At 40.2% G+C, this 72,089-nt stretch overlaps 2 protein-coding genes across 3 annotated transcripts in view; one reads left to right on the top strand and one right to left on the bottom strand.

Moving 5' to 3' along the window:
* The window catches only part of LOC122660485 (LIM domain-containing protein WLIM1-like), a 7,173-nt gene extending 3,791 nt beyond the window's left edge, over positions 1-3,382 (top strand). Inside the window, exons 2-5 of one of the 2 annotated variants that reach the window (XM_043855809.1) lie at positions 338-438; positions 525-561; positions 706-795; positions 2,878-3,382. In XM_043855809.1, coding sequence (XP_043711744.1) covers positions 338-438; positions 525-561; positions 706-795; positions 2,878-3,087 — 438 coding nt within the window. In that variant the 3' untranslated portion in view covers positions 3,088-3,382. Of the gene's footprint in view, positions 1-337; positions 439-520; positions 562-705; positions 796-2,877 lie in introns of both variants that reach the window. The other variant, XM_043855808.1, reaches the window with a different exon arrangement.
* Positions 3,383-16,302: 12,920 nt separating this feature from the next.
* LOC122658411 (cell wall integrity protein scw1) lies at positions 16,303-42,928 on the bottom strand. The gene is made up of 9 exons (XM_043853358.1): positions 42,753-42,928; positions 42,499-42,678; positions 42,345-42,420; positions 38,111-38,243; positions 21,837-21,951; positions 18,348-18,439; positions 18,082-18,151; positions 17,547-17,629; positions 16,303-16,900 (listed from the first exon to the last, which is right to left on the bottom strand). The coding sequence occupies exons 1-9, from the start codon at positions 42,867-42,869 to the stop codon at positions 16,801-16,803; spliced, it is 966 nt and encodes a 321-aa protein (XP_043709293.1). The 5' UTR covers positions 42,870-42,928; the 3' UTR covers positions 16,303-16,800.
* Between the last annotated feature and the right edge of the window lie 29,161 nt (positions 42,929-72,089).

Raw genomic sequence — 72,089 nt, 5'->3', positions numbered from 1 at the left:
ATGGCTGGCAATATGAAGCCTGGACATGCAATTGATGCTTCCAGTTTTCTCGTTGTTCCATTCCAAAAAATGTAAAGATTAATTAGTGCTCAATTAAATTTTTTTTTAAAAAACAAAAATCATTACTTTGAAAAATGATTTAATGGCTGATTATACAAGGGGAAATGAAATTTTACAACTGTCAATAGTTAGAGAGAATCCTATCTATCCAACCATCAGAATAGGAACACCAGCTATTCACATGGCTCAGATCACACTAGCATCTTTCTGCACATCTTTCATTCATTTTTCGCCTGTTGTCCTGATTTTTAATGATTCTTTTGTTTTCCTTTTCCAGCTTAGCAACTACTGCTCATTTGAAGGTGTGCTGTACTGTAAGCCTCACTTTAACCAGCTCTTTAAGATGACTGGCAGTTTGGACAAAAGTTTCGAAGGTGGCTGGCCTGTTAATGATATCTCTTAATTTGTTTTAGGCTTAACGTTTGTTTTTTTTTTTAATTTTCTGTTTTGTCTCTTCCAGGTACTCCAAAAGATGTTAGAGTGGACAAATCAGCTGATAAGGTGCTCCACTTTCTCAACTTTGATGATTTCTCTTCTTTAAACATGAAAACTGATTCTGGATCATAGTATTTCCCCATTTTACAGTTATCCTCTGCTACTAATACTCTCATTGAGTTGCTTTTAATTATCTTCTAAATTATGCAGGACCAAGCCAACAACAAAGTTTCGGGTTTGTTTGCTGGAACTCAAGATAAGTGTGTGTCTTGCAAGAAAACTGTCTACCCACTTGAAAAGGTAAAATTTATTAATAGAATTTATGATGTTTTTAGAGCATTGGACGTGTCTATGGTTGTTTCAATCCTTTGTCTCAAATGCATATACATCTGCAACAGGAGAGCACCTTATTTGGGTGCTAACCTGTACCTGTAGCCTGGTAGTTCATTATGTAATTTTTTTATCCAATGATCTTGAAATTATTGCTGTGCATTATTGTTTAGTGCAAAGTGTAGACCAGACGGTTAAACATGTAAAGCAACGGGTGTGAAGTGTGATACAGGTTTCTTTAACTCCTAGGCATTAAGCCATTAACTGAATTCGATTATATTTATTGATTCACTGTAACTAAACATATTCAAACAACAGACTATTTTATTGAACCCATAAAAGTGAGATCTTTTTGTTCAAATAATAGATTAAGCAAAAAGAAAGTTGAATTGGTAGGTTGAAGGAAATAGCAGCTCATGGGGCACATGCTTGCAGTGCACAATGTAGAAGAGCCCTTCTAGACTACAGAGTAGTAGTGGCTAGTGAATCTGCTTTTGTTCCACCCACAAAAATTTTAATGATCATAGGTGTCAGTCTGCCCAAAAGTAGGCTAGCAAGCATGTACCCATGTCAGCTGTTGCTTCCCACCCTGCTTTGCCTTGTTAATGAATACAAGAATCAGACAGAACAAATTCTCCAATAACTAACAATTGTTGGTAGTGCACAAACTTTTAACTATTAGATATACTAGATTTTAAAAAAATTTATCTTGTTTTACAACACTTATTAAAAAGAGGATTTCCATATACAAGAAAATCATCTTTTGGAAAAGAGGTGAGCAGTGTGCTTTTATAACTGGGGTTTCTTGTCTCAACCTTCATTTTGTGTCAAGGGATAGCATGTAAATTTAATTGTACATCTTGACATAAACCTCATATGTATTATTACCAATGAATTACTGGAACATCTAATAATTATTAGTAGGTAGTAGCTATTAGGTTATTAGTCATGCACTACAGAACCATGTAGGTGCACAAAAAAAAATTTAATAGTAGAGATTACAATCTGAGTATGTTATAATAGAGGATTAATATTCTCTTCACAGACCCAAGAAAAAATCCCGATGAAGTTTACTGTATAAATAGATTTATATTATCCATTGTTATTTATGTATCAATTTATTGAAATTGAAGTAGGTTCAGCCCAACAGCCACATAATCCATGTTTCACGCACCGGACGTCCTAATTAGTTGAAGTGGTTGTCAACCAGATAAAAGTGATGTTGACTTATTTCCTCAAGTCCCATGGCAGGGTGGTCCGGAGGACAACCTTGTCCTTTTTGGGTAAAAAATATTGGACTGGACCATTTTGTTCAGGGTGATTAGCAGGATGCAATGAGGCTCTGCACTAAGAAGCGTAACCTTTACAATGACTGTTGGGCTGGAATCTTAGTCTACATGCAAAAGAGCTACATTCTCTGCTTTAGAACATCAGGTATCCTATCATTCCCGATTCCCCATTATATATTAATGGGCAGAGGTTTCCCACAACACCAGAGTGGGAAACTGCACCAATGATAGGGCAGGAGACTGTTTCATTCAGTGGGGGGGGGCTCACATTTTGTCAGAGTGTCAGTGTGGGCCCTACAGCTCATTATGTGAGAGGGAGGTGGGAAGGAACCCAAACTCCAGCATTGTGGGGATCATTTTCCCTACACTAATATAAGGTGCAAACCCCCTGGTTTTGACCTTAGAAGGACAACCTTGCCTTTGCTCCAGATCCTTTTAGTCTCTTTGTTTTATGTAAAAAAAAAAAATGGTGGTTGGTTACACTGATATATAGGCCCTTTCATTGATTCTACCTGCATAATGAATGCTCTCAGTTGGCTACTATATGAATTTGTACAGTAAGTAGGCTTTACAGGTATCTCCAGAATTAACTTGTATTTTAATTTTGGTAAAACCAGAATTAACTTGTATGTGTGATGGGCCCTATGAACTCTATCACAATAATAAAAGCATCTCATCATCCTTCATTAGCTCTAAAATCTAGTTGTATTAAGCCAATTTTCCTCTTAAGAGGCTACTTTTTTTGACTCCACCATTCTCTCAGGTAGCAGTTGATGGTGCCGCATACCACAGAGCTTGTTTCAAATGCTCTCACGGGGGCTGTGTGATCAGCCCATCTAATTATGTTGCTCATGAGCTCAAACTCTACTGTAAGCATCATCATTCTCAACTGTTCAAGGAGAAAGGTAATTTCAGCCAACTTGGCAAGCATGAAGACACTAAAGGGATGACCGAGAACACAGTTTCCAAGTGATGCTAGGCGAATTCTGTGATGTTCATGGAATTGGTGCATACCACTGCCTTCATTTATGGCAATGTAGGATATCATATACAGTGGCATTATACATTAAGAGAGGTATGAATGAGTTGCAAGTATGGGTTTGGTGTCTATCCTGGTCTTACAATAAGCCAAGTTCTCGTGAAGCCTGCGCTTTGAAGTTTGAATTGGGTGTGTTTTCTCGTGTCGTTGACCTCATTCTCTTTTTATATAAGTATACTTAATGACTTTATCATCTCAATAATAGTGATGAATATTTACTGTTTGGTTTCATCTCTGATCTTACATCTTAAAAAGTATGGATTTAATCACCAGTCATCACTAAGTGGTTAATGCACAATATCTAAGAGTGAATTGGTCACCCAGACCTTTAACTAGTGTGAAGTGTACATCAACAATGTGGAAAAACTATCTCCAAGAACTTTTTGATCTTATTGCAAAATGACTCATTACTAAAGCTAATTTTACTTTTGTGTTTTCTCCAATGCTCTAAACCCAGCTAGAGCCTCATTTTGGGGCTTCATCTAAGGTTGACTGGTCAACATTACCATCTCAAATGGTATGGTATTCTGGAAAAGACAAGCAACCACTTTTGGGGATGAATCCATCCATTTTCCTGGTTAGGGATCAAAAACAGAAAGAGCACATCTAATCAGAGAATCCCCCTGTACTTCCATTTCATAGAAGGCCGGGTATGGGGCTTAACGCATCGAGCTCTTCTCCTTGGAGGCATACACCCAATGAGGCATTCGACGGATGGGCTTCCTGGCACACACCCCGGAGTGCACTCAGGGATGTGCCAGCCAGCCAGCCCAGCCATTGGGCACTCATTGGGCTGGCGTGCTCATTGGAGAGGAGCCGGATCCAGGTATGGGTGGCCTAGCTGGGATAACTTTCCACCATATTGGTCTTGTCCACTAAAGTCCTATGAGCCAGCCTAGTAGCTACTGAAATAACAGTATCAGTTTTACAACTTACAGATACCTTAATACATTTCATAATAGATTTAATTGAAAGTAAAATATCAAACAGTTCAAAGGCCATCCATCTTAAGATTCATGCATCAAACTTCTGCAAATACTAGCATTATTAATCCAAATTTCTATTTCCCGATGTCCTTTTGCCGAAGCATGTTGCAATTGCTGCAAGATCCCTCAAGCCTTTGGTGCCAGTATTTCACTGTGATGCCATACCTCAAAGCAACATAATAAAACTGAGAATTAAACAGAACAACAAAGGAATAGCCACCATGATAATCAGATGGGTTAAAACATTCATCGTGATCCCTAGAGGGTAGTGCTTGATTATCAAGGAGAGCCATAGAACTCAAATGCTCAGGTTGGGATATAGGCAATGATCCAAAAAATAAAGACAAGTCAACAACCTACCTAGAAACAAATTGAATAGTCTCATGAGGTGAAGATTCCATCCGTGATTGCCAACAAGCCTTCTAAACTAACTCTCTCTCTCTCTCTCTCTCTCATGTTCCAGAAACAGAAATAGATGACTTGGCTCCAATCGCCTTTGGAGCTAACATTTTAAGAAAAGGAGCAAACCCTATTGTCCTCATCTTTACAAAGAAATACCATTTTAAGTAAAATAAGAAATTTGTGAGAGAATGTGAGTGGAGTTCCAAGCCAAGGATTTGTGGAAAGTGTCAGAATCATGTCCTGCAATGCCTGTGAAGAATTCCAAATATGAATATTAGCCTATCCTTAACTATATGCAACTTTTAACCCTTTAAGCAGACCTCTAGCTTCAGCCTCAAAAGAATTATTTGTCAAAATATTATCCAACTCAATCCAAAAAAAAAAACTCCGAAACAAAATGCAATAAACCCATCCTAATATATTTAGAGAGTTGTTAAAATGTTCTACACATTAAAATATGATATGTTAAATAGGGAATATCAGAATATAACAAAGAGGGAAAAACAGTACCACTATGATTGATTAAGGAAGACATATCCACATTTTTTAACGAGGATAATCTCAAATCAACGATCCAACGGTTAAAATTGTCCAAGATCAGCTTCAGATTAGAGGCAATATCCAAAATAACAACTTGGTTCCTGTACTTCTAAAGAAAATAGGAAGTGATAGAATTCACACTAAAAACTCACTTGCAGATTAGTTTTTTTTTTTTTTGGTAAGGACTTGCAGATTACTTTAGTTGAGGACAAAGAGTTAAAGAGATTAATAAATAGAGAAGCAACAGAAGAGCGAGCTAACCATTCAGTTCTTATTCCCAGAGGTCCCACCGCCCAAAAAAAGGATATGCCAAATAGTTTCCTAGTGAGTATTTCATAAGGGACAGCAAGTATTTAATTCCATCCATCGTCCTATAATAGCTAGCTCTAACAGGAATACCATTTTGGAACACCCTCCAGAAATGTAATTTAAATTTTGGAAGGATGCGGAGTTTCCCAAAAGAAATTCCACCATTGAAAGGGAAAAGATGATAGACGTAATCCTTGATGGGGTGAAATGCATCTGTTTCTAATTAAAAATTTAGCAGCCAACTTGGTGGTAAACTAACCAGTGTTAGAAAGATGGCACACAAGTGTTAGCCAACTTGGTGGTAAATTTAGCAGCCAGGTAAACTGGCGAGTGTTAGCCAACTTGGTGGTAAGAAAATTGATAAAAGATTAAGGAGAAGGCAAGAAAAGAGATAAAAGATTCACATTCTAGGAATTAGAAAATGTGAAATTACTTTCCTTAGCCAAGGGGTCATGGTTGGATTGTAGAGATGGGAAGGAATCCATCAGTCTAGGGGGAACCCAAGGATCAGCCCAAAAGAATGTTTCATGTCCAGATACTAGTTTTCGAGACATCATACGTTTAAGAAGTTGAATAATGCTTGCAATTTACTGGTGGCCTTCTTCTCTTATCAAACAAATGGAAGGGTGGATGCAAAATTTTATTTGGACAGATGATGTAAACTCCATGAAAAGAATTACGGTCAAATGGGAGGAGTCTGCAAATGTCACACCCCACTCCCAGAAACCCAAGGAATGTGACTATGATGCTTACCATCATCCTACTCAACTTGCCAGGACCTCAGACACAGTACATTAACATCACAATTCACACCAATAATCGACAATCAGAGCAGCGGAAGATAGAAATATAATAGTAAATTTGACTCCAGAATCTACTATGTTATATTATATTAAAATAAACAAGTTTATCCTTTGTTCATGTTCTCAACAAGACATATGTAATAGTTACATCAAGTATTACACCAAAAGATAAACGGACCAAAAGGGAAGGTTGAGGGTTGTGTCCTCAATATACATCAAAATATAATGTATCTATAAGAGAGGGGCCACATCCTCAGTCATTGTGCTCCGTAAGCACTAGCATCACAACCACCATCAGCTCCATGTCCCTCGGGCTTTGGAATCCACCAACCATTACCATAAACAGCAGCAGCGGAAGAAGCATCGATGCCCACCAGCACAGATAGACCTACATCACAATCTAAAAGGGGTATCCACATATGGAGTGAGCTTCACTAAGCTCAATGAGGGATGGGGGCATACAAGCATACACAAACAATAGATGATGTGATCTGTGTGTTCATTTGATTATTATCCACCTAACAATAGAACTAGGTCTCTGGTAGACATGCTACTACCTCATCTCCCAGTGATAGCCATGGTTACGGTTGGGAGCCTGCCGGTCCCGGTATCTCACACAGTCACGCCGATCATAGCAAACCCCCAATAGACCCCGCTAGTTCTAGAACATCCACGGACACCTGGCTCAAAACCATCTTGGCAACAATCACATTGTACCGCAAATGTGGCATTCAGAAAAATCAACATCTGACATACCACGAAGGCCTACCAACACGTAAACTCTTGTTGGTAAGGGTAATAGCACGGGGTAATCATCCTAACCATGATTCAATCTATATGTCAATGCATGATAGATCCTAATATGATGTTACGCAAGTATATAATAAATCCAAGTCTCATACCATGGATAAACAACATACTAGCACTGCAAATGCAAATGCATCATGGCAGTTCATATTTATATGCATTTCGTATGATAGGTGTCACATACATACATGTATATCAGAGAACAAAATGAAAGTGTCGGCACTTCCTCGGCCACTCTACCATCCAGTCTCCTCTAACATACACATACACATACATTAATCACGAAAGATACGATACCGGCTCAACCAATGGCCACACCGTATCCCATTTCCAACTCTAGACATGCATCTCATTCATAGCATATAAACAAGAATAGTTATATGGACATCAGTTCACAATTGAAATGAATGAAATGGGCATACACAAAGCAAATAAAGAAACATTCCACAAAAGAAGTCAACCACACCCACTCACCTTGCCGATAGACTAGATGAACACAACCCGAGTAGATGCCCAAGCGATCCCTAGATATCCCTCACCGATGTACTAAGATTGTCATATTCATGTTAACAAGATGTTAGATCCAATATTAGACAAGTGCCTGAAGGTTTCCTAGAAGGGCAGAGTAAAGTTCCACATTGGGAACCAACCGGTTGATGTAGCCATTAACCGGTGGTAAGCCTATGATCAATCGGTGGCTTGGCAGAAGCTTTGGATTTCTAGATTTTACCCACCGGTTGATGTGGTCATCGGCTGGTGGATCACCCAGCCATCGACTGGTGGATGGTCTGGGAGCTGTTCTTCAGCTCAGATGTAATCCGACACTTTGTCGGAGTTATTTCCACTCCATAGAGATTGTAGGGGACCACTCTGCCTACACACAGAGTCTATTTGCAATGCATTTCACCAGGTGAAATTAGATATCTGATCGAATATTCTCCAATCAAAACCTCCCAGAATCGATCGGGAATGGAAATAAGAGTGTGAAAGAAGGTGTAAAACATTCACACAACAACACTCCAACTGGCCTCCTTGCCAAACACTGGGTTTCAACAGAACCCCGATAAAAACCCTAAACCTTAGGTTTGTAAAACCTTGAAAATAAAGGGAAAGATGTGGGAATCAGAGTTCCTACTTGGACTCGAGCTTGGACAGCAACACAGGCAATCCGAGCTCCATCTTCTTCTCCTTCCTTTCCTTTCTTTCTCTCCTTCCCATGGTTTGGTTGTGAGAATAATGAGCCCTAGAGACTCATTTCCTTATATTGGCAAGGGCCATTGAGGCCTATTAGCATGCACGCCTAATCGGTCAAAATTGATTATGTGACCATCTGGATCCCATGGGCCCCCTACCTTGACTTTAAATTGGGTACGAATGGTAAAGGTAGGTCTTGCATTAGGTTGGGACACACTGGAGAGAATTTAACATGGAACACCTGGTCCCACAAATAGCAGTCCAATTTTAGGACAGCAAGACCAACCGGCTGATCAGGATCAGCCTGTGGTGATTGATCGGTTGGCCAATTCCAGCCCTGTTCCAGTTGAAAATTCAGCAGTGCCTCCTCCCACTCTCAAGGATTCTTAGGGGGGTTTGGGCAAGGTATCTTGTCAGTGTACTACCATGTATTTAAGGATGTAATTGGTAAGGACAATTACCTTTAAATTAGACATCCAGCAGTGGATTTGAATATTCATCTTCGTTGGCATGGAGGAAAATCTACACATCTACCTTGATCCAAATACCTTTTTGATACCTCGACAACAATCGTGGATACTCAACATTTGCAGTCCACACGCTTACAAAACTGAGAGTTGCTGGAGTAGTACCTTCACATAAAATTCAAATTATGCATGTTTTTGGTACGGGTATAGAAGCAAGCCCAAGGAGGAGGGAGGATTGAGAATCCTAGACTTTGGGGTGTATATATAGCCCTTCTGAGTAAGTTAGCGTGGCACATAAAGCATGGAAACTCAAATTTGGTTTCTTTCTTTGGGTTAGATTTCTTTCTAAAGAAGGTAAGTGGACAAGAAGCTACTGTTCCTCTTCAATATGGCCAGGGGTGAAAAAAGTATGGAGATTTGTGACAGAAAAGGAGCAATGGATGGTAGGTGATCGGGTTCGAATTTGTTTCTAGAAGGAGAGATGGTTGGAAAATTTTTCAAAAGAGGAGGCATCGCTCTTGCATCCAACCCTGTTTGATCCAAGCTACCCTTCCTCTTCAATCTCTCTGTTTTTTTTTTTTTTAATGAATGATGTCTTTGCTATGGTGTTGGAGATTACCCAATTTTATGATGGAAGATAAATGCTTCTGGTGTCCTACCACTTCGGGTATTTTCTCTGTTAAATATGCCTGGGAGGAAATAAGGAGGAGAAATCCAAAGACACCTTGAATTTCCTTGATTTGAAAGAAATCTTTGTTACCAAGCTAGTCAGTGATTGGTTGGAAGTTGACGCATGTGAAATTACCTTATGATTAGAAGATCACTTCGAAGGGGATTGCTTTACCCTCAAGGTGTGAGTTATGTTTTAGTGCTTTGGAGTCCTCATATCATATTTTCATGGAGTGTGCATTCACCAAATTGGTCTGGTCTCTTTTTAGATCTTGTTTTCAGGTGGTGTGGAACCCACAAGCTTCAATGGTTGATCTAGTATCATGGTGTTAGTGAAAGTCAAAAGTATTGGCTTTGAAAGATGCATGGTGGGTGGGAGTGGTTTTCCCTTTTTTTCTTATGGAATGAGAGAAATTTTCAGATTGATTTTAAGGGCATATTTTCAGGTTTGAGGGTAGGTGTAGAAGAGAAGAGCATATTTTCAGATTGTTTTAAGGGCTTTGAAAGATCAAATTCCCATGAGCAAGGATTGCATTAGATCGGTGGATGATTTGTTATGCTCTAGAAGGCTTGGCATTCGAAGAGCTCCGTAGCAGACGATGCTTCACTTGGAGATTTTTTTGTGTACTCCCCTGTATCCCTGGTTTAAATTAAATGTAGATGGTTGCTCACTTGGAAACCTGGGTCATGCAGGTGCAGGTGGAGTAATTCAGAATTCTCAAGCCAAAGTTGTTGTCGTATTCAGCTCTTTCATCAATCTATCCACAAATTATAAGGCCAAATTTTAGGCCTTAGCGAAAGGCGTTGCTATTGCAAAAGACATGGGTATGGGTATTCAGGCTCTCTGCATTGAAAGTGATTCAGCGGCGGTAACAATGGCAGTTGATTCGGCGGCGGTGACAGTGGCAATTTATAGATGAAATGTTCTTTGGTATATTAAAAAATAGTGGCTTCTCCTGCAACCTTACTTATCTTCAATTCGTTGGTAGCTCTCTCACTTTTATCGAGAAGCTAATTCAATGGCGGACTTTTTGGCTAAGAAAGTAGTGACAACAACTTTGTTTTCCTCTTCAATGGACATGCTTTCGGCTATTAGTGATGAGCTACGGATAGATGCATAATGTAAACCTCGATTTCGTATTCAGTGATGGTGGTTTGTGTGCTCCCTTTCCCCTGCTGATGGTCATGCCGAAGGTGGGGATGGGATTTTTTTTTTTTTTTTTTTTGAGTAGCTCATTTTGTATTGGTCTGGGTATGCACATTAAAAATTTTTGTAATTTTTGTCTTATCTTTAATACAAAGTTGCTGAACTTTAGCGGAAAAAAAAAAAAGGAATTCGATTTTATTTGACTCAAAAAAACTGAATCTTCAACATCTTATTCACTTGATTTTTCGTTGTTTTAATTACCATTTTCTACTCATTGAACACTTTGTACTTTGATTCCTCTCTCTCTCTCTCTCTCTCTCTCTCTCTCTTTTTCCTTTTCTCTTGATGTCCAATTAAATCTAATAGATGGTCATCAACTTATCATCACTGATGGAAATTTTGTGCAGCCTACTCAGGAGTCAGGATGGGCTTCTTGTCTTTTTCTTGATAATGATCACAAATCTGTTTTATATGATTATGGCACTTTAGGTTCAGTAGCTGAAGCAGAAGGCAAAGCAATTGAGAAAGGCGTCAAAGATGCAGTTGACAAAAGCCATCAAGTGTTTAGAAGTGTTTATAAAAATTAATTATCTTTGTGTGTCCTGCGATTTGGAAAGGAAAACTGTGTGGCATTTATTTTTATCATGTTCTTTCTCTAAGGGGATTTGGGTGTCAGGTATTTTAGAATTAAGATTGGAATACCTTCAAGTTTCATCTTTTATTGAACTCATTGAGAATCTTTAGTTTTCAAACTCAGCCCCTATTCATGATTGAAATTTCTATTAGTTTTCTCCATCACTTGCTATTTTATTTTGATTGCGAGGAATCAATGTACCTTCTCCCACCACCCTCCTAATCCATCAATCATTCTACAAAATATTGATCGCTGGATTTCAGATCTAGGCCTTCTCTCGTCTCCTATCTAACATATTGACGGATCCTACATCCCCTATGTTCATATCACAGTACCTTGAACTTGCATACCCTAATTCTCTAATTCTTATATGTGATGGGAATTTCTCCAAGGAAACTGGGGAAGCAAAATAGGAAGAAACTTGCATATGCGGATTTTGGCTTTGTAAGGAATGCATAAGAGGCAAAAGCAAAAAAGATTACTCCAAGGATTACAACGCATATGGGCAATGGGAGGCGATTCTATCGACATCTAGACTGACTGCATGGACCTTGTGACTCTTAACTCAAAAAGCATGTAAATATTCGTGGGAGTTATTTACTACTTTATGGGACATTAAAGCTCTTTTGAATATGTTTACCAAATTTTTATGTTTCTAAAAATTTCAGTTGCTCTTTTTTTTTTTTTTTTTTGGTAATGAGAATTATTATTGAAGATAGAGACATGAGTTACACCAGGCTTCGAAGATGCAAAAATCATACTACTAGGGAGTAGAAAGCAGTCAAACTGTCTTACATGTCAAAGACAGCGCCTTTTGAACAAGGGAATGAGCACCTATGTTAGTCACCCTTGAAACATAAGAGAAGGTACATGAGCTAAATTCAAGAGATAGATGAACAATGTCTTCGACCACTTGCTGAATCTGCAGAGGGGACGTTTCACTTGATCATTGATGTATAAGATTACCTCCTTACAGTTCGACTCCACTTGAATACGCCTTAAGCTACACTCCCGGGCATGAATAAGGCATGATCCCACCTGCTGTTAGAGAAGAGTGTTGGCTTTGAGAATGCAAAATATAGGGAGCCAAGATGATCTCGAGTTGCCACTCCTAACCCTCCATGGAGCTGGTCCTAAGGCAAAGCCGTGTCACAGTTCAGTTTATAACGGCGTAGAGGAGGGGGAATCCACTGTGTTCCAGAGCCAGGGGTTGTGGGCGTATGAGGAATTGGACTTGCCGCATGACCTGTGTTGGCTCATAAGAATTCCTCACAATTTTTTTGAGCCGCTGCAAAGACCTCCAGCGGAGACCAGTTTCTCCTACCAAAGATTAAATCATTCTGCGCAATCCATTGCCCCCAACATATGAATGATACAAGAGTGAGGTTTTTTGATTCACTCTGTTTATCCAACGCCAAAAGCTGATCCCAACAAAGGAGCCATCCATGTAGTTTTGGAGTGTTAGAGGTAGGAACAGTGTAGGAGAGGTTGCTGCCGAACCAAGTTGCTCTTTCAAAGGGGGACAATCAAGCAAGATATGATCATTGGATTCAAGTGAACATCCACACCAGGGACAGCTCGAATCTGATGTCATTTGGCAGATATAAAGACCTTCTCCCAAAGCAAGCAAGACCTTGAGCACATGATCTCCATAAGAACAACTTAATCTTTGGAAGAGTTTTACAACACCAAATCTGTTTTTCCATACCCAATCAGGGATAGCCTGCCACTCATGGGATCAAGATGAGGTAGCAAGTTGGGCTTGACTGAAAAAGCACCATTTCTTGCTCCACCCCATACCTGCTCAGACTAATCTTCAGAATTTCCTTTTTGTTGTCTAGGTGGAAGGACTCATCCAACAACAGTTGATTCCAAATCATATTGTCTTGGTCAATCAAGTATGAAACCCTAAAAAGTGGACATAAACAGCTGATTCCAAGTCATATTGTCTTGGTCAATCAAGCCTGATTCCATGTCAGATTTCAATTCCTCATGGCCTTGCTTATGTAGTGTGATAAAAAGACAAATATCTCCACTGATGTGGCCTCTTTCCTTTTTAACTCATTAAAGTACTAATATCAACAAAGAAAACAACCTTTATTATTTAAAAAGTACAACACTCTCTCTCTCTCCCTCTCCCTCTCTCCAAAGACCCTGCACGCAAATAAGGAGGAGCGACTTAATCCGCGAAAAAAATCCCAAAATGACTTAATAAACCCTGTTAAATCCCTTTGTCATTAAATCCCTTTCTCCTTTAAAACGAAGAAAATTGACTAAACAGATGGTTCGAAGATCTATGTACAGGAAATGCTTGTGTTAAAATTCTTTCTAAACATGTTTTTATTTCTTTCTTAATTCATAAACACTTCTTAAGTCTTGTTATTAGACTCATTTTACTTCCACAGAAATGTTTTCCAAGAACAGAAATAAGAAATAACACTTCTAACTCACAAACACTACTGTATAACAAAAAGTGTTATAAAGTTATTAAAGGAATGACCAACGTTGATCCTCTTCTGGTGCTAAGGGAGGTGCTAAAGTGGCTTTCTGACTTATGCATTCATCCCCCTTCTAAATCATCAATCACATCCGCACCCCCACAATGCACACACATATCAAAATTAGTTCCATAAGTTTCTAATCCTGATTTGTAACTCTCTGATTTAATTTAAGCAGGCATATATGACCTTGAACTTAAATTAACAAGTTGGGTTTTTTGCATTTTGCTAGCTGATCAGGATGTTTTAACATATGCAAGTAGCATCACAACATCAGACGAAAATGAAACCGAACTTCATGGACTTCTACAAGGGTGGAAATATCCTGTGAAGGCAAACCTTAAAATCAAACAAATGCGGTACTACAACAAAGATCTTTGCGACCTTCATTCTACAGACTCAATGCATTTGCATCTTCCTGAAACTTAATTAACCTCTATTTCAAACTTGTTGATGAAACTGCTAATTTAGCTTTAAATGATGTAGTAATGAACCTTTTTACCGTTGAGTTACCAAGAAACCATGTAAATAATACTTTTTAGTAATTTATATTTTCTTTTCATTAAAAAAACCAAAAAACAAAAAACAAAAGGTGTTTACCAAATTGGCCTAAGCCTCTGTCTTCGACTGGAGTCTGGTGATTCTTTTGTTACAACTAATTGCTCGACAGCAATGAATCTGTTACAGGAAAGGGGTTACAGCAACATTTTTTTTTTTTTTTGGTGAAAAGAGAATATATAAATTAGTATAAAAGAGTATAAACGTTTTTCTTGGCTTGTGCATGCCGCGCCAAGTTAGTAGCTATTGCTATACAAAACATGTCTCCTTGTTCTTGAAATCTAGCATCATGATATGAGTCCGAAATATACAGTAGATCTTTAATATGTTTCCAAGGCCAGATGGATTTGGTTGGAGATGGAAGAACATCGGTGATCTTAGGGTAAGAGCATCACACTTCTTGAATCTTCAACCACAAAACTGATGCATAATCTTAGGAGTTACAGCAACATGGAAGCTAATAATTTGGCATTCAAATTTTCTAGTCCAATTCTACCACATCATGAATATATAAAAGTTAAAAATTTTAGAAAATTTGTTGACAATTCAACTTTGGCAGCTTTGGTGAAACTTGGGATTAATCCCTGTCCAGAGACAATTTGATCGAAGGAGCCTCGCACAAGGTCTAAAACCTTTCCACATGGACCATGTAGACCAAAAATTCATCCAAACTAAAACAGTAAGGGAGAGCTTAGAAGCCAAACAGACCGTAAGCTAAGACTATTCAGATATGTGTACTTAGTCATGTGCATAGGTATGATCAACAGAAGGCCCTTTGCAAGGATACTACCATCTGAGAAAACTGTATTGGCTGTCAAGCCTAATTCTACAGTATTCAATGGTTTTGAGCAAAGAACAGTTAGCATTTAGCAATGCTCAGATGACACAAAGTAAAGAATATTGAAACACCTGAGACAAGTCAGCCAGCACCCTAGTCAGAGGTCCACATCGTTAACACCAAGGTAATGACTGTCCAGAAGATCAATCTACATTTCAAAACAACCAATGACAAAGTGCGACATCAGGTCAGTAATCACAAATCAAGATCAGGTTGTAAAGGAGTCTTGAGCAAAAACTTAAAGACCAAATCATGTCAGGTTTCTGGGTTGAGACTCATTGCAACCTAGGGATCCATAAATTTTGCCAGCCAGAAGAGAACAGCTACCATAGTATTCCTGGGTTAGCAAGGTAGGACTTTGTAAGTCAGATGTTGGATTACATGCTTTGAGCCAAAGGGATGGTAAGGAAATCAGAACACAAGCCATAACTCTAGGATTTGAACATCTCGGAGAGCCAGTTATATGGGTAAAGTAAGCAAGCAAAGCTGCAACCCAAATCCACGTCATGAGCATCCTGAAATGTGCATGCACAGCACAACCAGTGGGACTTGCATTCAAAGCTTTGCTTAGTTAAAAAGTAAGAGAGCAGATTTATACAGACCGCCTACTCAAGAATAAACACCAGAACAAGGCACTGAGACTAAAAGAAAGTTTTTCCTCTCATTGATGACTTCTCATTTAGTTGTGTTTAAATTAATATTGCTGGCACAGTTGGGGTAAGAACGACTCCATAACAAAATATCACAAGATTGGAACTAGAGCAAGGAAACAAATATTGCTCAAGTGTTCTCTACACCTCGGCATTGTATTCAGTAGAACCAAGAACCTCAACCAATTACCCCATAAAGGAGAAATTTCAGTTAGTTATAAATGAGAGATAAACCGAAGAAAGTCCTGACAGTTGCCTTTGCAGATGAAGAATTCGCCAGAAACCACACCCTGCACCCCTTCACTTGTGGTAACCGAAGTTTTACCTAGTTAAGCTATCAAACGAACATCTCTGGAGGGAGCCCATATTCATACCTTGATTGGGGGAAAACGTACCAGAACTTGAAAAATATTGTGCCAGCAGCACCTTGACCCCACCGTTGAAAGGAATAGCAGCTCAAAATTTCAGTTCTTATGCAAGAGAAATCCTGCATAAAAATCATAGAATCATACATTTCCAACATTCTTCAGCTTATTATTTGAACGTTGAAGGGCCTGGAGGGTAAAATCATCATAATCAGTTGTGTGATGACCTCATGAATGGATGGATGTTTGATTGATGAATGTTGTAAGACTCTAATGCTTGCAATCATCATGAAAATGAGGAATATTGATTGATGATATGATGTTTCAGATTATCCATAGCTCAATATATGTCATGATATGACAGGAAATGAAAAATGGGAAGATGGTAAGATGTCTCTTAAAGTATCATTCCTACTGTTGATGCACAACATAACCAAGATGAAGTCCCTGCATAAAATCAAAATAACTTAAGGTTTCATGCAGCATGTCTGCCCTACAAAACAAAACACAGATGCCCTATTCATTCAGGCTTTCCTGGATGCCAGCAAATGCATTTCTCCAATATGTCATTCACCCTTTGGAACATAGGCCCATGGCCCATTGACAGTGCATGATATCATCACGTGCATTCATTCACACAAGCAGAGATGTTAATGATGATGACTTGATGAAGTAGGTTCATGCAACAGCAGCATGATGCATCCTATCATTTAGTAGTAGTAATTGTCCTGTTTCCTATTTCTCATGCAGAGCATTAAGAGCAGAATACATCCCTTCCAGCTACTGGTAATTCGGTGGCTGAGAAACACCATTGACCTCAGAGGCAGCAGGAACAGGTATGCTTGAATCCTTTCTCCTCCCGAACGGATTCTTTGAATACGTTTCCAAAGGTCAAGAATAACACATAATAATAATACTTCCCAAACAAAGACATCAACATAAAGCCATCGTAAGTTTTGAACAGAATCCCTAACAGGAAGCAATGCGAATGCCAATTCAACTGGACCAGACACCCCGCAACAGGTGAGAGCTTGTAAAGAACAAAAACTGCTTTCGGCTGACTATTCTATCCACAGAGAGCATTGTTTCAAATAAAAAATGTAATTTCTGTTCCTGACTACATGCTTAGAACCACCAGAAAAGAAAAGCCGGGGTTGGCAGGGTGGAACCTGGCCCATTTGAATGCTTTAAATGTAAACTAAACTGATTAGAAAAACACCGAGTCAACTAAAAACCTTCATGGAAAACTCCGCTCCTCTTATTCCAGAATCCAATTAATAGAAAGATGTAAAATATGACGGAAAGAAAGTGAAGAAACACCACCACTCAAAAGCAAAAGCTAAGCCAGGATATCATTTCAAAAAGTCTGAAAACCAGTGGCTGATTTGAGAAACCCTTTGATCAGCGAGGAGGGGGGGGGGGGGGCACCTTTATTTCAAATTCCACCAAAGCAAATGCAAAATACCACAACAAAGAGAGGGGAAAGCAGTGACTAAATCAAGAAGTATCCAGTAACAAAAGGATATTGGATTCGCATGCCACCGCGTCCAGAACTGGGGATTACAGCACCTTGCAACTTGTGATGCACATTTGTGGCACTATTCACATCCTACACAAGCAACCAAACAGGCCTTAAGAAAAATGGATAACATAGAAAAAGGGAGATACCAACATGTGTGCTTGTGAGCTTGCAGTGAAATTTTTCTGTTGTCTTTTCAGAACCTTGATTACCTCAAATTGTATATAGGAGAAAAGATCCCCGTGATGCCAGTGTCCGGGCCAAAACTGCATGCCCCAACCTGAAACACTGTAGCACCCCCCCTAGAAAAAGTCATAAATACCCCCCTATTTGACAGAGTTTCCTATTCTCCCCCCCCCCCCCTCCTTTGCCCAAAACTGCACACGGGCATCTGAGGGAACCCTCTCCGTTGTGTATAATATTCTTTCCGAGTTTTATAGAACAGTTACAGATGAGAAAAAAATAAGAAAATGTCTAAATTAATTTTTTTGAACAAATAGCATCACTTGTACTTTTTCTGTGCATCAATTTATCCCACTTACTTCAAATTCCATGAAGCATACGGTATTTCTTTCTTGCCTCAAGATCTTCATTTGCTTAAACCCAGATTGACTGCAATACAGAAACAAGATTCAAGCCAAGTCATCAGAAAAGAGAAGGGAAAACAGGAACTTGCTGAATTATGATACTGAGATGACAACACAAACCTGTACATCAGTGCAAACAAAGAGGAAAAGTGAAAGCAAAGTACAAAGTAGAAATGTAAACATAAAGGTCATATATTAGACAAGGAAGAAAAGATACATACGTACTGAAAAGGTCCCTCAGTTCAGATTCTATAACATTCTCTCCAAGATTGCCTATAAAGAGGGTATTGCAAGGAGGATTATCTTTCGTGTTCTGCACAGAAGATAGGAGTGAGGAGAAAAGGAAAAAACCAATGAGATGCTTCTCACCCAATTTCTTGTCATCACAAAGTATGCTTACATATATCTTCTTTGCAGAATGAAAGAAAAAGCTAAAAATGCAAATGTTAAAACATCCCAAAAGCAAATTAACATGCAATGAAAGTAAATTAATTTTCCTTTAGTCAATAAAACAAATCCGTGTACCTAGGAGAAAGTTTGAGCACAAAAAACTCTAAGCTCTTCTAGTTGTGGAAAGAAACTCATGTTGTTCTTGGATGACAAGAAGTTGCCCAAGAAGACTCTCCCACTACATTAGAGAGGGGTTCCACTTCAGCTCCAGGTTGAATATCTTGCTATCCAGAAACCCAAAGTCATATCTTAGCTGACAAGTTAAAATCACTTTCACTAGATCTAAGTAGTAGTGTGGACTTACCATTCCCCTTGTTTTGTTTTTCTTTTCTTCCCTTAGTTAGAGAACTTTCCCTTTTATACCATTAATCCTTGTTTAGGGTCCACGGCCCATCTCTGTGTCCTCTTTCTTCTTTAATTAAATTTCTTTCTTATCAACTAAAATGGCAAAAAGAAACGTCCACATTTTCTGTGGGAACAAATTATAAGGATAAAGGACTTGAGACTTATTGCACTACCATATCCCAAATGGTATCACAAACCCTATAAATATTTGTTTGTTAGGTTACAACACTAAAAAATGGACCCATTCTGGTACAGAAAGCCCTGGTCTCTTAAATTGACGATCCATAAAAAACGAGTCCTCTAAAAAAGTCGAAACCTTCTGAATGGCCCTTTTTATGCCCGGCCAGGTACCACTTTAAGGTTAATTATTTAGCCTATCCAAAGTCTTGATCAGTCTCAAGAGAATTTCCGATCTTCCACTAGGAAAGATATTGTTACAACCAGGTCTCGGGGCTCCCACTGCTTGGGAGATTTTCTCTTCATCCGAAGGTTCATTTCATTCATTATGAACTCAAAAGTGTAAGGACACTAAAAAATGGACCCATTCTGGTACAGAAAGCCCTGGTCTCCTAAATTGACACCCATTTTCTACAATCTTTCATCACAAAAGCTGTCTCATTTTTTTTCCGCACTTTCATATGTTATTTTGAATCTTAATCTTAAATTTATTAGTTTTAAATGCCATAATGATTTCATATACAGCCAATTTTTTGTTTTGGACCTGCCAGTACAAATACGTTGAACAGTATACATAAGGCTTCTATGAAATTTTCACAAAGCTGAGATGTAAAGAGGAGAGAGGGGTTACATGCAGGGTTCCCAATCCCACCTCTTTTCCTAGCAAACAGATAAAGATTGAGAAGGGGTGTAAGAAAATCCACTCTTCTTGCAGAGACTCTTGCAGATGAACTAATAAATAGACTGGCCATAGCCTGACACAAATTCTGCTTTCACAGGTTTCCAAGAAAGGAGAATTGGTGTTTCCTAAACTTTGGCATTTTAGGAAGTGAATATAAATGATTTGTCCGGATTCAGACCTGATAAATGTATGATTCTCATGTGAGTATTCCAAGCCCAAGTTGCATATCAGAACATCTGAATCCATGCTTCAAAAAATCTGGACTCACAAATCAGGAGCAATCTTTATCTCTCAGATCATGAATCTGAGACTTTAACAACAAACCAGCCTCCCTATGCAAGTGTAATGGGTTGAGTTATAAGACCCAAAAGTGGGGGGGCTAAAGAAGTGCATGAAAATAAGTATTAAAAAGGACGTACCCAGTGTACGAGGCTCCTGTCACTGTGGGGTTTGGAGAGGGTGATGTAGATCCACGCCTCCTCGAATTGAGGAAGCCACCCTAAACCTAGGGTTTTAGTAGGAGCCTCATAGTTTATTTCAGTTCTATACTTAGTTTTTTTAGCAGCCTTAAGGACTTAATCCTATTGGCTGAGATTGTTTTATTCTTATTGGTTCCTAGGGTATCTTTTATTTAAGTTGTTTTAAGTTGTCTTAAGTTATTAGGGGTAGATGAGTCTTTTCCTTTTAAGTTTAAGTTATTTTAATCTAGCTACTCCCATCCACGATTGATGAAGGAGAGTTTGAATTGTATTCTGTTTTGGCCCTTAGGCCCTTATTAATAAGAGAATCGTGGGAGAGGCTCCCCCACAGTTTATTTTGAAAAAATATTTCGTTGCTTTGCTGTCTTCGCTGCTGCTGCCATTGCTCCCTTTGTGTGAGTGTTGCCTTGTGGATCTCAAGTGGACTCTCACGACTCTTTGCATCTGTCCAGTACCGGGAGGTTCTTCTTCTTCTTCATTCAAGCTTCTTCAAGCTATTGTTGCTGCAGATCTACAAAACCCAGTGAGTATTTTATAGTTTCTGCTATTTAACAATCTTCTTCTTCTTCCTCCAGCTTACCCTAATCGACCCCCATAACCCTAACTCCATGTAGAGTCTGTCCAGCCCAACTTTCACAGTCAAGCCCTTTAAAACTTTAAACACAACCCCCTCACAGCAGATCCTCCACTCGACTGCCATCTCAGCCCCAACTTACAACTCTAAACCCTAATCCCCTCGTCCCTCTAAAGCCCCAAAACCCTAGGATTCCCAGATCAGTCACTTCTGCCCATCAATTCCCCTCCATATTCTGATCGAGTGTTCTTCCCCCTCATTGGAAAACTCGACCAGAAACCTGAGTCCAAACTCCCATCTTAAAACCTAGTTTCAGCCTAGAATCTAAAACCTAAAACCTGAAACCATAACCCTAATTCTGCAGATTTTTCAAACTTAACCAAATCCTATTATTTTTATCCCATAATAACCCCCTAGACCTGCATATTAAAACTATATAAGACCCATTCCCAAATTCCCCTCCTAACCCTAGAATTAACCTAAATCCTAGTGCTGTCCATTCGAACCAGCAACCCCTTTGGCTGTTTGGTCCTGTTGTTTGGCTCCTAGTAGGTCTCCTACCTATCTAGGACTACATTAGAGGGTCATACTGTACGCAGCCTTACCCCTGCTTTAGCACAGAGACTGTTTCCAGACTCGAACCCACGACCACTTGGTCACAATGGAGCAACCTTACCATTGCACCAAGGCCCACCTGGCATGAAAATAAGTATTATTTTAATTAATGAAGGGCCCCCCTTTACAAACTCTGAAATGTTTACGAGATTGCCATTATCTTCCTATAATTGGCTATGATGCATTTGGGTGGCCCATAGCGAACTCAAATAGGGTTTTGTGACCAAGTTCCGCATCAGCACAGACATGGAAAGTTTATCCATAGCCAAGGGAGATGAACCAAGATGATAATGAGATGCACATAAATAAAATAGAAATAAGAATCAATTTGATAAGTAACCAAATACTCAGATATAACACAGGTGACAAGCAGAAAATGCAATATTACCTGAACAGGTGCATAACCACTAGGTGCTGGTAAAGGAGCAGGTGTAGGCATTGGTACTGGAGGAACTGCGTATCCTCCATAAGGATCATATGGTGGAGGAGGTGGAGCCAAATAACTACACAAGTAAACAACATTAACAAGAGGAATGTGATTTAATTTAAAAATTCCTAAAAACAGAACAAATCCTGCCCTCCACCAAATATTTCAGATACATAAAAGTGAGCTGTAACGTATTCTTTTCAGACACATAAAGGATGGAGGTATGACCAAACAAATCTCAACCACCCATCAGGTGTGTCATGTGGATACTTCTTTCATGAATATCATTCATCCTACTATGAATCCAAGTACCCTATCTTATGAGTTATGATTCGACAAATTTCGACCAAAAGGGTGACAATGTCACTCTCCTTTCTACATGGTAGGGAGCTATTGGGATGAAATTTGTCATACAAAATGAAGTTGGCATGGTAAAAAACATGAATCGTTTTGGCTATCCACCTAGTACCATCGCACAAAGACCATGTATAATCAAGTTTAAAAAACTCTATGAGATGCAGTGGCATATGCTTGGTTGGACTGAAATGACCCATTTTGCAAACCAGACCCAGGAGAACTGGATCCAAACTTGGATTTTGATCCAATAAGGGCATTTAGGGATTTAATTATTTATCCAGGAACTTCTTGTAATCTGAAATTTTTTTTATTTTATTATATGGGAGTCAAAAAAACGTTAGGAGCATTTGTTTCAGTGATGGAGTCGGACGTATATATATATATATGCATGAAATTGTAACTATTGATCCTCAGAGTAGAATATTAAATGAGTTTTTGTTTTATAATGCTGTATGTTGCTAAAAGTAGTTAATGCACAAGTATTGTTGCTTCCTTCTCCTCTCTCATTCTCCTTGGTTCGATTCAGTCTGAATACCTTTGCTCTAGATGTGTTCTTTATTATATATTCTCCCTTGATCTGGTTATTCCTTCTATCTATTTCTGCTCTTCCTCCTGAATCCCTTTCTTTTACAATTGAAAACAGTTATTTTACAATGGTGATTCCTGTTCGGCGCAACTGCCAGACTAGGGTGAAAGTTCTTCGACTCCTCCATCCCTGACCAGTTGGGCCAGATATTCTGGGCACAGTTTGCCCTTCCATAGGCAATTGAAACCCTAGGTCTCAGCGCCCAAGTCCTAATCAGCTAAGAGATAAGCACCTGCAACCAGGGCTAGTTCATCCTCTTCCGCCAGGACTTGATTCATAAATTTTTTATTAACTCCCAAACTTCAGAGTATTGGAGGAGAACTCTCACCCTGTCTGTGGAATCAATTCATGAGGCATAAGAGTGAGGATCTTAACCCTAAAGTGTCAACTCCAACAAAAGTGTATTGGAGGAGAATTTTCACCGTGTCCAAATATTTGTTTTGTCATGGGTTAATGTTTACGATTCTAAGGTAGGGGGTGATAAGTCCTGTTAAGCACAAATATAGACAACTTCTTATAAAATTATTCAAAAGCCCCTCTGTTCTGAATTTGTTACAGTTTCTCACATTCCAGTTTTAAAATTCCAGATTGATCCTTTTCCTTCAAATCTAATTATAGATTAATCCCATCTTCTGTTTCCTACACAAAAGGGTCCTGAATTTTCAATATATTTACAGACATTGTTCCTTAGATTTGTCATTTGTGGACCCTGAAAAACCCAAAATTTAGGTTTTGTAACCTGGGTTGCACCAATATGGTATCAGAGCCAAAATTCTATCTTAACCATGACAGGACCCTCTCACATCACCAACCCTAAGCTCTACAAGTTGTACAAGGAATTACGGAAAAACCAAAAGAGGATTGATGTTAAGCTTGACAAGTTCATGGAGAAATTTTGGTTGTCCGTAACTGACTCACAAAACTCTTGCTTTTCTGAGGAGAACTGACATGCGAGATGATGCAGGACCGTCTACACTAGCTCCCCAGTTTGGTACTGTATGGATTGTGAATATCCGAGCCAATTATTCCCCAAGACATCACACGACAGGTTTTAGACTGAGGTTATGGCATCAAAGTCAAGGTTCCAAAATTCAACAGTGAAAAGGGACCCAAGGCTTTTCTAGATTGGTTGACCAAGTTTGAGAGGATTTTTGCTTACAAGTCCTTTCCATATGCTAAGTTTGAGCTAATCCTCACCAAATTAAGTGGATATGCATGTTCATGGTGGGATGATATGTTACAACCAAGGTTCATTAGGTGACTTGGTAAAAAAAGGGCATACCCAGTGCACAAGGCTCCCGCCACTCGGCCACTGCAGAGTCTAGGGAGGGTCATAATGTACACAGCCTTACCCGTGCTTTCGCAGAGAGGCTGTTTCCAAATTCGAACCTGTGACCTCTTAGTCACAATGGAGCAACCTTAACCGTTGTAGGCGACTTGGTCCAATCACCAATTGGGAGGTCATAAAGCAGATCCTGAACGAGAAATCCGTTCCTCCCAACTATACGAAGGTGCTCTTCCATTTCCACAAGTTAGTGAATTTCCATCAAGACACTAAGGATGTGGATACTTAGACCATGGAATTCCACAAGTTGTCTTCTATATGCAAACTTCAGGAGGCAGATCAACACAGAGTGTTTAGATATGTCGGGGAGCTGAGCACAGAAATCTGATTACAGCTTGTCAATGGAGATTTCAGATCAGTTGGTGCGGCAGCCATGTATGTCACGATAGAAAAAGAGAAGTATAGTTACTTGAAAAACATGCTCAAGCCATCTTCAGCTTATAGGCCTACACCCAATACCAAAGAAAAGAAATTTGAACCCCACATGGTCGAAGAAACTAAGCCAAAGGTAATGTAGTTCTAGATTGGTAGGAAACCAAGTAGAAGCCAATAAACCAGGATCTGCTATGAACACTATATCGGCTAGGCTAAAAAAGGTGTTTTTGGTTTGATTAGGGTTAGGGTTTGATGTGTGGGTTATGTCAAGTTGAGGTAGGGAAGTCTATCAGTGAAGGTCCTGTTAAGTTCAAATGGGTCTAGGATACTTAACCAGAATTGGCAGCAAGCTTAAGGGTTAGGTTTCTAGGTTTTTGGAAAGAGAATATTGATGGAATCTAGGGTTTAGGAGGGGAATCTTGGGCAGAGGTTTGGATCTAGTGTTCCTTGCTAGGAATGGGGAACTCAATCTGGTTTTGGAGTGGTTCTGATGGCTGGTTTGGTTTGTGGAGGTTTTAGGTCTTGGAAAGTTCAAACACAAAAAGGAGGAAAGTTAGTGTTGGGGCTATAGAGGATTAGGAGAAGAATGATGGGGGTTGGGAATGGTTTATGAAACAATGCAGACCTGCAAGTGTAATAAGTAGAGAAGAAGAGGGGAGAAGAGAAGAAGATGAAGAAGAGAGGTCGATTGGGGGAGCAAGGGAACATCCCTCACGATTCTAATTAACTGAATCGTGAGGAGAGGCAATATTATTTATAATGACTTAACCAAGTTACAAGGGTAAATACCCAAACTACCCTTAATACAGGAAATAAACTAGAAACATAACTAAGATATAAATCAGACCAAAACACCCCCAAACTACTAATTCTAATCGACATTCTTAATACTCCCCCTCAAGCGGGAGCGTAGACATCACCAAGAACCAGCATGGAACAACCATCCAAGAACTGAGGTCGAAACAAGGCCTTCGTAAATATATCTCCAAGCTAAAACTGTGAACGAACAAAAGGAGTGACAATGAGCTTCTTCTGAACAGCATCTCGAAGAAAATGACAATCAACTTCAATGTGTTTGGTCCGTTCATGAAAAACAGGGTTATTGGCAAGGTAAATAGCAACTTAGTTATCACAGTACATCTCCATGGGCTGATCACTGGAATAACCAAGCTCAATAAGGAACGAACGAATCCACATAAACTCTGCAACAGTATGAGCCATGGCTCTATATTCAGCCTCAGCACTAGAACGAGCTACAGTCGTCTATATCTTACTCTTCCAAGTAACCAAATTTCCTCCAAAGAAGGTACAATAACCTATGGTCGATCTTCTATTGCCATCAGAACCAACCGAACCTGCATCAGAGAACCCAACCACGTTGGTACAACCATGGCGACAATACACTAATCCCTTACCAGGAGCACTTTTGAGGTATCTTAGAATGCGACAAGCAGCATCCCAATGTATTTGCTTAGGGTTCTGCATGAACTGACTAACAACCCCTACAGCAAAGGAGATATCAAGACAAGTAACTGTGAGATAAATAAGTTTACTGACCAGACGTCGATACTGATGTATGTCACCAAACTCTGTCATCAGAAGCACCAAACTTGACGTGGGGATCCATAGGAGTATCAATAGGTTTACAACCTAACATTCCTGTCTCATAAAGTAAATCAAGGACATACTTTCTCTGGGACAGGCTAAGACCTCGAGAGCAGCGAACAACCTCAATGCCAAGAAAGTACCTGAGGCTACCTAAGTCCTAGATCTGGAAATTATCAAGTCTTCACCTGTGCAATTCCAGAAGCATCATTACTAGTAATAATAATGTCATTGACATAGACTGCAAGAATGACCACGTTAAACCCCTGACGTCTAACAAAGATAGAGTAATCAGAATAGCACTGACAAAACCCATAACCAGCCACAACACTGCTGAATTTGTCAAACCATGCACCAGGAGACTGTTTCAGTCTATAAATTGCCTTATGAAGGCGACAAACCCTGATACTATCCTCCCCTTAAGCAACATACCCAGGAGGTTGCTCCATATATACCTCCTCTTGGAGATCACCATATAAGAAGGCGTTCTTCACATCCATCTGCAATAGAGGCCAATCAAGATTGACTGCCAAGGAAAGTATGATACGAACAGAATTCAAACGCGCAACAGGAGAGAAGGTCTCAAAATAGTTGACCCCATAGGTCTGTGCAAACCCTTTCGCAACCAAACGGGTCTTGAGCCGTTCCACAATCCCATCTGGATCGTACTTAACTGTATACACCCAACGACACTTAACAAGATCTTTGCCAGGTGGTAGATCCACTAATGACCAAGTCTTACGAGAGATCAAGGCATCCATCTCCACATCCATAGCATGTTTCCACCTCGGGTGAGACAAGGCAAGTGTATAAGAAGTGGGAACAAAGGTAGAGTGTAATGTAGTAGCAAAAGCATGATAAGAAGTTGGGAGAAGAGCAGCAGAAACATAATTTGCCAATGGGTAAAGGGAACTATTTTGAGTGCAAGTGCAAGTACGAGTACCTTTGTGCAAGCAATAAGACGGTCATCAACATCTAAAGGGGGATCCGCAGGCAAGAACGCAGCTGGTGGCGGTAGAGGGGCAGCAACAATATTTTGAGGTGACACAGGCGGCGGCTGTTGTTGGGTACGACGGTGATAGACCTGTAGAGGATTGGCAACTAACGGGAGAGGAGGGACAGCAGTATCAACCTGACCAACAACACCAGTATCAACAGTAAGATCAACATCACTGGGAGAACCAGGAAAATAAGGAGTATTTTCGAAGAAAGTCACATCAGCGAAAACAAATTGTTGGTAAGAAACAGGATCAAAACACCGATACCCCTTCTGGGTACGAGAATAACCAAGAAACAGACACTTGATAGCCCTAGGAGACAATTTATCAAGGCCAGGACGAAGAATATGAACAAAACATTGGCAACCAAAAACACGAGGAAGAGAGAAAACAGCCCGCACCAGAAAAACAACATTAAAGGGAATTTGATCATTAAGAACCGAGGAAGGCATACAATTAATCAAGAAGCAAGCAGTCAACACTGTATCAGCCCAATAGAGTTTAGGAACATTCATGTGAAACATCAATGATCTAATAATGTCTAACAAATGGCGGTTTTTGCGCTCCACCACACCATTTTGTTGTGGTGTATAAGAGCAACTAGTTTAATGAAGAATGCCATTATCAGAACAAAAGGAAAAAATCTCATGTTGAACTATTTCCAGGGCATTATCAGTACGTAAAATTTTCAAATGAACACCAAATTGAATACGAATTTCATTATAAAATTGTTTGAAAACAGAAACAAACTCAGATCTATCCTTCAAGAGGTACAGCCATGTCATCCGAGAATGATCATCAATAAAACTGACAAAATAACGAAAACCTAATCAACGACTCTTAACCCTACATGGACCCCAAATATCAGAATGGACTAACTGAAATAAAGAAGCACTCCTAGACTCTGGACTCAAAGGAAAAACAGTTCGATGATGCTTGCCAAGCTCACAAGCTTCACACTCAATACGGGAGATAGATTTGCAGCTAGGAACCAAATGCCGCAGCTTGGATAAGGAAGGATGTCCTAGCCGATAGGGCCAATGTAATGGAGAAACACCAGAAGAAGTAGCAACAGCCGTTGTTGGAGAAGTTGCCAAATCAAAATAATAGAGGCCACCCTTCTCATGCCTACCACCAATCGTCTTCCTCGTTGCAAGATCCTAGAAAACACAATGAGAGGGATGAAAGGTTATAGAGCAATTTAAAGATTTAGTTAACTGACTAACAGACAAAAGATTAAGAGGTATGAAGAACATTAGTCAAGGAAAGATTAGAGGATAAGGGGATATCCCCATGACTAGTAACAGGAATAAAAGATCCATCGGCAATGGAAATCCGAGATGGAGTAGTAGACTGAGTAAAAGAGGAAAATAAATTAGGCTTACCAGTCATATGAGAAGATGCACCGGAGTCAATGACCCACGGAGAGGATGAAGAGGCGAAACATGCAGTAGTACCTGAGTGGACAAGGGTAGCTGTAGGAGTAGAAGATGATGCCTCCAGTTGTTGAACTCGTTGTAACAGTTGAGAAACCAGATCACTAAAAGTACTACCACCATCAGTAGGAGACCCATGATTAGTGTTAGAAGGATGCACAAAATCAGCCGCTCCATCAGAAACTACGGCATTGGCAAACTGCTCTCGAGCCCATTGTGGTTTGCCATGTTTCAGCCAGCATTTTTCAACAGTGTGGTTAGGTTGACCACAATGAGAACACCATCGAGAACCACCATCACTAGAAGATGAACCAGCAGGGTTCGAACCAGCCCCTCGACCACCAGAACCACGGCCACCTCGAGAAGAGGTACCACCACCATGATTACGCCCTCCAGTAGAAGTAAAAAGGACAGAATTATCCTTAGAGACACGAGCTGTATCAGATTTAACCATGGAAGGAGAAACAACCCTTTGTATGCGATAGCAAGCTTCATTCATAGACGGGATCTTCTCACCAGTCAATAATTGGCTTTTGACTGATTGAAGATCAAAATCTAACCCAGAGAGGAACTTAGCAACAAGAAATTCAAAACGTTGAGCCTTAATCACAGCGGCATCAGTAGATATAGGCTGGTACACATTAAGTTCCTCCCACATGCCCTTCAAAGAACTGTAGTATTCGCCAAGCGATTTTCCTTCTTGCTTGAAGGAGAAAAACTTTTCATATAAATTATAGATCCATGAGAGGTTAGTGTCTTGAGAATAGCTCTCCTTGAGTTCTTCCCAAACACCCTTGGCAGTTTTATGAAACATCACGTTTGAGGCTACGGAGGACTCCATGCTATTCCAAAGCCAGCAGAGGAGGGTTGCATTCTCAGCCTTCCAATCTTCATAGTTATCATCAGTAGAGGCTGGAGGAGTCATAGTAAGGTAAGACATCTTCCGACGAGCAGTAACATATACCTCAAAGGCTTGAGACCAAAGAAGATAGTTCGAAGCACCATTCAACTTGATGGTAGTAATCTGAACATTAAAGTTATCTGTAGGAGGCTTAGAATCAGCCATGATAACCAAATAGATAATATCTTGAAGCTTGGACAGATGCAGCCAACAAATAGAACAAGCCAAGCCAAATCGATTTCAGCCAAAAAACCAAAATAGGGCAAAAAAAAACAGAGAATCCGATAACCCTGAGAGCAGCAGTCAAAAAGGAGACCAATTTATGGCCAAACAATCACCAAACAGCAGGGAATTAAACCCTAGACCAGCAGCCAATGAAGAGAAAATAAACTCCCAGGAGAGAATCGATTTTCACAGGGTTTTTGGAAAATCGATCTTAGATGGGGGTAGAGAGCACTTCAACCATCAAACTTTGCAGGCAGCCAAACTTTAGCATAGCAGGGAACCCTAGTCCTTCATCATAATACGACTAGGGTTTAGGCAATATAAGGCAGCATATGGTTGCTGTGGACCACGATAAGAGAGAACAAAGGGAACCATTCAGAACCGCAGGAGAGGAGAAGATCGTGGATCAGAATTGCTGCTCTGATACCATGAAACAATGCAGACCTGCAAGTGTAATCAGTAGAGAAGAAGAGGGGAGAAGATGGAGAGGGAGAAGAGAAGAAGAAGATGAAGAAGATGAAGAAGAGAGATCGATTGGGAGAGCAAGGGAACCTCCCTCACGATTCTAATTAACTGAATCGTGAGGAGAGGCAATATTATCTATAACGACTTAACCAAGTTACAAGGGTAAATACCCAAACTGCCCTTGGTACAGGAAATAAACTAGAAATATAACTAAGATATAAATCAGACCAAAACACCCCCAGACTACTAATTCTAATCGACATTCTTGACAGTTTAAACTCACTGTTGTTGCAGATTCACCCTGGCAGCAGCTTGTTTGATTGAAAAAATTGAATAAAAATGAAGCCTTTGAATAGAACCTTGGATGAAGAACTTCAACGAACCACTCGGGCTTCACACCGCAGAGTGTCAATTGGATCAGACACCAATCCCACCAGCCTTGATCGGACACAAGACAATGTTCAAGGAAGAAGACAAGTTGCAGCAAGCAGACGCTTAGAAGTAATTTTCAAGAGTGGAGAGTTGAGAGCTTCACAAATATTATTATTGCTTTTACAAGGCCATAGGCCATATTCCTAATCAGCCTAGGAGCGTAACACCCCGTGCCGACTTACACTAGACTCACCTCCTTCTAATTTCATGGGAGGCGTGGACCCCAAAAAAAAAAAAAAACTAAAATTACATCAAATAAAAGAGTGATCCAAGTCACTTAAATTGAACCACTGGTTCAACCAGCTTTGGACTGGCTCAATTAAAAAAAACACTAAAAATAAACTATGTATGGAAATACTACTACTACTACTACCAATACTACTTGGACAGTTTATTGTTCTTCTTCTTCTTGCAGATGCAGTGCTTCAGTTCTGCATCAAGAGGTCTCCCAGGGAAACGAGTAGCTAAAAATAGTGTCGCAACTGTGATGAGAAAGGTCACTCAGCAACAAGTATCTACACAAACCCATTCTGTAAACATAGTTGAGACACAGTCGGTAGAGAAACACAAAAAGGATGACATGGAGCATTGTGACCCCGTTCCTCCTGATTCAAATGACCCCAATTATGATGACTAGGTTGAAGTCTACTCAGGTAGTCTTACTCCCCAATAAACAAGTAGGGAAAGCTCCCCTTTCAACCAGAAGGTTATTTTACTGTATAATATTCTACAGCAATTCATACAATTGTTAATACAGGAGCAAAACCAACCTTATCTCAACTAACCTAGTTCGTACACTAAACCTCCCGCAGAAGTAGCTCTTCAAGATGGTTCATGTGCAAGACTTTGGACCTACTCTCTAGAGAATGAGTTCAATGTTGTTCTTTCAAGAGCAGGGGAACTGATGCAATAGCATATTGCTTGGTTGGACTGGCATGACCCAATCTGGAAGCCCAAACCAAGAACTAGGTCTTAACCTAGTTTTCGGTCCAATAAGGGTCTTTGAAATTTATTTGTCTGTTATTCTTATCATCTGAATTTTATTTTATTATATGGGAGTTAGATAATATTTTGTTTCAATCATGGAGCCTGAGTAGGAGTTATTTTTCAAGTATATATATGGATGTCATTATAACGACCGATCCTCGGTTGATTGAACGAAGTTTTTTGTTTTATGATGCTACATGCTCATAGTTGTTGATTGAACGAAATTTTTTGTATTATGATGCCGTATGCTCATAGTTGTTGCCTGGACGCCTAGGCGGGTGCCTTGGACGCCTTGTTTGTGTCACCTTGCATCTGGACCCCTCCAACGTCTTGGGTCGCCTAGCTGCCATGACAAATATGTGTATGCTGCTAAGAGTTGTTCCCTCCCTCATTCTCCCTGATTCAAGTCAATCTAATCTCTTTGCTCCAAGTGTGTTCATTCTTATTTGTTCTCTATTTCTCCCTTGATCTAGTTATTTCTTCTTCCTTCTTTCTGTTTCTGCTCTTCCTCCAAGATTTCTTTCATTTACTGTTGAAAAATTATTATATTATGGGCAAGAGATCACTGTCTGGTCGTGTAGCGCCCGCACCAACACAGGGGCCAATGAGAACGCACGCAGGGGCATCAACATAGATGTGATTTTTTTTCATGGGGGGCATGGTGGTACTTTCGTGCGCTCCTGTGTCTGAGCGCAGGAGCCATGCGACCAGGTTGCATCCTTTTTCCCTTATTTCATATTGGTAAATTCCAGTGGGGACTGGGGAGAATGTTCTTCGACTCCTTCATCCCTGACCAGTTGGCCTGATATTCTGGGCATAAGTTGCCCTTCCATAGGCAACCCACACCCTACGTCTTCAGCTCCTAATTCACCTTCAGCTAAGAGATAAAGACCTGCAACCAGGTCTAGTTCTCCCTCTTACACAGGACCTGTTTCAAGAATTTATTATTAATTCTCAGACATCAGATTTGGATGTTTGTTGAATAGATTCAAGACGCCAAAGAGTGAAGATCTTAACCCTAAAGTGTCAAGTCCAATGAAAGTGTATTGGATGAGATCTCTCTAATGTAAGACTAGAGCCAGAATAGGTCTAATCCCAGGCAGGATCAAATAGAAAACCCTCCAATAAACAAGAAATCATATGAGGGAACCAAGAGAACAATGGGAACTCAAATGAGGGAACAATTTCCTTGGTTGAAGTAACAAATAAAAATCCACAAACTTGTAACCTGTTGAAGCAGCAATAATCTTGATGAGGTAATCTTCAAGAAATCGATGTGACAATCAGTTGAAAGAAAACCCAGCAACTTGTAGCACTCTTGAAATCGATTTTAACAAAATTAGGGTTTGGATTCAAGAACCAATGGAAGGGGACGGGGGAACGCAATGGGCATCTCACCCTAGGCCTCTCACCTATCCTAACTCAGGATTTCAACATTGCCTAAGCAATTTTTTAATTCATTAAAATTCGTGTACAATGCTGGCCTCTCTTACAAACTTATATAGAAGACTCAAAAATAGACTTAAGACACTAAAAAGGAAAGGCCTAACAAAATCCTAACTAATAAGGTATCCTAAATTGACTAGGAAAGTGAAATAATAAACAAAAAAGACTCAAAATAGGACTCTAACTAAACTAATGAAGTAAATCCAGTTTTACTACTTTCTACCCATATTTTAGGCTCATTAAATTGGCCAAACATAACCTAACCCAAAGCTCATTTTCAATAAAATAAGCCCTTTAGGTGACTTATCTGCATCAATTCTCCCTTGCTTGAAACAAATTCGATCTTGAATTTTGCACAATGGATGAATCAATTTTGTATGGTGAGCATCCATCTTCAAACCATAAGAGTACTCAGGCAGCTCGTGGATGTTAGGAATGTAGTTTTCAAGGCATGGAACTTTCTCTTCAAAGAACTCTGGTGGCATGACAAACTCTACGTGCTCGACTTTGAAATCAGCAATCATGTCCATGGGGTCTTCTACAATTGTGTCTTCAACCTTCTCTGCTTCGGACTCTAACTTTTTAAGTTCTTCTTTGTCGCTCACAGTCTCCTCAATGGTTTCTTCAACCACCTCGTCAACTATAGTACCAAGTTCCACATCGTCCATTGCCTCAACTTTACTTGCTTCAAATTCTTCAATGCAAGGCTTGACATTCAAAACATCAAGGATTGACTCTTCCTTGACGACAAAAATTGCAAGAACTTCAACATTAATCTCATAGATGTCATTGTTATCATCCAGGGTGCCTTCATAGTCTTCACCCTCAAGGGAAGCATTAATAGCCCAATCATCATCAAGCTGTGGTTCACACATCAGCATCTCCGAATTAGCTTCTATGGCTGTAATCACTTAATTTAACTTCCCCCTTTGCAGGAAGAATTTTGCATAATGACACTCCTTATTACAATGGTAGCACTTGGTGGAAAACTGATCATCCATGGGTGTCTTACCTTTATCCTCTATAGTTTGTGGAGTTCGGGTAGGGAACCCACTAAGCCTATTAGGAGCATAGAGTTTCTTAACATCACCGGACTGTGGAGTGAACCTGTGTGGGGTAGCCTTGACTAGATCTTCTGCATCCATAGCTTTCTCAAAACAGTGGTTTAAATTGTATATCTCGACCACACCCATTTTGTCTTTAATATCAGCCCTCAATCCCAATTTGAAACGGGATATGAGCTGGCTCATCTACTTCATCAACACCAGTACGTGATAACAAATCATTAAACTTATCAATATATTCTTCATCAGTCAAAAAAGCCTTGTTGAATAGTGTTGAGCTGATGATGAAATTTCGTCTCCGGTAAAGAGGTAGGTACTTCTCTTTGAGAATATATTTCATAGCTTCCCACGTAGTTGGTTCCATGTGATGGCGAATTAATTTGACCTCATATGTGTGCCACCAATCTCTGGCCCCTCCAGTTAATTTAGTACCAGCCAGCTGCATCTTTCGATCCTCAGATAGTCGAAACCACTAGAAGTAATCATCTAGGGCACTCAACCAATCATGGAAAGCAATGGGATCATGTTTCCCATTATATTCTTTGAGATCCAGTGATGTAGATTCTGGCCAAAGGAAGAGACGAAAGACCAGGCCCCTTTTTGGGCCAGAGATGGACCAGCACAAACCCGCCCAGCAAGGCCAACTCGAGCCAGCCAAGCAGGGGTCTACGATGCCCCACGATTGTGATAAGGATCCCCCTTGACCAGTAAAAGATGCTCCACGATTTTGAGAGGATTACTCTATGGTGCACTTAAGTAGTTTCTATATTTATTAGTTTCTAATTTGTTTTGCTTGTGGCTGAATTATAAAACCAAGTAGTTTTAATTCAGTTAACTTCTATTTAGTTAGGAATTAGTAGTTTCTATTTTAGATTAGTTCTTATTTTGGGAAAGTTTCTATTCTATTGTAAGCTTGCCTAAGCTATTAAAAAGCATCACTTCTTAGTGAAAGACAGAATTTAGAGAAAAGAATCTTCTGGCCAAATTAGCCATCGAGTGTGGGAGTTCCTCCTTTGCTGCAACAGCTGAAATAGCTGTAGGTGAGAGACCCAGGCTGAGAGAGCCATCCCCCCTACACCCCTTCTTCTATCTTCTCTTCTTCTCCTGCCCCTGCTCAATCTCCATTGCTGCTCCTGCAAGCTACCCTGCTCGAGTGTGTTACTGCTACTCCAAGTGAATGTTGCTGTTGTTGGTGAACAAACTCCAACGCTGAGACATCCTTTCACTCACTGTGATTGCTGCTGCTAGGAGATCCATCGATTGAGACTGTGCTGCATCCCTGCAACTATTTTGGCTGCAACCTTCTAATTTCATATCACCTTCAATCATCCCTGAAACTCAGTTTCCCCCTTCCATTACCTCCACTCGATCCTCACTGCCACCTCATTCCACTGCCTGAATCTTCCATAAATCCTATACTTTCTATTTTCATTCTCACCCTCCCATCTTCAATTCTAACCATCAGAATTGACCAAAAATTGCAGAACAGACTTCATTCACCAAGCTTGACACTCGGTTACTGCTGGAAGTCAAGAACAGCACCGGTTTGGGGTTTCTCCAAACCTTCTATTTTAGTGATTCTTTGATATCTCTACATCAAGCCATCAGACCAAACCAATTTTGGAGATAATTTCCCCAGTACAAGTTGTTACCTCTCTTAATTCTTTGAGCTCCCTATCTATGGAATCTATCCTATCAGATAATCATTGGATAACTTGTAAAACAGCATTAGGGGCTTGATTAGAAGCCTGATTAGAACTCTCTGCTATAGCTCTAATACCAAATAATGTAAGACTAAAACCAGAATAGGTCAAATCCCAGGAAGGATCAATTAGAAAACCCTCCAATAAACAAGGAATCATATGAGGGAACTAAGAGAACAATAGGAACTCAAATGAGGGAACAATTTCCTTGGTTGAAGTAACAAATAAAAACCCACAAACTTGTAACCTGTTAAAGCAGCAATGACCTTGATGTGGTAATCTTCAAGAAATCGATGTGACAATCAGTTGAAAGAAAACCCAGCAGCTTGTAGCACTCTTGAGATCAATTTGAACAAAATTAGGGTTTGGATTCAAGAACCAATGGAAGGGGAAGGGGGAATGGAATAGACATCTCACCCTAGGCCTCCCACCTATCCTAACTCAGGATTTCAACATTGCATAAGCAATTTTTTAATTCATTCAAATTCATGTACAATGCTGGCCTCCCTTACAAACTTATATAGAAGACTCAAAAATAGACTTAAGACACTAAAAAGGAAAGGCCTAACACAATCCTAACTAATAAGGTATCCAAAATTGACTAGGAAAGTGAAATAATAAAGAAAACAGACTCAAATAGGACTCTAACTAAACTAATAAAGTATATCCCGTTTTACTACTTTCTACCTATATTTTAGGCTTATTAAATTGGCCAAACATAACCCAACCCAAAGCTTATTTTCAATAAAATAAGCCCTTTAGGTGACTTATCTGTGCATCACTCTCACCCTGTTCAAATATTTGTTTTGTGCGGGTATTCACGGTTCTAAGGTTGATGTAGATCACAAAGGAAGAAAAAACCAAGCATCTGGTCCATCGAACCAGCTTCTAATGGACCAGAACTGGACCAGCTCGAGCCAGCCCAGCAGGCCTTCTAGAAGACCCAAGATACTGCCCCACGATTTTGACAAGGATGGTGGTCTTTAACCAGTCAAATCCTAGTTAGTTTCTAAATTTATTAGTTACTAATTTGATTATTTTTGCATGTGGCTGGATTATTAAGCCTTTAGTAGTTTCTAATTTCAGTTAGTTTCTATTTTCAGTTTGTTGCTATTGTCATTAGTTGCTAAGTTTTAGTAGTTGCTATTTTCTACTTTCTATTTTTGTAAGCTAGCCTATGTCATTAAATAGGCAGCGTTTTGTAAGACATTGACAATGAAAAATAACGCAAGAAATTTTGAGGCAATTGCTGCACTCGACCATGGGAGGGGAATTCCTGTTCAACAGCTGAGATAGCTGTGGGTGAGAAAGCCCAACCCCCACCCACCTTTATTTCGAGCGCTCTTCCTTCTCTGTCTTTTTTGTTCTCTGCTGCTGCTGCTTGAAGACCATTAGTCCATCGAGTTTGTCTGCTGCTGGACCCTGCTGCTGTGCAAGAAGACTCCATATTTGTACTGCTGAAGATCTGCTCCCAAGCCTGTTTGGACAACTCGAATCACTGCTGAACCAGGTCCTTTTCTGCAGAACTCAATCCTATGTGGATTCCTATTCTGGGATCTATTCTCTGCAGGTTTTTGGGACTTCGTCCTATCCTTAGAGAAGAGCACTCAATCCCTGTTGTGACCCCTATCTACTGCTCTTGTTGCTGTTCCTGCAACCCCTCACTCAAACCAGGTTTGGGCCCTGTTATGACCTGCTGCTGTTTCTCCTAGAATTCCCCTGTAACAACTAAGGTTTTCTCTATCACAGTCTATTGTTTGAGACCTATATTTATTGCTGCAACTTCTGAATCCCTACTGTGACCAGTATAAACTCTCTTCCTGTTCAAGCTTATTCTCAGATTTGATCGCTTATTTCCTTTTACCTAGCCTGAGTTTACTCACCTGAGTTTATTGGAATTTGAAGATTATTTTGGGACTGTTACCTTCAGTTACAGTCTTACATTAAAGGTAGGGGATGATAAGTCCTGTTAATTACAAATAAGGACAGCTTCTTATAAAATTACTGAAAAGCCCTTCTGTTCTGAATCCGTTTCGGTTTTATCCCATTCTAGTTTCAAATTTCCAGATTGGTCCCCTTCAAATCTATTTACTGATTAGTCACAGATTTAGTTTTCTTACCCAAAAGGGGTCCTATTTTTTCAGCATAATTACAAAATTGTCATTGTTTCTCAGATTTGTAATTTGTGAGCCCATAGGGACCCAAAATTAGGGTTCTGTAGCCTGGGGTTGCACCACTATGTCCCAATACACATTGTACTTGACCCTGAAAACAAACTGAAAGGAACAGAATATAGTTTAAACAAGATACCTTTGGTGTCCCCAAACAGATACTGATGGGGGAGGATGAAAAGGAGATGGACTTGGATAACCAGTGTGTGTATAGTCACCACCCGTTCGCAAGCGTTTGCTTTGATCAAAGGAATTTGGATCTGTCGCTACACCTACAGATAAAATGAGAACAAAATCATAACACTGAAATAAAATGCACTTTGTACAGTATGCCCTAGCAAATAATCATATTAACATGAACATACATTCAAGAAACATTTTAAGCTTTCAATTCACTGTTGTTCAGTCTACAGTATACACTGCAACCACATATATCATTTGAGCCCTCGATGCTCTAAGTCCAGAATTTTTATATAAAACTGATAGCATAGAGCGCTCGTCTATACTTTTAACTTGACTTAAAAAGGCAATGCAAACAATAAATGAACTTTTTGGGATGTAAGAACCTCCGGCATGGACATTATTTTTTTTTTTTAAGTATCATTCAGGTTTTGTAGAAAGGGCAAAAAGCCTTGAGATTTTTTGCCAACTGCAAGATACGACTTATTCGAAATTCATTGAATGAACAATTCATAAAAATCCATGTTTCTATGAGATTCTAGGTATTCTATAGTTCCTTTCCGCGTTAATTGCCAATTCAATTCTTGGTCATTGAGATTCATGGGCGATTCAAACGTTTATTTAGGTTTGGAACCCTCTCTTTTTTTCCCTCACGTTGACTTTGGGGACATGAACTCCATTTTGACCGGCTGTCACTAGTTGCTAGCCCTGCTTTCACCGTTCGCAGCTCCACACCAGCGATCTCAATTTGTGCAGGCTCCAGAGCCAAGCCACCGAGGTCTTCTTTTTTTTACAGCTTCCGCCCTCCGCTTAGGCTATTTGCACTTAACGGTGGTAACCACCAATTTCACGACCGGGATTTAGGAAGATTGGCCCCACCGCCCTGACTTCTGGGTCTGCTGATGAGAGAAGTAACATGGTGCATTTAGTTGGAGAGACATATTTGGAATTTTTAAAATATGCAGAACTAGCTTACCGGGTGGCCAGTGAAGTGAAATAGAAAGTGGCTGTTTAGGCTTCTATGTGTAAAGAGTTCAATGGTAGGGTCAGGATACTTGACATTATATTTTGTGAATTATCCAATCTTTCGTATAACATTTTTAGCTAAAGCACAGTTGGCATTTCTTTATCAAGAACCACTTTGATTTATTCCAGGAAAGAAGAAAAAAAAAGAAAAATGTCAAGACTAGAGGGGAGTCCATCCAAACAGGACCCCATCTCAGATTAATCACTTCTTCCATAAGATTTGAGATTGATATTGTTATTTTAGTTGCTACTCAGCCTAAACTTGGCACTAGGGATGGCAAAATTCTATACAACTATGGGTCCAGGTCAGAGAGTTAGTTTTCTCTGCGGATTGATGTCCAACCTGATTAAACTATTTTTCAGAAATCTACAAATTCAATTAATATTGTTGGCCATTTGTTTAACCCAGGAACAGACACTGATTGCATACTTTTCCATCCCAGTTGGCCTGGGCAGTCTAGCCCGACTTTTCATTCCAATGTTTGAAATTTCAGTCAAAATGACCGAAATTTTGTGAAATTTTTCGGTTTCGACCAAGGTCAAAATGAAACCAGGTGAGATACCTGAATCTTACCAAGTTTCGGTTGTAATTTCGCAGTTCCAACGAAATTTTGACCATGTTTCAGGTTTCAGTATTGTTTTGAAACAAACCCTTTGTATAAAATTCATGATTTCAATTGAAATGGACTGAAATTTCAACTCATTTCGCTAGTTTTGACTCCAAATAGAGAAAGTTACTAAAAAACCTCAGTTTTGGGGATTTTTGGCCAAATCACTCCCATAACTTTGTGGAAGAAGGTGTTGGGCAGTACAGTGCTAGCCAATACTAGGATGCATCTACAACAACAACAACTTACTGCAATTGTGGAAGAAGATGTGGTGCTATGAATCTAGGATGGGCAGAGGGTCCAATGTAACTTGTTTGTATTTTTCACTCTTATTAAAGTTATTTAGTATTGAACCATGTATAACATTGGATAATTATGACATGGTTTTCATAATGCAAACTGGTCATACGTGATAACCAGTCCACAAGAGAATCGCAAACTTCAGGTCCAGCAACTAGTAAACACTTTGATAGGTTCTCAGATTTACAGGAAATTTCAGAACAATAAAATAAAAAAAGAAATCGAAGAAGGGAAAAAGAAGATAGGGTAGTCTCTCTCAAAGTCAGGTCTCTCACCCACGGCCTCTCACTATATTTTGGTCTCTCACCAATGGCAACTCACCATACTCTCTCACAGAGAGAAGCACAAAGCTATGTTTTTTTTTTCTCAATCTCATTAATCAAATTCGTGTACAAGGTTGTAGCCCCTTACAAACTTATATAGGAGACTCAAACAGACTCAAACATTAAAAAGGAAAGGCCTAACCCAAACCTTAACTAACAAGGTAACATAAACCGACTAGGAAACTAAAATAATGAAAGAAAATTATTCAAAACAGGATTCTAACTAAATTAATTAAGTAAATCCGATTTTCCTAATTTCTACACATTTTTTAGGCCCATTAAAGTGGCCCATTACAAAGAAAATCCATGTGATCAAAGGCCCAACACCTACATAACCCAACCCTAAGGCTTATTTCCAACAAAATAAGCCCATTTAGGTGATTTATCTGCATCATTTCAATTTTATGTTTACTCATTCTAATGCATATTTTAATTGTTTTAATTAAACCATGTGTGTTCCAGTATTAAATTTTGTGTAAAATAGGTTATATTACAGAAAGTATACAGCAGCGTACAGCATACACAACCAACCTCAGATCCGAAGCCAAACTACCATTTTAGGTGAGTTTTTTTTTTTAACAGTCCAAGGGTTCCACTATGTTTAGAAGACCTAAAAAAAGGTTGCCTAGAGGCTTCAGGACCTAATTTGTCCATTTGAGCCTCGAAACCAACTGTCAAAACCTGCAGCTGAAACTTACCAGGTTTCGACGGTTTTGTGAAATATTTTGGTTTTGGACCAGGTTCGAAACCGAAACTTAGAACCTCTTCACCCAGTACTGGTATATAACTATATATCCGTAAAGAATAAAAATAAATCTATAAATTTCTCTACTTTTTTTTCCTTTTTTGGTGACTGGTGAGAGGTTCTAAGTTGAACAGAAGAAGAAGTGCTTGAGAGAATGTAGGTCAACACATATAGAACAAATAAGATAACCACCAAGCACAGGTTTCCAATAATCAAGCAAGATAACATGTAGGTCACACTAGTTAGTTCCAAGGTGTGGCCTCAACAATTGAAATGAGAAGAAAACTTTTACTACAACTTCGGATTTTCCAATTAAGGCAGCATGATTGATCTCTTTTAGTTGTTTACTAGAGTTAATCACAGTCAGTCCCTGTCAATAGCATTATTCACAACATTTAAGACATTTCACACGGTTTATAGCACACTGTCAACCTGAAGGGAGCTCTTCTAGGTCAATAGGGCCACAACATCAAACCCCATCAATTCACCATGCTAAAAGGAGCTGACGAGCATGAAACCATTTAACATAAATTTTAAATTGTCATCAGGAGTGCAGTAGGAGCACATATGCTGTTTTTTTTTTTTTGTTTTTTTTTTTTGGGGGTGGGGGGGTGGGGGGTGTGTGGGGGGGGGGGGGGGGGCAAGAGAATTCATGTTTCATTTATGGCCATCATACAAACTCAAAACCTGTACAACTTTGATAAGGAAAAAAATATACAAGAAGCAGGTTAGGTTGCTAATCACAGGTCACCCATTCGAAAATCCCAAAAGCACTACTAATCCATTAGAGGAACGTTGGATTAAATTAAACATGGCTCGTTCAGCTACTCCTGGAATGGGCAGAGCACAAAAGGCAGAAATTGACTATGAAGGAGCCAATGTGGTTTCATGGTATATAGACCACAAAAGGAAGTTGGATAAATGGTGAGCAGTATAGTGTGCAAAACTGTTACATCAAAACTTTTTGCTTGAAATTGATTATTAAGTAACGGAGAGAAAATGTGTATTAGCGTTTAGTAAGGTCTCTCATAGACATGTGTATGCTTCAGAGTCTCCATTGGATGTTCAAGAAATAATTTGGGGTATCAGGTTCCTGGCAACTTATTAAACGCTACTTCACAGTTGCAGTAGATCAACTATGCCGCAGCATTACACTTTATATCTACAGTAAATAAGTAAAACAGAATTCACCTCTTTTAACGAAAAGATTCTTCTTTGCCATCTCTGTGCGCAATACAGACTTCGATTCCGCGTCGAACACCATCTCCTGAACATCCAAAATTCAACCCATTCATCCAAACAATCAAAGACCAAAACAAACGAAAATTGGACCAAAAATAGAGACCTGAAGTGCATCTTTGGCAGCCAATGCAGATTGAGCAGTAGAGAAGAGTGCAAACCCCATGGGCTGCTCTCCTTTGAAGTTCACTTGCGAGGCCTCGAAACCTGGCAACCATCTGAGGAGGTTTTGTAGTTCTCGCTCCTTCACGTCTTCTGGAAGACCAGAGATGAAGATCGTTCGAACCTGATAAAAAGCAGACGATGATGATGATTTCTAGAGCAAATCAGAATAGGGTGAGAAGAGAAAAATAAGGCTACCTCGTCAGTGGTGGTTCGGTTAGGGTTATCGACAGGCATGGATGGAGGAGGTGGATGAGGGGCAACAGGAGCTGGAACCCAGTGCTGATGGTACGGGTAAATGCCTGCACCTGCCATGGCTATTAGTTTCGGACTCCTCTTCCCTTGTGTGCTTTCCTGCTGTTTAAGATTCGTAAAGAAATTTGGGAGTGCTTTCGTGATTTTAAGAGCGCGAGGGTTGTCGCATGAACAGAACGGAGGAACAGGACGGATGTCCTGCAAACGAACTTATTCTCACACATCGTTTAATATTAGCCGTAGATCTCGCATGAAATTAATCTCAATCATCCATTGAATATCCATTATTACGGTGACAGCGTGAAGTGAGTGCAGGTCTATTAATCTCACTTGATTCCTATTTCAATTTCAAGGGGTGATTTCTATTTCTGAAATTGTTTGGTTTGATTTTTGCACCTTATTTCAGTGAAATAGAAATCAAGTGAAATAGCTGAGGAGCTGTTTCAGAATTTCTATTTCATTTGATTTAGCAAGCACTCTTGCTCTTGAATGAACAAATGATTAATTTCGTAGGGAAAGTAATAATTTCATGTTAAAAATAAAACACCACCATTCTTCTCCTAATGGTCTCACCATCACCACCCTACTCCCACCATTGCCACCGCCACCACCACCCCATTCCCACCATTGCCACCGCCACCACCACTACTACCCTGTTACCACCATCACCACTGCCCCGCTACCACCACCACCAGTACCCTGCCATCACCACCACTGTCGCTGCCACCGCTAACGTTGCCACCACCACCATTGCCATCGCCACCACCACTACCCAGCCGCCGCCACCACCATCCTTCCCAAAGAAATATAGAGAATCTATTCTTAGAATTTGAACTATCAAATGGATGTTTTTATTCTTGAAATATTTCATATTGATACAACCAAAACAATTTCAATTTTTTGACCAAAAATCTATTTGTTGACTATTTCAAGAAATCAATCCAAAATTGAAATAGAAATCATATCAAATCAGGCCTTAGTCCATATGATAGACGATCCCACATACATCTCAATGGCCAAATTTTAGTCCAAAGTAAGCAAGGAAAGTTGCTCAGACTTGGATTCAAAGTTTTAGTAAAATTACCAAAATGTCATCAAATGGATATGAATATAAAATATAAAATGGTATCTTTTGTAATTTTAACTACTTCCTCTACTCATTTCAAGATGAAATTGTACCAATGAGATGTTTGGCTCGTTCTCTATCACATGGACTATCCCATGTACTGCTATGTGGCAAATAGTGAAGTGTTATACTTTACTAGGCATAGTGATGTAGAAAAAATAGAAGGATTTCTCGAAGGCTTTGTGCTTTCCTTCTTGTTGAGATGAGGGGAGGTGAGACTGAGGCACTGGACTCAATGTTGAATCCTAGGGTGGTCACCGCTTTGTCTAGAATCCTTTTGTGAGAGGCCGTTTGCTTATAGGAGAATATGGGAGAGGATAAGTTCACACGTGAGCATATGTGTATGTGGGGGTGAAAGACAAGAATGAGAAAGGAAAAATAAATGTATTGTGGCATCCCAACCCACCCAACTTCGTTTTGGTTGAGTGGTATGGCAAGGTTCGAGATTGAGGTGTGCATGTGCGTGTGTGTGTGTGTGTGTGTGTGTGTGTGTGTGTGTGTGTGTGTGTGAGAGAGAGAGAGAGAGAGAGAGAGAGAGAGAGAGAGAGAGAGAGAGAGAGAGAGAAAGAGAGAGAGAGAGAGAAGGGTGAGGAGAGGAAGAGGGAGAGGGGCTAGAGCAAAGGACCCCATTAGTACCTCCAAAGAGAAGAACCTGTTCAAGGCGTCAACCTTTTCCTTTAATAAGTAGACATAACAAAACTAAGAGTAATCATTAATAAAGATGATGAAGTATTTTTCAACAATAAAACAATGATCATCCAACATTCACACGCAGGGTAAAAAAAGGATTTTCCAAATCCAGAGTCTAAATTAAGTCTATAAAAACTATCACAAAATTTCTAGTACAAACTAGATTATTGTCTTTATAAACATTGATAATTTTAATTATAAATTAAAGTTGTACCTTTTAGAGTTAAGTCTAGATTAATTTTCAGAATACATGATAAGTCTGTGAGTATCGATTACTCAAACTTTAGACTTCATTTGGGTTTTTATTGGATATGTATGTCCATCAAACCCGGTTTGTTCCGACTCAACCTAGTTCACTTTGTATTAAACCTTTTATACATCTTGTTTAATATTATCACATGCGATATAAACTTTGTGAGTGATGTATGTCCTTAAGTTTTCACTTTAAATGGTAATCACGACTAGGGTTTGGGTTGGACACCCTTATCGTCATATTGGGTATACCTAGACAGGTTGATGTTAGGTACGAATGCAAATACACATATTTATGTGTATTGGTGAATAATCTACTTGTGTCGATTCCCTTATGTATCATTACTAGATGTAGGTTTGGGATAGACATTTGTCACCGAGACCCAATACCTGAGAGAGCCTTGTCACTATAAAATGTGAACACATTCTTTAGTTCATCAATGATTGAAGTTCTAGAGAACCAGAGCCGGTGTTCTGGGAAAGTGGGAACATTTTGTGAGTGAAAAAGTTACTTAACATGATCTCCACTACTCGATTGGGGAACATCAAGGATAGTTTGACCGTGGATGGTCAGATGAGGATCAGGATCCTGTACCGTTTTAGAAATGGTTTGCAAAACTTATTTTCACATCAAATGATAAATTATATTTATGTATTTGATTAAAGTTTTAATCGTGTTTTGGGGATTTCAATCACATACACAGATATACTAATATGCACATGTATTATTGTAAGTACCGTGGTCCTCGAGACGAGGGTTCCTCCGCCCTTATGGTATATGGCGACATAGGGTTTTGGGAGATGTATGTGTGTGTGTATATGGATATGGATAATATTGTCAATGTATAATATTGATAAATAGGGGTTTGGGATCATGTATTAAAATATGCTAATATAATGTGAAATCGCCACCTAGGGTTAAGGCCTAGGACCCATTAAGTGTAGCCCTACCCGTGGTGAGCGGAATTGGGCTACATGACTCCATATGGTCCGACCAAAGGTTCGGGTAAGGGGTCAGGTTACGAGTGTGGGAAGGTGTTAGGCACCTACCTCGCCCGGCCGAAGCCGGTCTCTCTGTATTAGATGCTACATAAGGACGAATGTTCATTCTCTCTCTTTTATTACGGGGATGGGGGATATTATGGAGTACATTCAGATGCTATGAATTGAACTAAAGCATAATAAACTACATTACATATATAAAAAATACGGACTAAAACGATGAAATATGAAAGGACTACATTGAATCAACAAAAATGCAGTAATTATACCTGTATGGTTATATTCTCTTGGCACGGGGGAGATAGATGAATGGACTGACACCGATTCTTTCTCGGCAGAATAACGGCGCTTTCAAGTGATTTGGAGAGGAGTAAACAGACAGAATAATGTCTGTAATAAATGAGTTTTTATGGTTATCCATGCACAGATGAGATAACAACCCCAAGGAGCAAAAAACGCTCTATACTCAGAGGGACAATCAAAGGATCTGTCCGCCACAAGAAAACTTCAACCACTCACACTCTCGTAAGAGAAGGAGGAGAAATGAGGGTGAAAAGGGAGGAAAAGAGGCTAGGAATCACTTGGGGAGGGTCTCTCCGCCCAAAATTCCTTTTAAAATGTGGGAGAGGACCCTCCTATTTATAGGGAGGGACCCCCTCTCTCTCCTGGCCAGATAAGTCCTCCACGGCGCCGTGGAGATGTCCATGGCGTCGTGGGGGACTTTTCCACGGTGCCGTGGGTGACGTCAGCAAGCTGATGTCACACCCCCTCATGGCGCTGTGGAAATCCGGTACACATCCCCACGGTGCCGTAGGAATGTGCCCACGGCGCCGTGGGAAGGAGTCCACAATGCCGTGGTGGCGCAATGCCATTTTTCCTTGTTTTTGGGCCTAAAATGGGCCATTTTGTGATCAGCATGGTTCTTGGTCTTATGGGTCAGGTATCTTGGGTCTAGAAGGAGGGAGTGTGCGTCGTCCATCGTCCATGTCCCGTTGTCATCATCGCCAATTAGGGGGGTGACAAAAATCAGTGTCTACAGTTTACCCCTCTTTGGTCGAGGCCTGTGCCAATAGTCAAAGGGTAAAGATAAAAGACCGACTAATTTTGTCACCAAGAGCATGTACTACTGACGCTTTGCTCAAAGGCGACAGAGTTGCTAAAAATAGGTAGTTAATCACGATGAAATCTTTCGATAATCCTCAAAAGAAAAACTCGGAAGAACCAAATCTTTATCTTGTGAGCATTGCTCAAACAATTTTTGAGGGTGATAAGGAACCGCTCGACCAAAGATCTAGATAAGGCACCACTCGGCCCACAAGATCGAATATGAGGGACTCCACTGGGATAGAATTTTGAGGGTGATAAGGCACCACTCAATCGAAGATCTAAATAAAGCACTACTCGGCCCGAAGATCAAATTTGAGGGTGATAAGGCACCACTCAACCGAAAGTCAAACTTAGATGGTTATAAGGTGCTACTCGACCGAAACCATCAAGTTTGGTGGGTGATAAGGCACCACTCGATCGAAGATCTAGATAAGGCACCACTCGGCCCGAAGATCAAATTTGAGGGTGATAAGACAACACTCAACCGAAAGTCAAACTTGGATGGTTATAAGGTGCTACTCGACCGAAACCATCAAGTTTTGAGGGTGATAAGGCACCACTCGACCGAAGCAATCAGTATTGAGGGATTTCATTGGGGAATTTTTTTATTATTATTATTTTTTTTCTCTTTTTTTATTTTCTTTTTCTTCTTTCCTTTCTTCTTTATTTTTTTTTGTTTTCTTTTCTTTTCTTCTTTTTTTTTTTTTTTGTTTTCTTTTTTTCTTGGTCCACGGCGCCATGTGGGGGTCCGCATGGCCTTGTGTATGAGCGGCACCGTGCTTGCACAGCCCCACGTGCACGGCTCCGTGCCAAACTTCACGGCTTAGTGGGCAAACCTCCACGGTGCCATGGGCGCGATGGAGAGTTTATAAATAAAGGGCTCCCTCCCTCATTTCTTCACTCTCATTTCTGCTGCGAAGCTCTGCTGTTTTTGATTTTTGACTTCACTCCCTTTTTATTCACTCACATCATGTCTTCCCACCGACGAGGATGCCAGTCTCATCGGAAGCCACTACTCAGTACTACCGCTTGCGATGCACGAGCTGCATGGTATCCTTCAGGGGTTACCTTAGCCGACACTGCCCGCCATGGTTGCCGCTCCATATGGGGCCAGGTCAGTACTCTTACTCTTTCCCTTTCAATTTATGCATTTTATTTATATTAGCTTCATACCTCACTGCATAGATTCGAGGTAATGTCCCTAGATTCTGTCCCAAGTACTTAATGGCACGTAAATCTAGGTAATGCCTCTAGATACCATCCTAGGCACCTAGTGGCACGTAAATCAAAGTGAGGCCATCAGACACTACCCTAAATGTCTTTTAGCACATAAATCTAGGTAATGCCTCTAGATACCCTCCTAGGCACTTAGTGGTAGGCAAATCAAAGTGAGGCTATCAGACACAACCCTAAGTGTCTTTTGGCACGTAAATCTAGGTAACGTCCCTAGATACCATCCTAGGCACCTAGTGGCACGTAAATCAAAGCGAGGCCATCAGACACTACCCTAAGTGTCTTTTGGCACACAAATCTAGGTAATGCCTCTAGATACCCTTCTAGGCACCTAGTGGCACGCAAATCAAAGCGAGGCCATCAGATACTACCCTAAGTATCTTTTGGCACGTAAATCTAGGCAACACCTTTAGATACCATCCCAGGCACCTAGTGGCACGTAAATCAAAGCAAGGCCATCAAATATTGCCCTAAGTATCTTTTGGCATGCAAATCTAGGTAACGCCTCTAGATACCATCCTAGGCACCTTGTGGCACGTAAATCAAAGCGAGGCCATCAGGTACTACCCTAAGTGTCTTTTGGCATGCAAATCTAGGTAATGCCTCTAGATATCCTCCTAGGCACCTAGTGGCACGTAAATCAAAGCAAGGCCATCAGACACTACCCTAAGTGTCTTTTGGCATGCAAATCTAGGTAACGCCCCCTTTTTTACAGTCTCTCTCTCTCTCTTTTTACTATTTATTTAATTATTGTCCCAACTATTTTGGCTAACCATTTGCCTTATTTTTCTTTACAGGGCAACCCCCTTCCTTCGCCCAAGAAGTATTGTGGGCTGGAGGCTGTTTTAGAGTGGTACCGCACACTCTACCCGGCTGTACAGTCGTGGGTGGTTCGGACCGGGTTGGGACACATCGCCTCATCCCTAGCCCGCGAGTTGGACAGCCCTACTACGAGGGCTTTGATAGAGATCCCCGCGTCGGTCCTGAGGGGTACCTGGGATGAGAGGGTCGTTACAGACCAGACGCCGTCCATCCTTCAGGATCAGCAGGCTCGATGCTTCCTCCTCTTCTTGCTGGAGGAGGTGATCTTCAGGGATATGACGGGTACGGTGACAGCCGATGCAGTATATGTTCGCTTCTTTGAGCACTTTGAAGTGGCCGCGGGCTACGATTGGGGGGGTTCGGCGTACGCCTACTTCCTAGATATGTTAGACTATCTAGTTGTGGGGTCGTCGAACCTGATCGGATGCTGCTACGTCCTATGGGTTAGTTCTCTCAACTTTGCCTTTCTCTCTTTCCATTTTTATTTTTATCTTATTCTTATTTATTTGAGCTCATTTATGATTATCTATTACAGACGTGGAGCTATGAGATCCTTCGGTTCTGGGTCTCCACTTTTAGACCTGGGGATGACCCCGAAACCACCTTTCCTCGGACTATGCGATGGCGTAAGTCCCATTTGCTCAGGAGCGGTCGCCATAAGGACCTTGGGTCCATTCGCGGCCTCCTGAATGAGCTGCGGCCTACCGAGGTAAATCTAAAGTGGTTGTTTATCATATTTTCTCTTTTCTTCTCTTTCTTTTTTTTTTTTTTTTTGCATTGATCTTGACTCTTACTTGACAGACTTCTCTCCGCCCTTATTTGGGGGAGATGATTTTAGAGCCGGACCTGTTTGACAGGGCCTCAGCTCTCTCCACTCGCAGGGTCCTCTTCGAGGGCCCATGGGGGTTTGCCTTTTACTTGGGAGAGCGAGTGTCCCTGCAGTGGTCTGAGGCTCGCTTGGTGCCCTACCCTCCTCCTGCTCGGGTCCATCAGCCAACCTTGATGGATCGGGATGAGATCGAGCACTGGAGGGTTGGTGAACTTGCGACTGGGCTGGTGCTAGCCGAGACGGACTATACCGACTTCCTTCTCCAAGAGACAGTCTGCATCCCCCTCACCCGTGAGGGGCCTTAGGTGAGATTTTCTCCATTTTTCCCTCTTCTCCTCAGATTGTTAAGCTAGCTTTTATCCTGATTTATTTCTTTTCTTGACAGTTTCCAGGTTGCCCCATGATTCCAGGGGTCTATGGTGGTGGGAGCTCTTCTCACGCCTCCCGAGTAGGGGAGGTGGAGTCAGGTGTTGGGCCTTCTGGAGAGGTTCCAACCCTGCGGATTGCTGGTCTAGATGACCACATTCTAGGGTATCGTTCGTGGTTTATTCGCCACCACGAGCCTGGGATGGTTGAGGTCATCTTACCACCTCCTCGGGCTGCAGACACGGACCTAGGCCTCCCTCTTCCTTATGATGGGGTATGCACATCCAACTTTCCTAACTTCATCCATTATTTTTCAAATTCTTGACATCTTGGATGATTATCATGTTTAGGTGGATGCGAGCCGATACGCCGACATGAGGCGCATGATGGCGAGCATGGATGAGACGATCATCTCACGTGTGGACGCGGGCCATAGGATGGTAATGCTTCGTCTCTTTCCTCCCCCCTCTCTTTTTTTATTTATTTCATTTTATTATTTTTTTATTCATGCTTATCTTTTGATTTTCCCCTCTCTCTCTTTCTTTTTTTTTTTAGAGGGTTGAGCTCGACCATTACCGGAGAGAGATTGAGAGACTCAGGTTTGCAAATGAGCAGCTGTAGCTCAACCTTACGCGAGCTGAGGTCGAGAGGGATGCCCTGATGGCGTCCCAAAGTGGAGAGGGGGAAGGCTTGGATGTTGACGATTACTCCCCTGAGTCGTGACCGCTCCTCTTCTTTTTTGTTTTTGTTCCTTTTTTTTTCTTTTTTTTTTGGAAGTATTGTTACAACTATGTACATTTACTCTCCTTCCCCTTTTCTTTTTTTTTGTTTATACATTTTGGTATGGATACTGGTGCAATTTTTATGTACACTTTTCTTCTTCTTTTTTTTTTGTACACATAAACGAATTGTTTATGAATTCATTGGATATTTCTTTCTTTGAAATGCACATGAGACTCCATCCCTTTCCTTAGAAGCACAAATTCCATTGGTAAATGGTTTCATTACATGAGAAAGGATAGAGAAATTGAGAAGGACAAACAAACAAGTAAAGATAGGAACATCAAATTGATATCACTTATTTGTAACATTTTTTGGATAATAGAATCACCACTTCTTGTGTCAACATCTCTAGAGTTCTGAAATTCTCCAACTTAGGTTGTTCCTGCCATGGAGATACTAAGGAAGGGATATAAAAACTGGTATGAGTTAAACCCATGAATCTCACATAATTGTACCCTGATTTTTCTATCTCGGCCTTCATCCAAGGGTAGTTCCATTGGATTTCTTGGACATCTCTCTCCTCCAAATATTTCTTCCAGTCTTGGACCTTGTGGAATTTTGACTTTTCCCTTTTTATTTGATAATGCATAGGCCGGAGGTGAGGACACAGAATTGGTGTTAACAATTTTAGTTTTTCCATCAACCACATTTGGAACACCGCCGGAGATCCATGAAGGAAGTCTGTTCCATATTTCTGAGACTGACTCATGGTATCAAACCCTTTGAATGTTTCTACTAAAATGGTAGGAGCGATGTCGTATCCTTCTTCAATTTGCTTAACCACTTCTGCAATTATTGGAGACATGCCTTTTCCCAAAGATGCTAACAAGTACCTCCCAATCATACAGAATAAGTACGCCCACTTTCTGCGTCGGATCTATCTTTCTTCTTCAAATCCATTGTTGTTGAAGATCTTCACGACTTTCAACGCATCCACCTTGTCATAATTGAGAACTTGCTTTAACTCTTTCTTATTCATGGCAAAGAAATCTTCAAAATTTTTGAAAAGCTGTTCTTTCTTCATAGTTGGGAGGAACAACTTTCCTCGAGGGGGTGACATCATGCAAGCCCAGAATTCTTTAATGGTCGGAGCCAGCCAGACTTTTTCAAACCGAAATGCATGCAATTGGGGGTTCCAGCACTTCATCACTTCCCTTAGCAAGTCATGATGGAGCTTGAAGCAACTGATTCTTCCCAATACTGTCAGATGGTGATCCTCTAGAAGTGTAGGCCCATCCACATTCATTCGGAGAGTCCATTGGTGCAACTGTTCGTCGAGTCCTTCTTTCTTTGGTCCCCTCATACTACCTGTATCAAGGATTGGGTTAGCATTTTGCGACATAGAATGAACAAATCCTTTGTTAATGATCAGCTCTAGATGACTCTACTCCTAAGCTAGGTCAAGGAATAGAAGGCCACAAGGCGAGATTTACCCATATGTGCAAGGGATGCCGGCTAGCTAAATTTATGGGAGGAAATCAACACAATGCCCTCTCCTTTTTTTTATTTTATTTTATGAGATCGTACCCGAATACATCGAGTTGCCTACGTATCCTTTGAGAGGAATCAGGTCAAACGTAGTTCAAATTGCTTCACATATCTCAGACAAAATACTTCTTAGCTGGTCCATATTGACCAATCCCCGAAGATCTTCTCTGTTAAGATCAGAGAGTTGGACCGCCTGTCCTGGCAATATGGTCTTGACTTTGTAGGGTCCACTCCAATTAGGTCAGAACTTTCCTCTTGGGTCATGGATTGGAGCTCGCTGCTCTCTAAGGACCAAGTCTCCTTCTTCAATGCTTCGAGTGCGGACACCCTTATTGAATGCCCTAGCCATTCTTTGCTGATATTTCTTGAGATTGTCCATGGCCTTCATCCTTTTCTCATCCAGGAGATTGAGCTCTTCGTATCTGGCCCTTACCCATTCCCCTTCTGGCAATTGACTATTGAGTAAGACTCGAAGAGAAGGGACCTAAATTTCTATCGGTAATACGGCTTTCGTCCCATATACCAGAGAATACGGGGTAGCTCCGGTAGAGGTTCGGATGGATGTTCGATATGCCCATAAGGCTAGTGGAAGTTTCTCTGCCCAGTCATTGTGTGTGTCTGCCATCTTTTGCAATATGACCTTCATATTTTTGTTGGCTGCTTCTACCACTCCATTAGTCTGTGGCTGGTAAGTAGTAGACTTAGGCCTCTTAATGCTAAATTGGTTATAGAGTTCTTCCACTTTTCCCCTTAAATGCAGGCTTTGATCTGAAATCAACTGCTACAGCACACCATATTTGCAGATGAGATTGTCTTTTATGAACTTTGCCACCTTGGCGGAAGTTAAAACTGCATAAGATTGAGCCTCCACCCACTTTGTGAAATAGTCGATGGATACTAACACGAATTGGTGTCCATTTGAAGCCTTTGGAGTTATTTTACCAACTACATCAATTCCCTAGGTAGAAAATGGCCAAGGGCCATTTAATAAGTGTAACTCTGTCGGAAGGAATGTGAATGATGTTGGCAAATATCTAGCATTTATGACATCGCCTCACGAAGGCAGCACACTCAACTTCCATAGTGACCCAATAGTATCCCATCCTGAGAATTTTCTTGGCCAACATCCTTGCATTCATGTGTGGTCCACATATTCCTTGATAGATTTCTTCCATAATGATTTGAGCATGATCCTCATCTACACATAATAGTTGGATACCATCTTAAGACCTCTTATACAACAAGTTTCCTTGAAGGATGAATTGAGTAGCATATTTTCGCAAATGCCTCTTCTCTTTTTTTGAAAACTCTTGGGGGTACCTCCTTTCCTTGATGTAGTCGACCACTGGAGCATACCAAGGCCTTCCATTCTCGGTGAGTACATTGACTGGCTCTCCATAGGCTGGGTGGATCCTCCTTTCTATTAAGAAAGGTTGGATCTTATCCCGGGTATCACATTCTACCATGGACGTCAAAGTGGCTAAAGCATCGGCAAACCGATTGCTATCCCTGGGTAGATACTCAAAAGAAATTTCCTTAAAGCATTGAGTTAGTTGTTCCAGATAAATTTGGTTGGGCTTCAGCTTCTCATCCTTAGTCTTCCACTTTCCTTGTGTTTGATAGATCACAACGGAGGAATCTCCGTAAACTTTAATTTTGTCAACCCCTACAGACAGAGCCATTTATAACCCAATAGCACAAGCTTCATACTCTGCTATGTTATTGGTACATCTAAATTCCAGTCTAAAGGCCATCGGCAAGTAAAAATCCTCTGGGGTTATCAATAATACCCCTGCGCCAAATCCTTTTTGATTGGCGGCTCCATCAAATTACAATTGCCACTCTCTAGTCGGTTCGGCTTCTATGGAGTGTAAATCTTCATCTGGAAAGAGGTCCTCTGTTGCTCGGGAATCATCCTCTGAGGGAAATGCTGCTAGATCAGAGATTGCCTGCCCTTTCACAGACTTTTGATTGACATAAGTTATGTCGAATTCTGATAATAACAACAACCACCTAGCCATTCTCCCTGTCAATGCTGGTTTCTCGAAGAGATACTTAATTGGATCCTTTCGAGAGATCAACCTGACGGGATGTGACACCATGTAGTGCCTCAGACGCTTAGTTACCCAAACCAGAGATGTGCATGTCTTTTCTACTGGAGCATATCGAGTTTCATACTCGAGGAATTTCCTGCTTACATAGTAGATTGCTTGCTCTTCTCCATCCGCCTTACCAACTTGGGCCATCATTGATTCGACCGCTGTCTCTCCTACTAATAAATACAGGAGCAAAGGTTCACCGAACATTGGAGGGACAAGTATAGGAGGAGAAAGTAGATACTCTTTGATTTTCATAAAGACATCTTAGTATTTCTTATTCCATTCTTTCGGCTCTTTCTTCCTTAGGAGTTTGAAGATAGGTTCACAAGTGGATGTCAACCGAGATATGAATCTGTTGATGTACTGGATGCGGCCCAAAAAACCTCGTACCTCTTTTTTTGTCCGGGGTGGTAGCATTTTCGTGATGGCTTTTATCTTGTCAGGGTCCACTTCTATCCCTCTTTCGCTGATAAGGAACCCCAGTAATTTTCCTGCTTTGGCCCCAAACACACACTTCTGAGGGTTTAGTCTTAGCTTGTATTCTTTGATTCTTTCAAAAAACTTTCTGAGAGCTGCAAAATGGCATTGTCGATCAACAGATTTGACTATCATATCATCGACATATACCTCTACTTCTTTGTGTATCATGTCGTGTAGGATAGCCGTGGCCGCTCTTTGATATGTTGCCCCAGCATTTTTTAACCCAAAAGGCATTACTTTGTAACAAAATGTGCCCCAGAGTGTGGTGAAGATAGTTTTCTCCCTGTCCTTCTGGCACATACAAATTTGGTTATATCTTGAGAAACCATCCATGAAGGACAGTAGAGCATGACCTGCAGTGTTGTCTACCAAGATGTCAATGTGGGGTAACAAAAAATCATCCTTCTGGCTGACCCTGTTTAGATCATGGAAATCCACACACATTCTGACCTTCCCGTCTTTCTTAGGGACTGGGACAATATTGAATAACCATTGAGGGTACTGGGTTACTTGGAGAAATCCTGCATTCCATTATTTGATAACTTCTTCCCTGATCTTCTCACTCCATTCCTGCCGCATCCTTCTTCACTTCTGCTTGACTGGGCGAGCCTCTGGATATGTTGGTAGTTCATGTTGCATAATCTTTGGATCGATGCCGGGCATATCCTTATAGGACCAGGCGAAGACTTCCTCAAATTCCTTGACGAGAGAGATCATTTGGGATGTTTCGTCATTGTTGAGAGAAGCACCAATTTTGATTATTCGAGGGCATTGATCGGTCCTTATATTTACGGGGTGGGTGTCTTCTCGGACGGGTTGAGCTCTTCTTTGCTCCAATTGTTCTAATAGATTACGATGTTCTAGGACATTATCATCATCAGAAGAATAGGAAAAAGAAGAAGAAACATACTCAGAATCAGCAATTTCATTCATGATAAGGGGAAGAGTACAGATAGACCCAATGGACTGGACATTTCCACAGGACTCAGATACAGACTTAGACAGGATTATGCTCGAGCTAGTTACAACTTCAGACTCATTAATATGAAAATCTTCCATCATTCTTGCCCAATTCGCTATGGATCCTTGGAGAGGTTGTATTAGAAGATGTGGTGCCGGTCCTTCTTCCTCTTCTTCAATGATCACCGCCACTTCGAACAGCTCACCGATCCCTTGATCCCCTGTGACTTCCTTCTTGCTGGCTTGATCCAATTCCATGGCTATCCAGTCCACTTCCTTCTCAAAAAATATTTCAAGTCCTGGTAGACGTTCGCCCTGCTCTTGATTGAACCATGGTTCTTGATTTCCACAGTAAGGGAAGTCTTCTCCCTCTTTCACGAAGTACCCATTCAGAGTCTTGAAATATGGCGTGCCATTCGTTACATTGTCCCTCTGCCCTGCAGTTTTCTTCCTTGGGTCCTTTAAGTTAAACTCTAATCCACAACGGTTGGCATTGGCTGGTATCTCCGGAAATGCCGGTACCCCCTGTTGGTTCTTTCGCAATCCTAATCCAGGGAAATATTTCATCTTTTTCATGATCTTTACAGAGGCCTCGCTCCAAATTGTCAGGAATTTTCCTAAATTCTGATCTTCTTCGCTTGCAGAGGTAGTACAAATGTAGTCGATTTCAAACCCACCCAGCTATATATCCTGCGAGGATGAACCGCCTACTTCAATATTGGCCTAAGTGTGCACCATTTATGGGTCCCCAAAAATGGTAATCACTTTCTGGTCATATATGAATTTCAATTTTTGGTAAAGACTTGATGCTAAGGCTCTTGTTGAATGCAACCATGGTCTTCCAAGCAACATATTAAAGGATGCTTGAATATCGATAACTTGGAAGTCTATGGTAAAGCAGGCTGGTCCAATCTTGACGCTGGTGGTAAGAATCCCAATTACCTCCCTCCTGGAATTGTCGTATGCCCTGATGGTTTGACTGGACGACTTCATCTTGTTTAGAGATAAACCCATGCATCTAGCTGCTTTGAGGGGCATTACATTGAGGGCAGACCCATTGTCTATCAGAACCTGGGGGACCTGATTCTTGTTACATTCCACCGTAATGTAAAGTGCCCGGTTGTGATTCTTTCCTCCCGGGGGTAAATCCTCTTCTGAGAAAAAGAGTGACTGAATGGCATAAGTGGCCCCCACTATGTGAGATAATTCCTCAGGTCCCATTTCTATGGGCACTTGAACCTTGGTAAGAGCTTCAAAATAGCTTCTCGGTGGGTTGGTGACGCCATTAATAATCCCCATATTGAGATGTTAGCTTGGGCCTTCTTTAATTGGTTTAGTACTCAGTTTTCTGGCTCAACAACCGCCGTTAATTGGCTAGACCAATATTTTTTCACTGTCAACTCTTTATTCTTGAAGTTTTGGCCACTCCTGGTTTCTACCACATCTGACTCTCTTTCTTTGATGACCAACTGGACTGGACAAAAGTCTCCATCTTCTTCGTCACTATCAGTGATGATAAGAGGACCCTTGGGACAAATTCGGATTTTACCTCCTTCACCAGACAAAGCCACAATAGACTTCCGGGCCTGATTTAGGATTCCTGACAGGGTTTCTTGCTTTTTAGCAACCTGCTGGACTGTATGAGATTCTTCTGGTATCAATTGGCTAATGGCATGAAAGGCTTCCGAAGCCGCTTAGTACATCTTTCTTGCTTCCGCCAATGACTTATAGAAGTTACGATCCTTCTTTTCTCCTTGAGAAACTGAACTTTCGGACCTCCCTTCCGGGCTTGAAATAACTGGGTGGATATTCCCTGTTGGGTCATTTACTGTTCCTCCCTCATTGACATGACACATATAGAAATCGTCATGTGCTCTTGCCCACGCATGGTATTCTCTGTTACCCTGATACGGAGACGGGGGAGGAGTCCCGCATAGGTCTTGTGCCAAGGCTAAAGTTAGTTTTACAGAGTTTTCAAAATGATGAATTGCTTGAGGGAGCGCCCACTGTTCTTTAACAGGTTCCAGCTGTTGAAGCTCTTCTTGGTACTTATCATCCAAGACCACCGTTCTCATGAGCATTTCCTGGATTTTATCCACATCCCGGTGGATCTTGTTCACCTGGAACGATAATTCCCATGGTGCGGGTCCGCAAATGTTCTCATACTTCTCTAGTCGCGTCCTTGGTTGCCAAGGTTTCCCATCCTCTGTTTCTTCTTCCCCTTCAGACCCTTCATCATCGGATTCTTCTGATGTAGATTCTTGCTCACTTTCATCTTTTTCGGATGATTGTTCTTCTTCTAATGGTTCTTCCCCTTCATCATCGATGTCCATGGGAAAAATACCCCTAGAGGGGTCATTCTAAAATTCCCCGAGGCCGATATCATTGATCCATGTGTCCCATGTTTCACTTCTTTGGGGTGGATCCGGATAGGAGAATAAATCTAAATACAAGGCCAGGTCTTCTGGAGGAGTTTCGAACAGATCAGAGGCCAAAGCATTGACTAACCAAGTCATGTTTTTCAGCTCATGGAGGGTTCGAGCGAGTACATCACTCTCATTTGGCATCACCAAGTTCTCATAACGTGCTGCGAAGTTACTACACACCAGATCTGGAAATAGAGAAGTAGCCTTGTACAGGATCTCTTGAGTATTGGTGGAAACATCGAGTATATCTGCAACCTGGTAGAAGGCGCTCATGCTCCAACGCTCGAAATCTTCTCTGGACACCGTCCAATTGCCTCTGGGGACCTCTAGAGATGATATCTCTTCATCATCTCTGCTTTCATCCTCATCTGATGTTATGGGTTGAATAATGCTGGTAGGATCATTATTATCATTGCTTCCGATGTTATTTACCCAATCCATCGCTTCTACTCCTTCGTCCTCCATCGTGGGACTTTGTTCGGTATACTCTATCCATCCCTTGTGGATTTCTTGGTCGTCTACCTCATCTGAGCTATCGTCAGTATCCCCCCTATATGGATAAGAGAGACTTCTTCTGTCAGAGCTTGACCAATAGCTAGTGCTGAGACTGCTTTAAGGAGCTGAGGTGTGACTCTGGTGATTTCATTCCCTTCTTCTTCTTCAGGAACCATGTGACATATTTCGGATGATGAGAGACCATACTTGCACAATGGTGTCATTGTCTCTAGACCCTCTAATCCATACTCCAAAAAATCCAACTTTCGAAGCCGGTTGATGGATGCTATACCTCTGCCTTGATCACATGGTTGCCCGCCTGTTCGGATATTCCCATCACAGTTGGTTCAGGCACAGTAAATGCAAACATGCATCCTTTTTGCCCGTGTTTGTCATGACTGCTCATCTCTTTCTAAATACCACGGGATGGGCTGGATCAATGTAGTAGGATCTTGGAATGGTGTCTCTTCCTGCAACATGTTTACTGACCCTATAGATGACTCTGGGGAATAGGTCCCCTTCACCAGTGGTTGTGAGATTTTCCATGCAGGTATCTGGTATTCTACCCATGTGGCACCTTTTGACTTTGGATGATAGAAAGGGGAATCGGGCCGATCCACTTCCTGAGACACCTCTTGTTGAATCTGTGGTTCTTTTTCCTCCTTAAGTTTCTTGGTCAACATTGCTATATAGACGTGTGCCTTCATTAACTCCCTCTTCCCGACTGGATGAATCAAAGTGATAGGATCTGCTTGCTTGGCATCCTCTTGAAGCATATTTTTACTCCATGGTTAGGCAGAGGATTTGTGGTGACATTTGACTGCTGCTTCTTCTGAAGTTCAATTTTGCCCTAGTCAATCAAGTCTTGGATCGTATGCTTAAGAGCTAGCATCTATCCATATGATGGCCTTGTTGGTCATGGTAATGACAGTACAGATTGGGCTTATACCAGGTAGGTTGATTGTTCAAATCCACGGGCCTAGGAGGAACTGAATTGATCATTCCCTGCTTTTTGAGCTTGGTGAATAATAACGAGGGTGTCATTCCTTCAAAGTTAAAATTCTTCCTGGACGCTTCAGATTCAGTTTGGATCACAAGAGGGGTGGATCCCGTGGCTACCACCTAGACTTCTGCCGCATGGCTGCTTGTCCCTGTAGTATTTTCTCCTTTGGCTCTTGGGTTTTTCCTCGTCGAATAGCTTCCTGATGCTTCTCGGGTCGTACCCTGATTCTGCCTTTTTTTAAAGATTTTATCTTCAATCTTCTTCCCAATCATCATAAGAGCATCAAATGTCTTGATATGTTGGTAGTATATCTTCTCACGGTACTCCCCGTACAGATTTTCTAACAATATCTCGACCTGCTCCTCCTCAGTAGGGCGGTTCCACATTTTTGCGGCCTTCTCCTTGAACCGCATGATGTAGTTTGAGAACTCTTCACTTGGTTCTTGCTTCAAGGTTTCCAATTCTCTTCGAGTAATATCCATCTCGGTGTTGTACGAATATTGCTTAGTGAAGGCTTTAACCACAGAAGCCCATCATTGGGTTTGAGTGTGATCAAGCTGGGTTAACCACCTCAAAGCAGATCCAGCCAAAGAATACAAGAACGCCTGTCCCATTTGGTTTTCAGAAAGTCCCCATGATCTGGCAATGGTGGCAAAAATCTTGAGATGAGCCCTAGGATCTCCCAATCCATCGAACTTATCCAATTTCCACTTCAAATCTTCGGGGATTTTCCCTTCGGGAAAGAACACCAAGTCTTCTTCATCTTTTCCTTTGACTTTGCCCTTGACAACCACTTCCAACTCGGCTACTTTTTTCTCTCATTTTCTTCTCCTTTCAGTCTCAGGAGGGTCCATAGGGTGGCTATCTTCTCCTTCTTCTACTGGTATGATGATTGGAGTCTTGAGGGTTACAGGGTTAGTTTTTCGGACTTCTTGCTCTGCTGGTCCAGCTATGGATCCACCCTTAGATAGTTCATTGACCGACTGAACTAGTTGTGCCATGAGTTACCGCATTTCGGCCATGTCTACTTGCAGCCTATCCACTCGATCTTTGATGTGACTTTCAGACAAGTGGTCCTCCGAAGGATTCATGTTACTCACAAGTGATATCTCAGAAGATGAACTAGAAGAATGAGAAGGAATCAGGTTGAGGAGAATGGTGGGCTAGCTCGAGTCAGCACGGATCCAGATGGGCAAGGACGGAATTGTGCTTCTACGAAAAAGAGAAGAATAGTCTAGTTCAGGTCCTAAGAAGGAATAAATCTTATTCAACAATCTTTTTTTTTTTTCTTGTTCTAATTCCCTTCTCTTTTTTTTGTTTTTTTTTTTTTTTTGTATTTTATCATATATATATATTTTTTAATTTGGCTCAAGTAATTGGAACCATCATTAGAGTTCCGGTTGGGCTTCTCTGAATGTGGGCTTCAAATGCCATCATTGCCCAAGCATTTTCGAACACAACATAAAAAAAAAACAAACAAACAAAGAAAGATCCTAGTTACCGGGTTATTGACGATTATGTCTGGAGTCAAAATGAGATGCCCTTTTTTTCGAGGGACATGTAAGGTTCCATTATATGGAAGTGGACTTCCATTTTTCTTCGAGGGACCATCGTGGGACTATGGAATTCCTTATCTTTGGTGGCATCTCATATCAAAACCAGGTTAATCGTCAAATGACCCTAAACTTGGTCTTTCTTACAACTAACAAAGGTTAGTTTGTGTCGTACCCTAATCATATGTGGTCTATTTTCCGACATGATGCATGTAATGGGTAGGCTTCCATAGGACAGAATAAGACCACCCTTGACAGAACCGATATACCTATCGCTCGTGGTCGCGAATTATAGGCACGTGGTTCTTTTGATATACCTGGAGAATAGGTCACACAAACTCAGAGTAATCGAGCTAGTGCTTTTTTTGAGTGGCAAAGCACTCCACAACACACTAGTGAATACCCTCGCTGGTGATTCTAAACTCGTACAATAAATATCAAGGGCTGTAGCTTCGCCGCAAATTACCCATGACTACTCATGGGGTCCAACGACTAACTACGGGGGTAAGAGGGGTTCCCATGCAGTGAATGTGTGCAAGAAAGTGGTACAGGAAGCGGCTATCATCTGATCTCAGAGTACTTAGTATGACGTGCCTCACCTCCCCGGGGGTAAAGGCACGACAAGGAGTACCCTCGCCGTTTGATTTCACTTCGAGCACTATGCATGATGCGATTAGTACACACAGGGGTTAGCTAGACAAACATATTATGGTATTTTTTATTTTTTATTTTTGTATTTTGTTTTATACATTTTTTTTATTTTACATATATATATATATATATATTTTAATTCTTTTTTTTTACATAAAAGTTTAGAGAGAACATTCTGTCATTTATTGATAGCACCTATTTAGAAAATTTGACCTCGGGTGGACATTTGTCCACCAGGTCCCCAGTGAAGTCGCCATTGTAAGTACCGTGGTCCTCGAGACGAGGGATCCTTAGCCCTTATGGTATATGGCAACATAGGGTTTTGGGAGATGTATGTGTGTGTATATATGGATATGGATAATATTGTCAATGTATAATATTGATAAATAGGGGTTTGGGATCATGCATTAAAATATGCTAATATAATGTGAAGTCGCCACCTAGGGTTAGGGCCTATGACCCATTAAGTGTAGCCCTACCCGTTGTGAGCGGAATTGGGCTACGTGACTCCATATGGTCCGACCAAAGGTTCGGGTAAGGAGTCAGGTTATGAGTGTGGGAAGGTGTTAGGCACCCACCTCGCCCGACCGAAGCCGGTCTCTCAGTGTTAGATGCTACATAAGGACGAATGTTCTCTCTCTTTTATTACGGGGATGGGGGATATTATAGACTACATTCAGATGCTATGAATTGAACTAAAGCATAATAAACTACATTACATATATGAAAAATACGGACTAAAACGATGAAATATGAAAGGACTACATTGAATCAACAAAAATGCAGTAATTATACCTGTATGGTTATATTCCCCTGGCTCCTGGGAGATAGACGAATGGACTGACGCCGATTCTTTCTCGGCAGAGTAACGGCTCTTTCAAATGATTTGAAGAGGAGTAAACAGACAGAATAATGTTTGTAATAAAGGAGTTTTGATGGTTATCCGTGCACAGACGGGATAACAACGCCAAGGAGCAAAAAATGCTCTATACTTAGAGGGGCAATCAAAGGATCTGTCCACCACAAGAAAACTTCAGGCACTCACACTCTCGTGAGAGAAGGAGGAGAAATGAGGGTGAAAAGGGACGAAAAGAGGCTAGGAATCACTTGGGGAGGGACTCTCCACCCAAAATTCCTTTTAAAATGTGGGAGAGGACCCTCCTATTTATAGGGAGGGACCCCCTCTCTCTCCTGGCCAGATAAGTCTTCCACGGCGCCGTGGGGGACTTTTCCACGGCGCCGTGGGTGACATCAGCAAGCTGACATCACACCCCCTCATGGCGCCATGGAAATCCGGTACACATCTCCACAGTGTCGTAAGAATGCGCCCACGGCGCCATGGGAAGGAGTCCACGGCGCCGTGAGGGCGCAGTGCCATTTTTCCTTATTTTTTGGCCTAAAAATGGGCCTTTTTGTGATCGGCATGGTTATTGGTCTTCTGGATCAGGTATCTTGGGTCTAGAAGGAGGGAGTGTGCGTTGTCCATCGTCCATGTCCCGTTGTCATCATCGCCAATTAGGGGGGTGACAAAAATCAGTGTCTACAATTATGGTTTTGGGATTTGACAATTGAGATACATGCCCCAAATTCTGTAATGATGATGTTGTTTAGTGGAGGGTTGGAGCGTAATAAGTTGTTATTATGCTCGAAACTTATGAGATTTGCTAAATAATAATTGATCTATTTAATTTTAAATGAGCCTTTAATTAAAGCCCAATAAAAATTAAATCTTTATTTATTTATTTTCCTTTTAGATCCTGCTTCTTCACCAATTAGAAGCCCATTAGCTTCAAGTCAAAATTTGGAGGAGAGAGAGTGTCAGACTCTCAGTGGGAATAGGGATGAGATTATTAGAGTCCAACTATATAAACACATGGAAGGGGGGACGGCTTCTACAACCTTGGCTGAAAATCCCAGCGCTCCCCCTCCATAAGAATTCTCTCTCCCTCTTTTATCTTGTGCACTTATTTTCTTTGAATGGAGAACCAACTAGGGTTTTGAAAAATCCTGATTTTGTGAAAGATTGGATCTTTCTATTTTTCAGAGAGGCTATGAATTTGACTTGGGAATCTTTGGCTGCATCAAGAAGGTTCAAGAAAGGGTTTCTTGAAGTGCTCATTGAGAGAAGAACCATTATTTGGAGGAGGAGCAACACTTGAGGCTCTCAAGGTTAGCAAATCTTAATGTTTTATTTATGCATTAAGTTTTTCTATTATTTGATATGCATGGGATGCGAAAGAACACCTGAATTGATCTCTTTCCGCTGCGCATTCGGGTATGGGATGGTTTCTTTTTCCATGGGATAGAAAAGAGATGTTTTTCTGTTTTCTTGTAAAACCCTAATTTTTATAGGACAAAAAAAGAGATGGTTTGGTAAAAAAAAAATTTATACCAAATCCTACTTATATATATTATTGGTTTCCCATGGGCCACCATGGAGGTAGATCAAAAAAATTTAATTTTGATCTTTTCAATCCCTACGGGATGGGTTGTGTTACAGTTTGGCTCAATTTCAACCCGAATCCAATTGTAAGTCCGAAACTTGAAGTTGTAGTATCGTGTACGTTAGGGAATGTTGGTTGAGTGTTCGAACGGGTAGAAGATGAAGAAGGAATTCCAATGGTAACACGTCGCTTGCCTGCAAAACGACGCGTTCCTCCCCCGTACAATTGCAAAATTCATAATCTAATGTATAAATCATGGTAAGCGATTATAATCATGCCTTGGGGTATTTTGGGAATATGAATAATTCTGAAAATGTGTTTGTGCGGGAAAACACCAATGTCTGGGGTGTCCCGACACTTGGACAGCATAAAATGACACACTGGTCGACTTCTCTCACAGGCCAGTGCTGCTATCACTGCATTTTTCTGTTTCGGGAGTGCGAGACCTGATGTCTCAAGTCGGGGATCTCGTCGCTGCATCCCAATTACCTTGTGGATATGTTCCCCAAACAATGTTGGTATGTGGGACCCACGTACACTAATTCGGCTTGAAAACAATTTTGAACCAATTTAACTCAAACCAAACAGACCCTATTAACCACTACTATATAAACCATCTAAAAACTAAAACCTACACAATTTCAATCATTGGAAGCAGAGAAGAAGAAGAAGGAAGAAGGGAAGGGAACCTAGGCTTCTAAATTCAGTAATTCATCTCCTCTTTTTCCACCTCTTCTTTCTATTTAATTGGGTTCTTTCTCAATCCTTTGTTGAAACCAGATTCATGCTTTCAATTTCTGTTTATATGGATGAATCCAACAATGGATTCATCCCATCATCCATGCAAGCCTAACCTGAACAATTCCTATCTCTAATTTCTCTTCTTAAGTTTGATTTCAAAATTTAAAATTGAGAATTGGTTACCTACTATGCTGATGTATAATCGTAGCTTTGAATTTATGGAATTGGAACCCAATACTTGCTTGCATGTCTAATCCAAAATTTCAATCTAAAGCCTAACTAATTGTTGTCTCCTTAACCTATGAAATATGCTGTAATTCTTGTTTTATGATAAGAAATTATCATTCTATTCCCTTGCATGTTGAGTTTGGATGATTGGAAACCTAAATCCTTACATTTCATATTAATTCGATCTCTGTGAACTCAATTTCCTTCGTGCATGTATGATTCATGAACTCTAACCTAAATCCTATCTAATTACTTTCTCATAAACCTATGAATTCATACTGTAATTCTGTTTTGTGGTAATGAATTTATCAATCTATTATCTTGCTTACGAAAATTGAGTAATTAGAACTCAATCCCTTTGTACATCCTGGAATTCAAACCTAAAGACTCCATCTAATTCTGTTTCTAAGTTAACACCTAACCAATCCATGTTTTATAGATCAGCTTGTACCCAATTGAAAACAAATTTCTATCATACATGGTTGTAGTTCATGAAATTAATCCCAAACCCATTGCATGCAACCCTTTTCGATCTCCAATTCTTCAATTACCCATTTTTCCAACCCAATTTAAGCCATAGGAACTCAATTCCATATGTGGAAATTATTCCCGATGTGAATTGGTGAAAATCAACCCAAAAACCCCTCCAAAACCCAATTTCTTTTATGAAATTTGTATTCTGCAGCTCACTGATCTATGTTATTGGTTGACCTCTCACACAGACCAATGCTACTGTCAAGTATGTTCTTGACTCCAAACTTATTCTAACTTAATCCTAATCTACCCTAGGACTCCAATAACATTAGAACACATCCTAACTCATTTATTTGGTTGATTAATAATAGAAAATAGCTCTTTGGCCATTGAACCAATCAATAACCAACTCGAGAACCAATCTGGCTTCGCAAACACAATTATAACAACGGGAGTGGGAATATGCCACACATGTAGGTGTAAAACAACTATTGTGCTATAATATGGTGACTGATTACTTTATTTCTTATTCTTATTTCTTATTATTGTTATGAGATTTAAATGAAAATTGTTAAGATATGATATTATTGTTGACATGCCTTAATATTATTGTTAACATGCTTGCATATGATTGTTAAAATAGATGTCATGGTCGGTTTAAAAATAAAAGGTATGTTATGCCGTAGTATGGGATGCGGGAGCACCGTACACTTCATACTATGTTCATATATAATGGCATGTGGTTAGAGATTAACATCATCCGTACTATGAACCCTTATCAACAGGGGTTAAGGTGTTGGATACCACAATTGTGTAAGGTCAATGCCTCAGAGGGGCATTGGTCGGTCGATAGACCCATCATGGTTACTAGGACGTGGTGGTAGCACAAATATGTATGAGGTCAGTGTTTTGAAAATTGGCACTGGTCGGTCGGTAGACCCATCAATCAATAGGGTTGGTGGTAGCAAAGTGGTAACATTGAAGGCTAGTCGGGCTGACTTTGGGAAGGGATGCTGGAGTCGACTGGTCTTCTCGATAACTCAATGGGTGTATCGTGGGAAGGGGTTAGAAACTCGTACCAGGGATACATGTATTGGGAATTGTAGTAGTATCTTCTTACGTAGACTTAGTTTTGTTGTTAGGTAGATTAATAATTAAAATGAACCTCATGCATATAGGATCATATTTTCGGTTGCATCTGCATGCATAGTTTATTCTTCATTCACAGGGTTCGGTGGAGCTCACACTCGTGGAATTCTTCTTTTAGATGATCTTGCAGATGGATGTGATGGTGGCGAAGAGGATTACTTGGAGAGCAAGGACTGATGATGTGGTTTTATTTTTTTTTATTTCTTTTGTTTATTACTATCCTTTTTGGTGGAAGAGTTTCCACTGTATGCATTTTAGAATGGTTGTGTGTGGGCCTGATGGTTGTGAATTTAGGGATATCGGGCTATTGAGACTTTCAATATAGATAATATATATAAACTTATAGGCATTTACTTTTCATGCATTCTGATTAATGAAACACTTATTATCTCGATATTGTGTTGTGTTTGTGACGTATAAATATTGCATTTGGATCTTAGAGGCCTTTGAATAATTCAAGTATTCGGGTCACTAGCTGAATCCTCCCAGGGGTGGGTTGCAGGTGTGACAGGTTGAATCAAGAGATGATCCCATGATTACCTAATAGTTTTCCCACTAGACTATTCTCATTTTCTTTGGACATTATGTTATAAAGTATCTTTGTATGGAATTGAAAATATAAAATAGCACCTGAGTGAATCCACCAATCATTATATGGGACATCAATTGAATTGGTTTCAAACATAAAAGGATAGAATCATTATCCTTCTTTTCAAACTAATGATAGAATCATTATCTTTCTTTTCAAACTAATTTCTTCTTTAGTGGCAATCTCCATGGAAGTGTTCTTATTTCTTATAGAAGAAGCACTTCTTTTGTCAAATGTATTGTCTTTTGTGAAGAATTCATCATCTTCCTAGGTGTTCCTTTCCTTATCCATCCAAATTTTCTTCTTTTCTTTATTCTAGTGTGACCAGTAGTGAATCATTTGTCCTTCATATTACTTCACTCTTAATTTCTCTTTGACACACATTCCTAGAAATTCAATCAAGTTCTACTTTTGTTTGTTTATATTATAGTGAATCTCAAATGATCCAAACTTTTGAGGAAATAATCTAAGCAAGGAATGACTCATTTACTTTCATGTTAAAATTTAAGTTGCTAAAAGTAAGCCTACTAAAAAATAATACATCCTTATTAAATATAGTGTTTTGATTTTCAATAATAATATAATATTAAATTCCACAAAGCAACCTTTTGCATCATTACAGTCTATTCTGCTGGATCGAGACAGTAACATGTTAATGGTTCACTTTAACGGGTGTTGGAAGTCACCCTTAGGGCAAGACATTCAAGTCATCATAATGATCAAGTAAGACGTATACATTTGGATATTTCCATCTCATTTGATCGTTAGATTATCATATACAGATCAACAAGTCAATCAAGAATGTATACCTTCAGATATTTTCATTCTATCCTAACTACTACATAATGATCATTATAAGGCTCTAAAAGTCTAAAAGTTAATTTTTTTTTATTGTGCTTCATAGTTATGTCGAAGGTTAGTAAATCAGCACAAAAAAGAAGAATATTTCCATCTGTGAATACTCTCACTCAATGCAATTGTACCTGTGAGCTGTGGATACTCTCACTCAACTTAATTGTTGCCCAAATTTTTTTTGTTTTTGTTTTTAAACATAAGTCCACCAATACATGTGTGGTTTAACAAGAAGTTCAACATTATAAGAACCAAATCAGTCATGAAGACCTTCATGCTATATCGTGGAGTCAACCATAGCAATCCTGCTTCGGTACATGCCCGTGCACTAGTAACATATTTAATTATACCTAATGAGAAAAATTTTACTCGCCATGGATGCCGCTAATGACAATGGTTGTTAACGAAATCAAATTGAAAAAACTTTTATCATGTTATTTCAAGAATGTGAAAGGCATAACCAGGCTCTGATACCACATGTGGGATTAATATCCCCATTCACACAAATTTATAAGGATCTTGCCAATAACATTCTTGCATCACAAACATAAATAAGAATATGCATACCGTTCATCGAAGTATACTATGTGACAATTCCTTGACTCCCACAATCCCACTAGCCTTGACGATGTCCGTCTTCGAATCGTTGCAACAAGAACGAACACAGAACTTCTAGGTTTCACCCTCTTGATCTCCCAAAATGTTTCTCAGTGACAGACTGATATGAAACTTAGGCTACATTTGGTAAATGACTGAACATCGTTCAGAATAGTTCTTTCGTTCTTTTAGAACAAAAAAACTTGAAAAATCGTTTAGCATGTCGGTTCGTTTATTCGTTCTTTTAGAACGACCGAAGGAATATTTGCCCAAAAGAACAAGACGGTCTGTAAAGAACAAGAACAAATTAAAATGAGTAAAGATCGAGAAAAATGGCCTAAACCTGTGACTTGAGCAATTCTCCTCTCGTTCATTGCTCCCCAAAGGTCACCTGTAACTCTCCTCTCAACAATGATCGTCCGCAATCTCTTCTCTACTGCCTGCTACCATACGTCTCCTACCCCCTCTCGCCTACCTATTCGATTGGATTTGGAAGACTGAACTAGCCTAGGTGAACCCTCCTTCGTCTTCTTCTTCTGTACTTCTCGATTTTTTTTTTTTTTACAGATCTCAAGTAGTAATAGCAAACTAGGGATTGGCGGACCCCATTCGGGCGTGTTCGAATTTGAGCCTCATCCTCCCTCGCGAAGCTCGCCATCAGCAAAAACAATTTCAAAAACTTAACACCTCTCATCGCATGACATCTCTGACTTCTCCCAGTCTCCCTCACACTCAACGACAAGTCGCGAGCCAGCAACCTTCAGCCCCGGCCATCGAAAACCTGTAGCGGTCAAATGACTCCTGCATAAATTGGGTTTCTCTTGCTTCTTAATTTGATTGTTTCTATTTGGGATTTTATTTTTCTCCTTTTGGAAGCAACCGAAAAACTATGATTTCTGCTTTATCTTGATTCTTGACTCCTCTAGTGGATTATTTCTTGAGCATCTTCTCTAGCTGCTAAAAATTCTTATTTTTTAAAAATTTTTTTAAGAAGTTCTAGATAGATGACCCAATGATTCTACAATTCATACGTATTTTTTATTACATTTCTGTGAGTTATGTAGCCTTTATATTTTATTAGTTGCAAGATTTATTGTCTAATCTTCTTCTGTTTTTCTTTATTTTTTCTGCCCCCTTTCCCGGTTAGTTACTTCAGTTTATATTTTTCCTCAATAGATTATTTTGGAATTATGTTTCCATATTTAGACTTGAAGAGAAATATATTGATCCTGAGCCTGATCAACCTAACCCTATATGAAGGAGAAGTATGATACATTTGTGTTTTTTTTAAATGAAAGACATGGATCCTGACCAGATTCTAAGGAATGGACTATTTAACACCCTTTGCAGGTGTCTAGAAATTGTCTGGTGGGAAAAATCATTGATTGATCAAATGATAGGCAGAACGGGAATCGGATACTATGTTGCTCTGCCTCTAGCATCTCTAATGAAAATAAGATGTGGTGAAATTGAACACATTAAATTATAGCGTGTGTAATGGAATCCATGGTGGTGATTAATATTATATTTAATTTAATTACTTTTTAGGAGTCTGGGAGGAAGGAGTTATGATTGATATTTTGAAGTCACATGACTAAGGCAGACTATGGTTCTCACCATTTTTTTCATAGAAGAAGAGATTAGGGAGCCTTTTGTGAGGGATGCTGGTTGAGTGGTTGTTAATGCTTTAATGCCTTTTTTTCTTTTTTTTTTTTAATATATGTTTAGTACCAGTTGCTGGAATATAGTGAAAGATGTGTATAGAAATGTGGGCTTTCTTTTATGGATATTCACTTCCACATATCTATTTTAGCTTTTATTGTCATTATCTTTAAGGTCAACAAACCTGAAATACTCTAGCTTCTCTTAGAAGGCACTCTTCCAACACCTGACCACTAGTTTACTTGTCATTGTTCATAAAATTGTTTAGAAATGGGTCTTGGTCGAAATTACAATTATTCTTAAGAACATTGCCATAACACAGGAATTGGGACTACAGTTGGGCAAGGAAAAGATTGGAGAAAGTGTCATCTGAGAGCTTGATGGTTAAGGCTTAATCACTTAAAGGTTCTCAACAGGTTTGGATTCTTTTTGGTTGGATTGATTTCACAGCAACATAACTCATTTCATTAGAACTCTATCCAAGCTACTTCAATCAGCCGATTTGAATTTTCCTATTTTTTGTTTTCTTTGAGATATTTTAAAGCTCTATCTTTTTCTTAGACAATGAGATTTATTATCTACAATATAATTTTTTTACAGTAGTTTTCCCTGCTTTATTTTGTTTGGTACATGTAATCGACCCCATTAAGTTGGGATAAGGCTGAGTTTGTTGTTGTAGTAATTTTTATTTTTTTGAGAAGGTCCTTAGTCAGGGATTAACATGTGTCTATAGGCAGGGTAGTATCAAAATTGTTATTCTCTAGTGTATGATTACTAGTGTTCAATAATAAAATTTTATTTTACCCATAAACATAACTGTTTTTTAGTTTTAACTTTTAACATCAAAATAAAGGATCACAAAGCATTTATTTAACAAAAGTGATTTGCAAGTGTTTTTTTAACAAAACATTTTTTAATGATACATTTGTGTTTTTTTTAATGAAGAGACATATGTTGATCCAAACCAGGTTCTAAGGAATGGACTGTTTAACTTCCCTTCTTGATTGAGCTAAGATTTAACTAAGAAATATACTAATACAACACAACTAGAATAGTGTCTCCTGGTACTTTTACATGTTGTAGTCAGTTTGGAAAAATGAACTAGACCAGATGGTTAAATCATAACTGCTGACAGAGATAAAGTAGCAACATAACAGAAGTCTTTCAGTAGAAGAAAAA

Source organism: Telopea speciosissima, chromosome 4, assembly GCF_018873765.1.
Source record: "Telopea speciosissima isolate NSW1024214 ecotype Mountain lineage chromosome 4, Tspe_v1, whole genome shotgun sequence".
NCBI classification, from domain to species: domain Eukaryota; kingdom Viridiplantae; phylum Streptophyta; class Magnoliopsida; order Proteales; family Proteaceae; genus Telopea; species Telopea speciosissima.
Note: the sequence above shows the minus strand (reverse complement) of the source record. Positions and strands in the feature narration are given on the sequence as shown.

Coding starts and splice junctions, on each gene's coding strand:
- LOC122658411 (XM_043853358.1), bottom strand. CDS start 42,869: ATGGCAGGTGCAGGCATTTACCCGTACCATCAGCACTGGGTTCCAGCT. Junction 17,630..18,081: donor TATGCTTCATGGAATTTGAA/GTAAGTGGGATA, acceptor TTGCTTGTGTAG/GATGTGAATAGTGCCACAAA. Junction 16,901..17,546: donor CGCGGTGGCATGCGAATCCA/ATATCCTTTTGT, acceptor ACCTTTGGAAAC/GTATTCAAAGAATCCGTTCG.